The 72,089-nt window shown below is 43.4% G+C and overlaps 1 protein-coding gene across 1 annotated transcript; it reads right to left on the bottom strand.

Moving 5' to 3' along the window:
- Positions 1 to 43,481: 43,481 nt before the first annotated feature.
- On the bottom strand, positions 43,482 to 45,250 carry LOC125794542 (piggyBac transposable element-derived protein 4-like). Its single transcript, XM_049473618.1, has one exon. It carries the CDS (start codon positions 44,953 to 44,955, stop codon positions 43,507 to 43,509), a length of 1,449 nt encoding a protein of 482 aa, XP_049329575.1. The 5' UTR covers positions 44,956 to 45,250; the 3' UTR covers positions 43,482 to 43,506.
- Positions 45,251 to 72,089: the final 26,839 nt, after the last annotated feature.

Genomic DNA, 72,089 nt, shown 5'->3' with positions numbered 1-72,089 from the left:
AGTTGCACAGGGAAGTGCTCAGCCCCAGACTGTCCAGTTTGTGTATGAGCTGTTGAGGGACAATTGTGTTGAATGCTGAACTGAAGTCAACAAACAGCATTCTGACGTAGGTGTCTTTCTTGTCTAGGTGTGTGAGGGCTGAGTGGAGAACAGTGGAGATGGCATCATCGGTCGAGCGATTTGACCGATATGCAAACTGGTAGGGGTCCAGGGAGGAGGGGAGTGAAGACTTGATATGGTGCATGACTAGACGTTCGAAGCACTTCATGAGGATGGGGGTGAGTGCAACCGGACGATAGTCGTTGAGACAGGATGGCGATGCCTTCTTAGGGACAGGGATGATGGTGGTGGCTTTGAAGCATGTGGGAACCACCGCCTGACTCAGAGAGGTGTTGTAGATGTCCGTATAAACCTCTGCGAGTTCCCAGGCACAGTCCTTCAGCACACGACCAGGAATGTTGTCAGGTCCAGGAGATTTCCGAGCATTGATCCTGCTGAATGCTCTCCTCACACTGTCTGGGGACAGCGTCAGCACCTGGTCACCAGGAGGAGGGATGGATTTCTGGGTGGGTGTGTTGAGTGGCTCGAACCTTGTGAAGAATCCATTCAGGTCGTTCAGCAGAGATGTGTCGCTGTTGCAGGTCTGTGGATGGGGTTTGTAGCCTGTGATAGACTGAATCCCCTGCCACAGGTTCCGTGTGTCTCTGCTGTCGCTGAAGCGTTGGGATATCTTCTTGGAGTACTGCCTCTTAGCTTTCCTGATGCCGCGGGACAGGTTGGCCCTGGCTGACCTCAGGCCTGCCTGGTCACCTGTTCTGAAGGCTGCATTTCTAGCCTTCAGGAGCTTGTGGACCTCTCCTGTCAGCCATTGCTTCTGATTAGCCCGAACAGTGATGGTCTTGAGGTCGGTTACATCATCAATGCACTTGGTGATGTAGGCAGAGACAGTTTCTGTGTACTCCTGGATGTCTGTGGAGTTGTTGTGGGTGGCAGCCTCTCTAAACATGTTCCAGTCTGTTGTGCTGAAACAGTCCTGAAGTGCCTCTGAGGAACCCTCTGGCCACACTCGTACCTGCTTCAGAACTGCTGTATTTTCTATGTTTAATCTTTTGCCTGATTCTTTGTCCTGTAATCATGTTTCTGTAAAGCTGCTTTGTGCCAACACCAGTTGTAAGCGCTATACAAATAAATTTGATTTGATTTGATTTGATAGTTCCTCCTTGGCTATATGAAGACTTCAAGGTGGATTTATGGTTGCTTGAAGAGAGGCAAAACAATGAAATGGACAGTGGCACCGTGATGTGGTACATGGGGGAAAACTATGCAGAATCAGCAGCTATTTATACAGATGCGTCTAAAATGGATAAAAAGGTTGGTGTAGCATATGCCATCCCAAGGGTTCAGGCTGTAATGGCGAAAAGAGTGAATGATAACCTGGCAGTGTATACAGGTGAGCTGATTGCAATATGGTTGGCACTACAGTGGGTTGAGGTCAACAAGCCACAGAAACTGGTGGTTGCATCTGACTCCAGCTCAGCACTTATGAGCATAAGGAATGGCCAGTCTGATTCGAGGCTAGACCTTATATATGATATAGTGCAGGGAGCAAATAATCTGGTCAAGGCTGGAATGGACACAGTTTTTCTATGGGTACTGGCGCACATAGGGGTCAGTGGCAACGAGTTGGCTGACAAGCTAGCAAAGGAGGCCTTAAAGAAGGACAGCGTTGAGCTTGAAATGCAATACAGTAAGGCTGAGATCAAAAATGTAGCCAAGGCCAGGACCTGTGGTAAATGGCAACGCATATGGAATGATGGAGAGACAGGGAGGCAGTACCATGCCATTCAGAATGAAGTGGGGAGGCCTAGAAACACAACCAGAGAGAAGAAGGTGGAGGATGTGTTCTCCAGAACGAGGTTTGGTCACACAAAGCTCAGAAGTACACTTTATAAGATGAAGAAGCATGTTGATGGGACCTATGAGTGCAGCGACAGTCAGGAGACTGTAGAACATGTTTTGATTCATTGTCCGAAATACCAGACAGACAGGCAACTACTTATCAGCCAACTAAAGAAAGAAAAAGCATCTTTTAACTTCCAGAGTTTAATGCAGTTGAGCACAGGTCATGTGAGCTTTAACCACCTTTGTGTGGTTAAAGTGTGTATGTGTGTGTATGTATGTATGTATATATATATATATATATATATATATATATATATATATATATATTTTTTTTTTTATTATTATTATTGTTTATTATTTATTTTTTATATATATATATATATATTTTTATATATATTTTTTTTTGTGTGTGTGTTTTGAGGGTTGTTAGCTATTCCTGATCCACACTCCAGTCCAGAGGTGGCGGTAATGCACCAAATACGCTGGTTTGCCAACCGCCATAAAACCACAAGAAGAAGAAGGAGAGAGCAAACTGGCAGAGAGAGAGAGAGAGAGAGAGAGAGAGACTTTAAGTACCTTTAATCAACCATTTTTTACATAAAAACAGTGGCTACAAAAGCCGTAAAACAGGAAAAATAATAAAATAAAAATATTTCAAAACTCACACATTTAGTGCAAAACCACTACATTCACAAATTAAACTCCCCACTACCCACACAGCAAATCCACATCATCAATGAGGCTGTAGTAGGTGAATTCTACCACCAATCTCTTCATCACCAAACCTCTGACCATCAAAACTGGATCAGTGCCTCCACGTCCCTTAATCCGATTTTTCTTGGTGCACCAGATTGCCAATTTAGCAGCACCATACAAGAAGTTATAATAATCACTTTATTCCTGTTTGCAACTGAATATTTAGGACCTTAGATAAAAGAACCAATATCAAATTTACCCAAAAATCTGATCCCCCAGTTCTTTAATAAAACCAACAGTGGACCCAGGCGTGAACACTGACAAAAAACATGAAGAGTTTCAGAGACCCCACAAAAGAGACAGCGATCACTGACTGACGAATCAATCCGTGCCAAGTGCCTGTTGGTAGACAAGATCTCATGAACGAGTCTCCGCTGAAGATCTCCCACTCTTTTCTCGATGGGTCTTTTATATAGAGACCGCCAGCTCTGTCTGGGGGAAGAGTCAGCTCCAACAAACTCAGTCCATTTTGTCTCCTGCACATCTCTCAGCGGTCTTTACACAAGCGAGGTACAGTGCACGCTTGTGGAGACCTCTAAAGAGACCCAGAGTTGTCAATTTCAGAGAGAGCAACATCCCCTGTCCCTCCTGCCAACCCTCCTGCCCCATCGCCAAAGCTAATTCAGGGAAACGTCCTGTACACTGGCACTGCTCCACAGGGGTTACGTTCAGAAAATCAACCACAGAAGCAGATAAATCAGATCTTAAACATTCTAGGATCTGCATTGCTAGTCTTACAGACCTAATCTCAGCCATCTCTGCTAACTCCTCTGCCGATACCCAGTCCACACCCCTTCTAAGTTTCACGTCTGGTGTTGTAGGCGCTCCCTGTCCTTCCACACTTAGCTCCAACGGAGGTTCTCAGTCTATCAACTACAACACCCAGAATGCACCACACACTGACATCACAGACTCTGCCGATCACGTGACACCTCACCTGCCCCGGCCAGGAAGTCCTGAATACTGATTACCTGTAGTATTTAAGGTCTGTTCACACACTCTCACGCCGCGTATTGCCTGGTTTCGTCCACATTACAAAGCGTTTATATCTGTTATAGTTTTCTTGTGTATGACCTTGCTTTTGTTTTCTCGACTCTGATTTTTGCCTTGCCTACTCTGTGGATTTTTGTGTATTACCTGGACTGCTTATCGTTTACGTTTTTGGATCACCTCTGATACTGCCTGCTTCGTGTATGAACTCTGGACTGTGTATCGTTTCTGATTGTGGATCTTCTCCGACACTGCCTGCCCCGTGTACGACCATTGGACTGCCTCACTATCCGGTAATGGTCTCTCCCTCCTGGTTTCTGCTTAACAGTGTTCACTGTCTACTGCTACTGTTTTGTTTTGTACCCTGTGGGTTATTAATAAAATCCTTAACTGGTTCCGCGAGTGTCTGTATTCTGTACCCCATCATGACACTAAGGTGGCGTAGCATGGAGATGCCTTTTTCTAAAAAGCTACCCCTCACAGTTCCTGAAATCTGGTTCATAGAGGGAAAAGCAGGATTAAAAAACAGTGACTCATCAAAAGTCCATGCAGATGGAGTAGCACAGTCTCTGGAGATGGAAAAAAAGCCCACATGCCTCTACAGCAGCCGAATAAAAAGGAGGTAGGCCTTCTAGATCAACTGACTTCAACTGAAGAGAGAACAGGTGTTTATTCAAGCCTAACCTCCCAACAGCCCTCAGAAACACACAGGCAACCTCCATCCAACTCCTGCGTTCACCATATAGCAGGCGTTGTAAAGTTTGCAGTCGCAGAACAGCCACTCTGGACAGAACATCTATAAGTCCCTGTCCCCTTCCTGTACAGGCAGATACAAGACTGATGCCCTCAACCAATGCTGTCCACTCCAGAAAAAATTTACCAGTTCTCGCTGGATATCAGTGATGAGTCCCCTAGGTGGATCAAGCACAGTAAACCTGTGCCACAAGGCAGATGCAATAAGGTTATTTGTGACCAGAACTCTACCCCTGAAAGACAATTGGGGCATCAACCAAGACCATCTGGACAACCTGGCGCGAACTTTCTCCACTATACCCTCCCAGTTCCTCGCCTTGACTTCATCATTGCCCAACCAGACCCCTAAAAACTTTAATTCAGTTCTGCTCCACTTAATGCCACCTGGAAGAGTTGGTAAGGTATCTCTGCTGCCTGAACTACACCAAAGTGCCTCTGTTTTACTCCAGTTAACTTTAGCAGAAGTAGCCATTTCATACACCTGTAATGCATCTGACAAGGACGAAACATCCTGTTCATCACATATAACAACTGTTAAATCATCAGCATAAGCTGAAACTTTAATTAAAGTGTCCCCCACCTGCAAACCAGTCAATTTTCTCCTGATTAAACCGAGAAATTCCACATTGCTTCCACAGCAATAGAATATAGCTGACCAGACAACGGGCAGCCCTGCCATATACCTCTGCCCACACCAGCCTTTACCAAACAAAAAGCATTTGTGTACAACAGTTTAACCCAAGAAATAAAAACATTCCCAAAACCAAAAGCCTGCAATGTGGAAAAAGGTAATCATGATCCACACAATCAAAGGCTTTTTCTTGATCAAGGGATAAAAGACCAAACTCAGAACCAGATATTTTTGCATAGTCAAAAAGATCTCGAATTAAAAACAAATTGTCATAAATTGGCCTTTCTGGTATGCAATATGATTGGTCAGAAGAAATAATAAAATCTAAAACAGTTTTCAGTCTGTTTGCAATCTAACGTGATAAAATTTTGTAGTCTGTACACAAGAGTGAAACCGGTCTCCAGTTCTTAAGAAGGCAGAGGTCACCTTTCTTTGGGATGAGGGATAAAACGTCACGTCGACAACTTGTTGGAAGCACACCATCTTTAAAACTGGCCATGAGTACCTCATGTAGGTCCCTTCCAATGATTCCCCAAAAAGTCCTATAAAAATCCACAGGTAAGCCATCTATCCCAGGTGCTTTCCCACGCGTGAGCTGGTGGACAGCTTCAGTCACTTCCTCAAAAGTCAATGCAGTGTCTAGTTCCAGCTTGTGTTCTTCATCCAATTGTGGTAAAACATCAAACAAAATATCCAAACTCTGCAGATCTGGAGGACTTTCTGTAAAAAGGTCAGAATAAAAATCCACAGCCAGTCTCCAGACTTCAACTGGGTCTGTAGTAATTGTCCCATCATCTTTCCGCACTGAGACTAGTGCCTGGCGATCATGAGATGACTTCTCAAGATTAAAAAAGAAAGTGGTAGGGGCATCCATATTCTGTACAGACATAAACCTATGTCTGACTAGTGCACTCTTGGCCTTCTCATTTAAAATATCACCCAACTCCTGCAGCTTCATGGTAAGCTCTGGCTTTAAGTCAGATATATTTTGGTTCAAAATTAAATTGTGTATACGTGTAATGTCTTTTTCCAAAGCATTTATAGCAGTCTTTATTCGAGAAGTAGAATAAGAAGTGAAGTCTTGACAAAAGACTCTGATGTGAGCCTTCCCAACTTCCCACCACTGTAATAGAGTTGGATAATCAACCTTTTTCATAGCCCACTCAGCCCAAAACAATTTAAAACTCTCATAAATGTTTTATCTTGCAAAAGTGACCTATTAAAATACCATAAACAGCTCCTAGGAGCATAGGAAGTAAAAGAAAAATCCACAAAACATAAATGGTGGTCAGAAAAAGTGGGCTGAATACTAGAATGAGCAATTTTATTACTAACACAAAATCTGACACATACAATCTGTCCAATCGAGCTGCAAAAATCCCTCTACCATCCACTTTTACCCAAGAGTACTGCCGAACAGAGGGATTCTTCTCTCTCCATGCATCCAATAGATCAAAAGCAGAGACAATACTAGCAAGAGAGAGAGCAGATTGAAGATGTGGCTCTTCGCCATTTCTGTCCTTAACAAAATCTAAAGTACATTTCCAATCACCTCCTAAAATAACAGTATCCTCTGACGAGAGAGACTGTAACAACTCACCCAGTTCAGTAAACAGCTCACTTCTCTCTGATCCTTTATTTGGAGCATACACATTAATAAAATTAAAAACATGATCATGAAACTCGGCTCTAATTCAGAAAAAAATGCCCTGTTTACCCCGATCTCTAAAACCTCCCATATTAACAGAAAAAAGAGAAAGAAAAACACAAGAAACAGGTAAAGAGGAAAGAAAAAAACTTTTCCCCATGTGATCTGTGCTCAAACATTATTACAACCTGAAATGAAACGGGAACCAGTCAAAGCATTCTGTTTTTTTGCTTTCCTAATGGAAGTAACATGTTTCTTTAAACGCCAACGTTTTCATCTAGGGAGAATATCAAGACCCACATTTTTCTGCGCCACCAACGCAGAGCACACAAACCTGTCCAAATCAGGGAAATAATCGCTCACCTCCACAGTTTTCCCTTTAGTCTCATACAAGAAAGAGTTTATTTGTTCTACAGAGTACAGCTGCTCACCACTGGGCTGACTAGCTCCAAAGTCAAAGATCTCAGACATATATAATCCTCCTCCAAAGACATAACTGAACCAGATAGAGACTCACTGAGAGCCTCAGAGTCCTGCACTAAAAAACTGTCAACATCACCACTCGCCTGAGCACCCACCTCACCACTCGCCTGAGCACCCACCTAACCACTCGCCTGAGCACCCACCTCACCACTCGCCTGAGCACCTACCTCACCACTCGCCTGAGCACCCACCTCACCACTCGCCTGAGCACCCACCTAACCACTCGCCTGAGCACCCACCTCACCACTCGCCTGAGCACCTACCTCACCACTCGCCTGAGCACCTACCTCACCACTCGCCTGAGCACCTACCTCACCACTCGCCTGAGCACCTACCTCACCACTCGCCTGAGCACCCGCCCACTACTCGCCTGAGCACCCGCCTCACCTCTCGCCTGAGCACCCGCCTCACCTCTCGCCTGAGCACCCGCCTCACCACTCGCCTGAGCACCCACCTCACCACTCGCCTGAGCACCCACCTCACCTCTCGCCTGAGCACCCGCCTCACCACTCGCCTGAGCACCCACCTCACCACTCGCCTGAGCACCTACCTCACCACTCGCCTGAGCACCTGCCTCACCACTCGCCTGAGCACCCGCCTCACCACTCGCCTGAGCACCCGCCTCACCACTCGCCTGAGCACCCACCTCACCACTCGCCTGAGCACCTACCTCACCACTCGCCTGAGCACCCACCTCACCACTCGCCTGAGCACCCACCTCACCAATCGCCTGAGCACCCACCTCACCACTCGCCTGAGCACCCACCTCACCACTCGCCTGAGCACCCACCTCACCACTCGCCTGAGCACCCACCTCACCACTCGCCTGAGCACCCACCTCACCACTCGCCTGAGCACCCACCTCACCACTCGCCTGAGCACCCACCTCACCACTCGCCTGAGCACCCACCTCACCACTCGCCTGAGCACCCACCTCACCACTCGCCTGAGCACCCACCTCACCACTCGCCTGAGCACCTACCTCACCACCCGCCTCACCTCTCGCCTGAGCAGCCGCCTCACCACTCGCCTGAGCACCCGCCTCACCTCTCGCCTGAACAGCCGCCTCATCACTCGCCTGAGCACCAGCCTCACCACTCGCCTGAGCACCCGCCTCACCACTCGCCTGAGCACCCGCCTCACCACTCGCCTGAGCACCCGCCTCACCACTCGCCTGAGCAGCCGCCTCACCACTCGCCTGAGCACCCGCCTCACCACTCGCCTGAGCACCCGCCTCACCTCTCGCCTGAGCAGCCGCCTCTCCACTCGCCTCACCACTCGCCTGAGCAGCCGCCTCACCACTCGCCTGAGCAGCCGCATCACAACTCGCCTGAGCACCCGCCTCACCACTCGCCTGAGCACCCGCCTCACCACTCGCCTGAGCACCCGCCTCACCACTCGCCTGAGCACCCGCCTCACCTCTCGCCTGAGCACCCGCCTCACCTCTCGCCTGATCACCCGCCTCACCTCTCGCCTGAACAGCCGCCTCACCACTCGCCTGAGCACCCGCCTCCCTCTCGCCTGAGCACCCGCCTCCCTCTCGCCTGAGCACCCGCCTCACCTCTCGCCTGAGCACCCGCCTCACCTCTCGCCTGAGCAGCCGCCTCACCACTCGCCTGAGCACCCGCCTCACCTCTCGCCTGAACAGCCGCCTCATCACTCGCCTGAGCACCCGCCTCACCACTCGCCTGAGCACCCGCCTCACCACTCGCCTGAGCACCCGCCTCACCTGAGCACCCGCCTCCCTCTCGCCTGAGCACCCGCAATACCTCTCGCCTGAGCACCCGCCTCACCTCTCGCCTGATCACCCGCCTCACCTCTCACCTGAACAGCCGCCTCACCACTCGCCTGAGCACCTGCCTCACCACTCGCCTGAGCACCCGCCTCACCACTCGCCTGAGCACCCGCCTCCCTCTCGCCTGAGCACCCACCTCACCACTCACCTGAGCACCCACCTCACCACTCGCCTGAGCACCTACCTCACCACTCGCCTGAGCACCTACCTCACCACTCGCCTGAGCACCTACCTCACCACTCGCCTGAGCACCCACCTCACCACTCGCCTGAGCACCCACCTCACCACTCGCCTGAGCACCTACCTCACCACTCGCCTGAGAACCTACCTCACCACTCGCCTGAGCACCTGCCTCACCACTCGCCTGAGCACCTACCTCACCACTCGCCTGAGCACCTACCTCACCACTCGCCTGAGCACCTGCCTCACCACTCGCCTGAGCACCCGCCTCACCACTCGCCTGAGCACCCGCCTCACCACTCGCCTGAGCACCCGCCTCACCACTCGCCTGAGCACCCGCCTCACCTCTCGCCTGAGCACCCGCCTCACAACTCGCCTGAGCACCCGCCTCACCTCTCGCCTGAGCAGCCGCCTCACATCTCGCCTGAGCACCCGCCTCACATCTCGCCTGAGCAGCCGCCTCACATCTCGCCTGAGCAGCCGCCTCACATCTCGCCTGAGCAGCCGCCTCACATCTCGCCTGAGCAGCCGCCTCACATCTCGCCTGAGCAGCCGCCTCACATCTCGCCTGAGCAGCCGCCTCACATCTCGCCTGAGCAGCCGCCTCACATCTCGCCTGAGCAGCCGCCTCACATCTCGCCTGAGCAGCCGCCTCACCACTCGCCTGAGCACCCGCCTCTCCACTCGCCTGAGCAGCCGCCTCTCCACTCGCCTGAGCAGCCGCCTCACATCTCGCCTGAGCAGCCGCCTCTCCACTCGCCTGAGCACCCGCCTCTCCACTCGCCTGAGCACCCGCCTCTCCACTCGCCTGAGCACCCGCCTCTCCACTCACCTGAGCACCCGCCTCTCCACTCGCCTGAGCACCCGCCTCTCCACTCGCCTGAGCACCCGCCTCACCTGAGCACCTACCTCACCTCTCACCTGAGCACCCGCCTCACCAGACAGGTCACACCACAGCTCAACTATCAGTCGTGCACTGCATAAATGTGGTCTATTCCGAGTATTAAGAAGAAAGCCACTGTTAAAAGGAAACCATAAAAAAGTCCCGTTTTCAGTTTGTAGCCAGAAGCCATGTTAGGAACACAGCTAACATGTGGAAAAAAGTGCTTTGGTCAGAAGAGACCAAAACTGAACATTTTGGCCAAAATGCAAAGCACTCTGTGTGGCAGAGAATTAATGCTGCACATCACTCTGAACGCTGCAATCGTGCACAAGAGACTTGGACTCTGCTAAAGCAAATCAGGCTTGATCTGGAGGTAAACTGAAAAACTCTTGTTTTGTGTTTTCAATAAATGCCTGAATACTAAAAAAAAGGGTTCCTTCCCACAGAGACACAACATCCTCCCCCCACAAAGACTGTGGAGTTATCGGACGGGAGCCATGTCCTGCTATCAACTGCCGGAAACACCGCAAGTGCATGAACACTCCACACCATCCTCCATCTCCACCCCATCACCATCCTCCATCCCATCATCATCCTCCATCTCCACCCAATCATCCTCCATCTCCACCCAATCATCCTCCATCTCCACCCCATCACCATCCTCCATCCCATCATCATCCTCCATCTCCACCCAATCATCCTCCATCTCCACCCCATCATCATCCTCCATCCCATCATCATCCTCCATCCCATCATCATCCTCCATCTCCACCCAATCATCCTCCATCTCCACCCCATCACCATCCTCCATCTCCACCCAATCATCCTCCATCTCCACCCCATCACCATCGTCCATCCCATCATCATCCTCCATCTCCACCCCATCATCCTCCATCTCCACCCCATCACCATCGTCCATCCCATCATCCTCCATCTCCACCCCATCACCATCCTCCATCTCCACCCCATCATCATCCTCCATCCCATCATCATCCTCCATCCCATCATCATCCTCCATCTCCACCCCATCATCATCCTCCATCTCCACCCCATCATCATCCTCCATCTCCACCCAATCATCCTCCATCTCCACCCCATCATCATCCTCCATCTCCACCCAATCATCCTCCATCTCCACCCCATCACCATCCTCCATCTCCACCCCATCATCATCCTCCATCTCCACCCCATCATCATCCTCCATCCCATCATCATCCTCCATCTCCACCCAATCATCCTCCATCTCCACCCCATCATCATCCTCCATCCCGTCATCATCCTCCATCTCCACTCAATCATCCTCCATCTCCACCCCATCATCATCCTCCATCCCATCATCATCCTCCATCTCCACCCCATCACCATCCTCCATCCCGTCATCATCCTCCATCTCCACCCAATCATCCTCCATCTCCACCCCATCATCATCCTCCATCCCGTCATCATCCTCCATCTCCACCCCATCATCATCCTCCATCCCATCATCATCTTCCATCTCCACCCCATCATCATCCTCCATCCCATCATCATCCTCCATCTCCACCCCATCATCATCCTCCATCTCCACCCCATCATCATCCTCCATCTCCATCCCATCACCATCCTCCATCTCCATCCCATCACCATCCTCCATCCCATCATCATCCTCCATCCCATCATCATCCTCCATCTCCACCCCATCATCACCCCACCTGAACTTCCCAGCAACCATGGAGAAGCTGGTATCTGCAGGGACAAGGCTGACGCTTTCTCTGTCAGCGAGTCCTCAGGTACAGCGGAAAATCAGCACACTTCTCCTCCACAGTCACCTACTGCCTCACGGACCCAGCAACCCCCATCCTCACCACCACTACACTCCCCAATCAAGGAGTTAGAAAAGGGGACCAAAATGAAGCCCAGTGAACATGAAGTATTAAACACCCCCCCACAACTCAAAATAAAAAGACAAGCTCCTAAACCACCAGACAGACAGCTCCGCTCTCGACTTCTTCACCAGCAGGAGCCCCTCCCACCTCCCTCCACCATAAGGGAAGAGGCCGCCACAAGTAATCCAGCAAACTGATATCTTTTGGGTCCGTGCTGCTACAATGGTGAAGTCAGCAGTACATGTTTTCAAAACAAGTACGGACCCTGTGTGCCAGTTATCTCCCCCATTCCAGTTCTTATCAGAAGCAGAAAGAACAGAGAGTATAGGTCACATAATGTGAATATATCCAACTTGCAGTATATAAATTGTAACCCACAGTCTTTGGAACAAAATGCACAGGTTATTAAGTTAGATCTACTAAATATCAGATCTCTTACAAACAAGTCCTATCTAATTAATGATTTTATTACAAATTATGGGCTTGATTTTCTGTTTTTAACAGAGACATGGTTAAATTCTTGTAGTGCTGAAAGTGTATTAATTGAGTCGGCTCCACCAAACTTTAACTTTTTAAATGTCTCACGTACCGGCAAGAAAGGTGGAGGTGTAGCTATGCTGTTTGATGATACTTTCCAATGCAAGCAGTTATCACTTGGTGACTTCACATCTTTTGAATATTTAGGTGCAGTTTTAAAAGGGACACCAAGAATATTACTAGTAATTGTCTACAGGCCTCCAAGGTACAATGCTGATTTTATTGATGATTTTACAGATATGCTGTCTTTTATTTCTACTGAATTTGATCATTTTATTATTGCTGGTGATTTTAACATTCATATTGATAATTCCAAGGATAATTATGCCAGAGAACTCTATGATGTATTTGACTCTTTTGAACTCTCTCAGCATGTGACTGGAAGCACACACTGTCATGGTCACACCCTGGATTTGGTTATTTCGAAGGGTCTCAACATATCAGCCTCTATTAAGGATGTTGCACTGTCAGATCACTACTGTGTCTTCTTTGAAATGTGGACTTCAATACACAGTGAAGCCAGACAGATCAGGTACAAGAAGAGACAGATAAATGCTCTGCACCATGCAAACCATCAGACTCTGTAGATACTCTGCTGGATAGTTTTAACTCAAAAACTGCTAGAGTTTTAGATGAGATTGCACCAGTTAGAGTTAAAACCATGCCATGCAAGCAGAAAGCACCATGGAGAAATGATGCTGCAGTTCAGCTCCAAAAGAGAGAATGCAGAAAGGCTGAGCGCAGATGGCGTAAAACCAAGCTTCACATTCACAAAGTTATTTTTAAAGATAGACTGCGTGATTACAATAAAATAATGTGCACATGTAGACAAACCTACTTCTCCAGCATTATTAACAATAATATTAACAATAGCAAAGTTCTTTTCACTGTGGCTGACAGACTAACTAACTCACCTATATATATGACCCCTGAGCTAGTTTCAACTGAGAGATTTTAATACTAAAATCCACAATATCAGACAAGCCATCAGTACATCTCTATCCACCAAGGAGCCCTCGTGCTCTCCAAAACCATGCAAAAGCATCATAGTCAGCATGTGCCAGTTTAGCACTATTAATGAAGTTTTAATTGATACAGTGAGTCACCTCAAATCATCCACCTGCAGTCTTGATACATTACCAACCAAGTTTTTAAAGTGTTTTTTACTCAATATCAGCAGACATTCTTCAAATAGTAAATACCTCACTCATGTCAGGTGTTTTCCCAAATGCATTAAAAACAGCCGTTGTGAAGCCTCTCTTAAAAAAGAAAAATTTAGATACAAACTTATTGAACAATTACAGACCAATCTCTAATCTACCATTCATTGGAAAAATAATCAAACAATTTCTCTTCAAGCAAGTTATGCACTTCCTGTCCATAAATAACTGTCTAGACCAATTTCAGTCAGGTTTCCGGCCCAATCATAGTACTGAGACTGCGCTTATTAAGGTTATCATTCGCTTAAACACAGACTCAGGAAAAATATCTATTCTACTACTGCTGGATCTCAGTGCTGCTTTTGACACCATTGACCACAACATTCTCATAGATAGACTTGAGAACCGGGTTGGACTTTCTGGAACTGTCCTAAAATGGTTCAGTTCATACCTTCAAGGAAGGAAATACTTTGTGGAAATGGAAAATAATGTTTCTGAGACTGTGCCAGTGACCTGTGGTGTACCCCAGGGTTCAATTCTTGGGCCACTCTTATTTAATTTATATATGATTCCTCTGGGGGAAATCATGCGTGACTATGGGATATCTTACCACAGCTATGCAGATGACACTCAGATCTACATGGCCCTCTGCCCAAACAACTATGGTCCCATTGACTCACTGTGTAAATGCCTTGAGCAGATAAATAAATGGATGGGACAGAACTTTCTGCAGTTAAATAAAGATAAAACAGAGATTATTTTATTTGGGAATAGTAATGAGAGGCACAGACTAGCTGCCTATCTGGATTCAAAAAGCCTGAAATCTAAAGAACTAGTGCGTAATCTTGGTGTACAAATGGACTCTGATCTCACTTTTAACAGTCACGTCAAAGCCGTCACCAAATCAGCATTTTATCACCTAAAGAACATCAATAAGATCAGAGATTTTCTGTCTAAATCAGACCTGGAGAAGCTCATCCACGCCTTTATTTCTAGTAGGATTGATTACTGTAATGGACTCCTAACTGGACTCCCAAAAAAGACCATCAAACAGCTTCAGCTGATTCAGAATTCAGCAGCCAGAGTTCATCACCCCCATCCTTAAATCCCTGCACTGGATACCAGTCTGTTACAGAATAGACTTTAAGGTTCTGTTACTGGTCTATAAATGTGTTAATGGTGCAGGACCAGCATATTTATCTGATGAGCTCCAGCAGTATGAGCCGAGCAGAGCTCTCAGATCATCAGGAACTGCTCAGTTAGAGCCGCCTAAAGTAAAAACTAAACACGGAGAGGCAGCGTTTAGCTTTTAGCTGCTACGCTGCTCTTAAATGGAACCAGTTAACAGAGAGCATTAGAAGAGCTCCAACACTAAACATGTTTAAATCCAGACTGAAAACCTACATGTTTGATCAGGCCTTTAGCTCAGCTTAAAACACTGCAGCTCCGCCCACTTTTATTCTGTAACGGCACTTTTATATTATGTTTTATTCATGCTTTATTCTTATTAATTCCTTGTTGTTCTTTTACATGTTTTTAATTTAATTCTCTTTGTTTTAATCATGTTTTAATCAATCATGCTTTATTCTTATTTTAGTTTTTATTTCCATTTTTACTGTTAATCTTTTACATGTTTTTTTTTTTATTTCTCTGTGTATTTTCTAATTTGTAAAGCACTTTGAATGACCGTTGTGTATGAAAGGTGCTATATAAATAAACTTGCCTTGCCTTATTTTTCATATTACATCATTTTTTAAATTATATCAATGGTTTGTAATGATCTCTGGATGTTTTTTTTTACTGTTTTCCTTCTTTGGAAAAAAAAATGTCTGACTGTTGCTTGAATAAGTCTGGTAACATAAAAACTGTTTTGGACAGTTATGAGGACAAGCACATTCCTTCTCCAATACATGTGCAGCCAGCGCCGCCTCTTTTCCAACTGCTGTCTATGAAATATCACTGAAATTCAGGCACTGAAATTTAAGATTAAGTCACAGACCATCACTGACCAGATTCTGAACAAAATCTGCTTAACTGCGTTTACTTATTGCAAATCTCATGCTCAGACAGTTGTGAAGCACATATCTACAGAACACATATGAAATCAGTTGAGTAAAAACTTATCAGTCAGAGGTTCAATCTCAAAGTCAAAATACAGGGCAGAGATTCCAAACAAGGCAGGAGCAAAATTTTATTAAAAAAATTGCTAACCAACCAGCTGTCTAGTACTAATGAAAAGAAGAAGGATCAGTACGCAGCGAAAGTAAGAATATACACACTTATGTGCATAAGTGTAAAATCTGGTCCTGCTATTCCCTGCTCTCGACACTAGAGGTCCTTCTCACCAAAAAACTGGCTAAAGTTGGCGGTGACGTTTTTATTTCAGCACTATCACGTGCTTTACAGTTTCCACACATCAGCCACTCTTCATATACCCCTTTAATTCGCAGTGAACTATAGAGAGCAGGGAACAGCAGGAGCAAGTCATTAGAGTCCACTCACTGTAAAGAGTACACTGGCATTATTGCACAACTAAAGCACCAAGATCTTACTGGATATCCTAAAAAGAATAATTGCACTGTGAAATGTACACAAACGAGTATGCCTTTGACATTGACAGTAATTTGACAGTACCTATTATAAATATTGTATTACACTAATAATAACATTAATTTAATTATTATCACAGTGGTAGGCTGCTGTATTCTTATTTTTATATATATATATTTTAACCCTAATTTACCTCTAGCCTGTAAAACAATGATACATTGTAAAAGGAAGACACTGGTTTTGTCACAAATTCCATTTACTGTATTGTAACTGACAAGAGAAAAACGAGCTAGCTAGTGCACCAACACAAAGCTATCTAGCAATATACCTGTTTACACACGCCAACATTTATCCAGCAGTTTATTTGCTAGAATACAGGTTAATCCCAGGAGCTGGGAGTTGTGTATCCATGAAGGTTTGGATGAATGAATGTGTAGACTGAAATCTGCTGCAGGACATATACCTTGGGTATTTCTAGGTAAGCTCTTGAACTGGCAGAATCAGTTCTACAAGATAATTTCATGATAATGTGGTCTGTTAACATTACAATACATTTAGTTTACATTACTATACTTCACCATTTATATTATAGTTTGGCTCAACAAGCAAATCAAGTACATTTGTTATCTGAAATACCTACAAACACACCATTGTACAAAGACTAGTTCCACAACAAATCAAAGTTATTATCTTTATCATTAAATATTAATAATTCCCTAAATTCACTAAACCCTTAACTGACATCCGATGGTTTGGGGACTACTAATTAGAATGTTTCATTTAATAACGTGTTTAACTTCACTGATCATTAAAACACAATTTTCAGTAATAGGAACTTCTGACCTCATTTACTCGAGAACTGTGCAGTAGGATGGCCTCATTACTGAAACACTCATAGTCTGCTAAACCCTTAACTGACAGACTGATGGTTTTGAGGACTGCTTATTAGAATTCACCATTTTATAACGTGTTTAATTTCACTGATCATTAAAACACAATTGTCAGTAATAGGGAATTTGTACATAATTTATTCAAGAACAATGCATTTTAATGCAACCATAATACACAAGTAGATGTTTTTGGGGGCTACTTGTAAGCAACATTGTGTTTAAATTAACTCGACAGAATAAATAAAAAAGGTATTAATGTCTAAATGAGCAGTAGAATCACATTTAATAAATAATGTGAAAATCCATGCAGGTTATCTGATGCGTCGTGGTTGAATCAGTGAAATGATCCAGAGCTGGACATTATCTCAGCGAGTGGAGAACGGCAGTCTTTAAGATATGGACTGTAAAATCTCTTCTTACTGCATATGTAAATAGCATGATTAACACTGAACTGATATCTGTTTATTAGAAACCATTTAATAAAGCGCTTTATTTCCAGGTCCTCCTGCGCTGCACCTTCTACCACTCGTCTCTAGTAACTGCGCACACCCATTTTTACGTGTGACCAGTTTAACCGTGTTTTGGGGGAAAGGCGGCTGGCTTAACCGCGGTGTTTTAATTGGGGAGACAAGGAATATTTGGCATTCGGCCAACAAGCAGATTCGGTGTTTGGCAGACTGAAAAGTTGTTATTATTGTTATTATTATTATTATTAGTATTAGTGTTGAAAAGGGGATTGGGACAGGACCCCTCTTCAGGGATGTGCTCTAAAATGTCCACAACAAACACCGCCCACAAGTTGCTATGTGTTACGCCCTCGCTATGTTTTCCTGTGTTTTCCCCGTTTCCTAGTGTGTTTCTCTTGTACTTTTCCATCACGTGTGTGTAATTTGTAGCTCCGCCCCTCGTTACCTGTTTCCCCAGGTGTTCAGTGTTTCATGTTACTATAAATAGCCCTCCTCTGCCACCTTGTCCTCCGTCAGTCTTTGCACCTTCCCCCGTTGTCTGTCACGTCACGTTATTGCTTTCTCCACCTTTCATATTTACTCGCTCTTGTTTATTGTAATTCACGTTATTTCTAGTCACGTTAATTTCCTGTTTGTTTCTTTGTTTATTTTGTATATATTTACGTATTTATCCTCTGTATATATTCCCTAACCTTGTTTTGTTCTATTCTGTTTAGCTTAGCTCAGTGTTTGTTTTCCCTGTTTGTTTATGTACCTATTTATATTCGTTATTCCCCTGTTTGTTTATTTGTTTATTTGTTATTTATTAAAAGTTTGGTCTTACCCGCATATAAATCCGCCTCCTGTCTCATCCCCGCGTTACATAAAGACCGACCATATGGATTTTGCGGGTAACCCTTGGGCTGGATGCAAGCTGGCCATCCGTCACGCTCCCTTTGGGACCTCGGCGCAGGATAATCCGAGGCCTCGGCCTCGGTCACGGCGCTCTAAGAGGTCCCAGGATCCGGAGGATTTTCTTGGGGGGGGCTAACGGTTGGGGCCATCGGCCTCGCGGTTAGGCAAGGCGGGCAGAAACGCGGGCTGTGAGGACTATTTCTGGGATTACGTGGACCTCCTCACAGCCGCATCCAGTTCGGAGGACGAGTTGTACTGTCCGACGAGAGCCCGCTTGCCGCCGCTTGCGGAGGCTATCCTCCACCCGCCTCCCAGGGCGCGCTCCACCTCGGCGGCTCCGCAGCTAGCTTCAGCGGCTAACCAGCTAGCATCTCCGGCGGCTGCAGCTCCAAGCTTCTCCAAGGCTACGCGGCTAACTCAGCTAGCATCTCCGGCGGCTGCAGCTCCAAGCTTCTCGACGGATCATGTATCTTTGGCTGCTACGGCACTCTCCTCTCCAACTGCAGCGGCATCTGCTTCTCCTACGGCGGCAGATCCAACCTCCTCGGCGGCCGCCCAGCCGCGCTCCGATGCGCTGGACTCTTCCGGGGAATCAGCAGCTCCAGTCTGGGTTTTCGACGCTCCGAGGGCGGCAGCAGATCTCCGCTCCAAGGTCTCCATGGCAACAGCGCTACACTCTACTGCTCCTGCTGCCCTGGAACCTGAATACGCTGCGGTGAATTCATGTCAAGTCTCCGTGCTCTCTTCAGCAGCCCAAGTCTCCACGCAGACACCTACTGCCCAAGGGTCCAAGTTTGTTCACGTGAGTGTTCCTGTGCCAGCGGTGCCCACCGCCTATGTTCCTGTGCCAGCGGTGCCCATCGCCAATGTTCCTGTGCCAGCGGTGCCCACCGCCAATGTTCCTGTGCCAGCGGTGCCCACCACCTATGTTCCTGGGCCAGCGGTGCCCACCGCCCATGCTACGATGCCAGCGGTGCCCACCGCTCCTGCTACGATGCCAGCGATGCCAGACACCGTCCATGTTCCTGTGCCAGCGGTGCCCACCGCTCCAGCACCGACCACGCTGCCAGCCCCAGCTGCTCAAGTCGCCGCGCCGACAACTCCAGCTGCTCAAGATGCCGCACCGCCAGCTCCTGCTGCCGAGTCGCCGCTACGCCAGCTCCTGCTGCCCGAGACGGCGCACCGCCACCAGCTCCTGCTGCCCGAGTTGCCGCGCCTCCAGCTCCTGCTGCCCAAGCCATCGCACCCAGAACTAAGTTTCGCCCCAAGCCCCATGTGCCCAGATCTGCCCCAAGGCCCCTGGACTCCAGCCCAAGAACTTTGCCCAGGCTGGCTCCACGGACTACCCCACAGACTTTAGCCAGTCCTGGGCATCCCCAAGTTTATTTGGTTCCCATGTCGCTTCCTGTTCTGGTCCCCGTGTCTGTCTGTGTTCCTGTTCCTGTCTTGTCTGGTTTTTCTGTGCCTGTTCCTGTCACCGTCTTCGTGTCTGTTCCTGTTAATGTTTTTGTTCCCGTTCCCATGTCTAGTCCTGTCCAGTCACCCGTCATGTCTCACGTCCAGTCATCGTCCCCTGTCCAGTTTCCTGTCCAGTCTCCTGTCTCGCCCAATGTCCAGTCTCCAGTCACGTCCCCGGTTCAGTCTCCTTTCTCTGTCCAGTCTCCCGTCCGGTCTTCAGTCCAGTCTCCAGTTCTGCCCCATGTTAAGTCTCAGGTCTCGTCTCTTGTGTTTCCCGGCCTCTCCCCGCCGCCGGCCCCTGGGGTTCGTTTTTACGCGCCTCGGGAGCTGCGCGTTTAGGGAGGGGCTTCTGTTACGCCCTCGCTATGTTTTCCTGTGTTTTCCCCGTTTCCTAGTGTGTTTCTCTTGTACTTTTCCATCACGTGTGTGTAATTTGTAGCTCCACCCCTCGTTACCTGTTTCCCCAGGTGTTCAGTGTTTCATGTTACTATAAATAGCCCTCCTCTGCCACCTTGTCCTCCGTCGGTCTTTGCACCTTCCCCCGTTGTCTGTCACGTCACGTTATTGCTTTCTCCACTTTTCTTATTTACTCGCTCTTGTTTATTGTTATTCACGTTAATTTCCTGTTTGTTTCTTTGTTTATTTTGTATATATTTACGTCTTTATCCTCTGTATATATTCCCTAACCTTGTTTTGTTCTATTCTGTTTAGCTTAACTCAGTGTTGGTTTTCCCTGTTTGTTTATGTACCTATTTATATTCGTTATTCCCCTGTTTGTTTATTTGTTTATTTGTTATTTATTAAAAGTTTGGTCTTACCAGCATATAAATCCGCCTCCCGTCTCATCCCCGCGTTACACTATGGACCCAGCAACACCAATGGGATGATGCATGTCACTGTTGGAGTGATATGGAGCTTCCACCAATCACTGCCTTTAATGTTCTCTAAAAGAGACGAGGCATTGGTCAAAAGTGATATTAAGTGAAAATTTAATTAAAGCTTATAAATGGTTGGTGCTCTCCTAGTCTTTTAAGAGAGAGGTGTTTTTCCTCTCACTAATGAGAACAATAAGACTTATTTTTATAGAACGTTTCCTTTCTACACTGAAAGTATACAGTGCCCTCTATAAGAATATATTACCAGTAATATATACATATTTAATGCACGTAAAGGTTAATCCAAATTGGACATGTAAAATAATTAAGTCAAAGCAATGTAGAATTGACACGATGATTCTGAAGGCTGAAATTAACGTCTTAACCTCTGGCTCCTTTTTTGCCCCCTATTTGGTGAGCGAAAAAAATAGTATGACATGGGAGTGAGAAGTCCAAGTATGATGTAAGTAACGAGATGTGACGTTATACCCCTCTGTTGTGTAGCATGAGTACATTGTGTAAAGCATGTGTATGCACAGTGACTTGATAGATACAGTGCCCTCCATAATTATTGGCACCCCTGGTTAAGATGTGTTCTTTAGCTTCTCATAAATTGAGTTTTGTTCAAAATAATATAGGACCACGATGGGTCCAACCTTTAACTCAAGTGAATTTATTCAGTAGGAAAAAAATCCCACATTAAGAAATAATTATTTAACATCAAATCATGTGTGCCACAATTATTAGCACCCCTGATGTTAATACTTTGTACAACCCCCTTTTGCCAACAAAACAGCACCTAATCTTCTCCTGTAATGTTTCACAAGATGGGAGAATACAGAAAGAGGGATCTTTGACCATTCCTCTTTGCACATTCTCTCTAAATCATCCAACGACCTGGGTCCTCTCCTCTGCACTCTCCTCTTCAGCTCACCCCACAGCTTTTCAATGGGGTTGAGGTCTGGGGACTGAGATGGCCATGGGAGGAGCTTGATTCTGTGTGCGGTGAACCATTTCTGTGTAGATTTGGCCACATGTTTAGGGTCATTATCTTGCTGAAAGACCCAGTGACGACCCATCTTCAGCTTTCGGGCAGAAGCCACCAGATTTTGTTTTAAAATGTCCTGGTATTTTAGAGCATTCATGATGCCATGCACCCTAACAAGGTTCCCAGGGCCTTTAGAAGAGAAACAGGCCCACAGCATCACTGATCCCCCGCCGTATTTCACAGTGGGCATGTGGTGCTTTTCTGCATACTCAGCTCTTGTGTTACGCCAGACCCACTTAGAGCATTTGTTGCCAAAAAGCTCTATCTTTGTTTCATCTGACCAAAGCACACGGTCCCAGTTGAAGTCCCAGTACCGCTTAGCAAACTCCAAACGTTTGCGTTTATGATTGTGAGTGAGAAATGGTTTCTTCCGTGCATGCCTCCCAAACAGCTTGTTGGCATGTAGATAGCGCCTGATGGTTGTTTTGGAAACTTTGTGACCCCAAGAAGCTACCATTTGTTGCAATTCTGTAACAGTGAGCTTTGGAGAACTTTTTATTTCTCTTATCATCCTCCTCACTGTGCGTGGTGGCAAAATAAACTTGCGTCCTCGTCCAGGCTTGTTTAACACTGTTCCAGTTGTTTTAAACTTCTTAATAATTCCTCTGACAGTAGATATGGACAGGTGTAGGCGAGTAGCGATTTTCTTGTAGCCATTGCCTGACTTGTGAAGGTCAACACACATCTGCCTCACTTGAATGGTATGTTCCTTTGTCTTTCCCATGTTGAAGATAAATGGCCTCTGTGTCACGTCATATTTATACCCCAGGGAAACAGGAAGTTGTGAATTACTAATTAAATGTTCCTACATACTCTGATCAACTTCGTAAACTACTGTAGAAGTGACAGAAATACTTTTATTAAATTTATTTCCTAAGAATTGTTAGGGGTGCCAATAATTGTGGAACAGGTGATTTTATGAAGAATAATTATTTCTTAGTCAGGGATTTTATTTCCCCCTTAAAATTTACTTGAGTTAAAGGTTGGACTTTACTTTTTTTCCCATCGTGGTCCTATATTATTTTGAACAAAACTCAATTTATGAGAAGCTAAAGAACACATCTTAACCAGGGGTGCCAATAATTATGGAGGGCACTGTATGGCAGAAGGCGGGAAAGAAAGAAAGAATTGTGTGGAGGGCTACATCCACAACGTGTCGGCAGTTATGGATTCTGCACAAAGGAGTAAATATTTCACCGCTGTTGTGCAGGAGGCTACAACATTGTCAAGACTTGTGTTTTTCCAGCAGACGTTTGTAACAGCAGAGAAATGTTGGTAAGTTGTAAAAATGTTTCTAATATGCTGATATACTTGTGTAGAAGTTGCATGCAGGTGATTGAATTAGTAATCAGTTGGGTGCTAATCTTTCTGAATTGTTGTTAGTGTAGTTTTGTTTGTGTTTTTTCTAGAACGCCACTCAAGTTGGACAATGTGACGTTTCATCCGTCTCCACAGAGGGTGGGTGAACATGACATTATTGCTGGGGTACACTTAAGAGTGTCTTCTTTGAGGAATGTAGCATATCCTTTTGATGTGAGCCAGAGAGCGGAGGACACCGAAACAAAGACCATTGGGGCAATTCTGGCAAGTCCTGTGGAATTTCAACGGGTAAGTAGATGGCAAAGTGTTTTCATACCTAATGATGATGTGAGGTTTATTTTTGGGATTGTGTGGCTTTTTATATTACTGTTCAAATGGGAACACTGGGTCTACTATGCAGTTCTGGATTACGTGATGACTTGTAGTTCATTGCAAGTGATAAACTGTGGTGCATAGGCTGCACTTATCACAGAATGCAGGACTGTGAAGTTAGAGGAAGTGGTTTTCATACAGGAGTGGTTGGAATAAAATGTTGTAAATTTGTTTTGTTAGCTAGTTGTGTTCAACAATGTTTCATAAGAAATAGACTGAAATGATGAACTAAGATGAAGTAATCTGTGATTGTGTTGAATTGAATGAAATTATGATTTAAGTAATGTTTTTTTGAGAGAGAGAGAGAGGTGTTTTTTTTTAACAAAAATGATATATGTAAGGACATGCTTTACATGTATAGAAGAAAGAGAAATTCATGACCCTTTTTTGTGTGTTTAAGGTTCATGTGACCCTTAAAGTTATGGAAGAATGGGAGACTGGAAAAAGTGTGACCAGGGCAAAGAAGCCCTTGACCAGAACGATGTATGCCATCGCAGACAAAAGGGGGTCTTTGTGCCTCAACGTTTGGGCAGAGCAGAAAGTTTTGCCCCAAACGGCACGTGGTCGTCAATGTGAATCTTGCCACATTGATGACTTGGTGTCAGGACTGTGGGGCGTTTGTAAAAAATGGCAAAATGTGCACTGAGGTCAAGGGGGAAATTTTGATAGTGGATGATCATGGCGAGCAGCAGTCGTTTCTCCTTGGTGACCAAGTGTTGTGCACTATTTTGAACGTTCAGGGAGTGGTAAATTCTTGGTAGGTCAATTGATGCAGATTCACAGAGTTGAAGTCTCTTGTTGTGGAAGAAGAGCCATAGAAATGAAAGGCGTTCGTGACCAGGCGGGGTTGGGACATGCTTCGAAGGTGCAAGAATCTACACCACCAGAAGAACATGTAGCAAGTGAATTACTCGATGAAGAGGACCTGGATACAATTGGCAAATTGTTTCAGGAAGACAGTGAGAAACAACAAAAGGTGCCAAAGAAAAAAAAATCCAAAGGAACCCAAAAAGCAGTAGTGTAAAGGAAGAGTAACCAATGTTTTTTTTCTCCTGTTTGCTGGGATGTTTTAAAAGGAAGCTGTTTGATTTGGTTTTGTTGTTTTTTCCTTTTTTTTTTTTTTTTTTTTTTTTGCAACATACAGACAATTTGTTGCTGCTGTTTTCCTGTTCCCAAAGGGTTTCATTTTTTCATGAAGCACAGGAATATTACTACTGGCAAAGTGGTTTACATATATTTATAGTGTTTTACAAATTTTCAATGTGTGAAGAAAGAAATTATTTATAGCATGTACCTGAAAAATAAAGTTAAAAATAAAAGAAAATAAAGTGAAGAGTAACTGTTTATTATACCTTGGGTGTATTGACAAATATCTTTCAATTGTGATTACTTAACTTAGTATCTATAATTACATAAAGGTGTGAAACCTTGTATTTTATATGCATTAACCAATACTCACAGTGTATTTTATACGCATTTATATAGAAGATTAACCAATAATCACAATATATATTCTTTACACATATAGTAAAACATTGTTTGATCAGGCGTTTACTAACACATAGGATCTATTGTATGGCGGACTAACCACGCGTTATTAACACATTAGCATATAACATATGAAATCTATTGTGTGACTAGGGTAGCTCATGCTTGAGGCATTTCATTCACTGCATGACCCTAACTAACGGCCATCAATCATCGGCTGGTACACTCTGTGTGAACTCGACTGGTACGCTCGGTACAAGACTAAATTGCTACAGAGGAGGCTCTTAGATCAAAGCGGCCTTCTGTGTGTGGGGGTGCCTCCCTGAAACCTGCAGCGGCTTCAAAGCGGGGGGTGACGCACACACACAGATAGTGCCACGATGTTCCATTCTGGAAGAACACAGTCAAGGTCAGACACTAGGGGTCCGGTCAGACACGTGAATCTTGAGTACTAACACGTGAGAATATGCATACTAACATGAGCTAATCGTTAGCAACGCCTCATCAGCAGGTTTCACGTCATTTTGGGGTATAAAACATGGAGTCAGATCAGAGGGGGGTCAGAACTTTTACTGGGACGGCTGTTAACTGTCTTGTATGTATTGGTTCTCCTGAATTCAGTAATAAATACTTGGTTTGCTTCCAACTTCACTCCACCTGTCTGTGACTCTATCAAACGAACACGTAGGGGAGTTGTACCCCGGACGAGAGGTGGGGGTAGCCCACCTTTCATTTTCTTTTTTACAACAAAAGTTAAAAATAAAGTTAAAAAGAAAAATAAAAAAAATAATATAAATTAAACAATTCAGTGAAATTTGCCCAAACTTGCACAGGTGATAGCCTAGGTTGGACTGTACTAGACTAGGACTGGACTAGGTACTGGATCTGTTTTGGCATTTTGGAAAACTTTTTTAATTTGAAGCATGGATTGAAAAAAGTAATATTAATATAAAATGTCTCTCTCTCTCTTAAACACTGATGGGATTGTTATGGTATTATATCAAATAGATAATGTACTGCACAGAATCTACAGTGAGGTGAGTTATTTTAATCTGTTTTCTTCTCGTTTCTGGGCTTAATGTATGTCTGAATTAATATAACTGACTGAAACCTGTCCGTCTTCCCTTCTCTTGTGTTTTTCAGCGTGCTCTCTGCCTGCGTTTCTGTTTACCGTAATATCGCGTGTATACGCGCATCTAAATTTAAAGCGCAGATGACTTGACTGGGAATTTCCGAAGCGCGGGTAGTTTGACTCCGGTACCATTGAGGGACTGCGTGATGTCACATATTAAATCATTTTCACCTAATAACTCAATAAATAAAATCGCACAAAAAATTATTTTAAGGGCACAAACGCAGCACAAAAGCAGCACCATATTTTTTTCCCTGTGGTTGGTCAATAAAAGTAACATTCACTGACTTCCACAATGTTTTTTCTTCATTTCTTTGAGTGTTCCTGAAAGCCAACAAGTTGCACTTTGGAATGACCTTATTATTGTATCATGTTTTTGATCAGAGTTTGTTTTACAGAATGAAATGTCTGAAGGAGTGCTCATCCAAGACTGGTGATTCCATACTTTTTGCCAGGGGTTGTAGACCGTCCAACAAGAAAAGACCTGCTGCCAACCATAATGCAACATGTGAGAAGAGGCTCACAAATCATCACAGACTGGCAGACCCTGACAGATACCAAAACTTGGAACATGCTTGGCAGACATTTAAAGTTGACGCGTTGTGGAAACCGCACCACAAAACTCCCAAAAGAACATTTGAAGGTGATGAGTGGGAGTATTGGCTGGGAAGGCAGCACAGGTTTAGCATTGTTGGTCGCCTGTTGCACGACATAAGAAAACATGCATTAAATATTTGCTGAAAAAAACAATCCCTGGCCTTAGTCAGTGTATATAAGGGTTGTTTTTGTTTTGACTGAGAGAAAGAAAATTAATGAAAGGAGTATTTGAAGCTGTGAGATTAAGATAAAAATAAATAAAATGAAAGCCAGTGGTGAGCTACTGCCTATTTCTACTAATATCGTAGCCATAGCTCTATATTATGTGCCCGTCACATTTTTATATTCATAAATTGGTACCTGTTACATTAGCTATAGCTCCACATTATCTCTCTGTACTGTTGCTTTGTTCTGATATTTGTTTGTTGTTCTGTTATTTGATTGTACTGATCCGGTCGACCTGAGTTTCAGACATATCCTCATGGATGAAAGAGCATCTCCTTCAGCTAAACCTCTCTAAGACTGAACTTCTGGTTATAGCAGCAAAACCATCATTTCAACACAACTTCTCTATAAGCATAGACTCTCTCTCTCTCTCACCGACAAAGGTTGCTAGGAACCTGGGTGTTCTGATTGATGACCAACTCTCCTTCACGCACCATGTGGCCTCAGTTGCTCGGTCCTGCCACTTTGCTCTTTATAACATCAGGAAAATTAGACAGTTTCTGACGCAACAGGCCACCCAACTCCTGGTACAAGCGGTCGTCATCTCACGCCTTGACTACTGCAATGCCCTGCTAACTGGCCTCCCGTCCTGTGTAGTAAAACCACTCCAGATGATCCAGAATGCAGCAGCACGTTTGGTCTTCAACCAGCCAAAACGGGCACATGTCACCCCGCTGCTCATTGAGCTCCACTGGCTACCAGTTGATGCTCGCATCAAATTCAAAACTCTTACAATCGCCTACAAGGTGATACAGAACAGCTCCTTCCTACCTGCACTCGCACCTGAAGGCCTACGCTACCTCCCGGCCGCTGCGCTCCTCCAATGAACGTCGCCTCGCTTTACCAAACAAACATTCACACAAAGCAATCCAGACTGTTCTCATACAGAGTTCCCCAATGGTGGAACAAACTACCTTCCACTACCAGATCAGGAGAATCTCTCACTATCTTTAATAAACTCCTGAAGACAGAGCTCTTCAAAGAGCACTTACTCTCCTAACACCTCTAACTAACTACCTTCTACTACCAGATCAGGAGAATCTCTCACTATCTTTAATAAACTCCTGAAGACTGAGCTCTTCAAAGAGCTCTTACTCTCCTAACACCTCTAACTAACTACCTTCTACTACCAGATCAGGAGAATCTCTCACTATCTTTAATAAACTCCTGAAGACAGAGCTCTTCAAAGAGCTCTTACTCTCCTAACACCTCTAACTAACTACCTTCTACTACCAGATCAGGAGAATCTCTCGCTATCTTTAATAAACTCCTGAAGACAGAGCTCTTCAAAGAGCTCTTACTCTCCTAACACCTCTAACAAACTACCTTCTACTACCAGATCAGGAGAATCTCTCGCTATCTTTAATAAACTCCTGAAGACAGAGCTCTTCAAAGAGCTCTTACTCTCCTAACACCTCTAACTAACTACCTTCTACTACCAGATCAGGAGAATCTCTCACTATCTTTAATAAACTCCTGAAGACTGAGCTCTTCAAAGAGCACTTACTCTCCTAACACCTCTAACACACTAACTACTTCTAACCCCATTTCCTTCTTCCCCTCCTTCACTTCTCTATCCCTTTATTTCCCTTTGACCTCCTTTAGGCCCTATCTAAAGATGTTTTTACCTTTAACTTCAATTACTTTGGTATTTCACTATTGTAAGTCACTTTGGAGAAGCTACACTAACCTAACCACAGTCCAGCCGGTTAGCTTACCAACACCACCCACCAAACAGGCAGAATAGCTAAAAAATTGTTTTAAAAAAATTGTAAAAAATAAAACAACAGTGATATAACAGGGGAACAAGAAGTGGTCAGACTCTCTATAACAGCTCTGGTCATGCAGGACATGCATTTTGGACCTGTGGTCTCTCTATGTGATCCCATTGGCTGTATGTATTTACTACTCTTCACCTCCAGTCACAGACCGAGTGACAAAACTTTTTAATTAACTAATCTTAATAGAAAGTTTTTTTTTTATACACTGTTTTTCAGGACGTTTCCAAACTGTTCGTTGGTGAATTTTTGGTTGGTCCTGGCACCAGAGCTCAGCATAAGGCAGCACAGCTGACCTGTAAATCTGAAGCTCTCAAACCAACAGATCTCACCCCATCCCACGATGTTCCTCTGGCAATTTACAAGGCATGAATTCAAGCAGAAACAGATCCAGAGAAAAAGAAAGCTCTACAGAGGCCTTGATTTTGTCCCCATAGGCCCACCAACTCTACGGGTGCTATGGTTAATTACATCTACAATATGTGATGGGATCTAGATAAGCCCTTCACATTGTGCACTGACATAATTCTAGGAAATAGTGAAAATGTGTTGAATGGCAGTGATATTTTGATGAAAGTGAGGAACGCTCCTGATCTGGTAGTAGAAGGTAGTTTGATCCACCATTGGGGAACTCTGTATGAGAGCAGTCTGGATTGCTTTGTGTGAATATTTGGTAAATACTCCACTGGTGGAGCGCAGCGAGCAGGAGGTCACATAGATCTTTAGGAGCAGGTGCTTCTGAGAGGAAGCTGTTCTGTCATCAGCTTGTAGGCGATTGTAAGACCTTAATGTGAGCAGCAACTGGTAGCCAGTGGGGCTCAATGAGCAGTGGGGTTACATATGCCCATTGTCTTTGGCTGGTTGAAGACCAGATGAACTGCTGCATTCTGGACCATCTGTAGTGGCTTAACCACACAGGTCTGAAGACCGGTTAGCACTGCATTGCAGTAGTCCAGGCATGAGATGATCACAGCTTGTTCTAAGAGTTGGGTGGCCTGTTGCATTTGGCACGGTCGAATTTGTCTGATGTTGTAAAGCACAAAGCAGCAAGACCGAGCAACTGAGGCCACATGGTGGGTGAAGGAGAGCTGGTCATCAAGTCAAGTCAAGTCAAGTAGTTTTATTGTCAATACTACATATGTACAGGACATACAGAGAATTGAATTTACGTTACTCTCCTTCCCAATTTTACAGCAGGTACAGATAATAGATATAATTAAAGAAAGAATGGGAGACACTATGTGTACAATACAGCAGGGACACAAATAGACATACATGAGACAAAAACAAGGTGCAGTGGTGGTGGGGGAGAAATAGATATATAAATATAAGTAAAAAGAAATAAGATATATCATCTAAAAGAGTGAGAGACACTATATCACGAAAGACAATAATGCAATATTGATGGTGATTGAGATGGGATGACAGTATAAAAAGAACCCGTATGATGGTAGTGCAAATAAGGTATATAGCTTAAGGCTGGTAAAGTGAATGAGTGCGTAAAGTACTTAAAGTTCACAGTTTTTGGGGAATGAAATTGTGTATTGACAGTGCAAGTATATCAGTAGTGCAGGTATTGGGTGTGTACTGCAAGTCCGGTTGGAAAGGGACCAGTACTTTGTGTATTGTAGTGCAGAGTTTCAGTACTGTATGGGTGGGGGGTCGGGGGTCAGGATGCTGAGTGAGTGTGTGCTGGGGGCAGGATTGGGATGGGGGGTAGAGCAGGAAGAGAGTTCAGCATCCTCACAGCCTGATGGATGGGGCTGTCTCACAGTCTGCTGGTCCTCGCCCCGAGACTCTGCAGTCTCCTCCCTGATGGCAGCAGGCTGAAGAAGCTGTGTAGTGGGTGAGAGGGATCTCCTGCCAGACGGAGGGCTTTCCGTGTGAGGCGGGAGCTGTACAAGTCCTGAAGGGAGGGGAGAGAGGTGCCAACAATCTTCTCAGCTGCTCTCACGATGCGCTGGAGGGTCCTGCGGCAGGATGCTGTGCAGGCCCCGTACCACACGGTGAAACAGCTGGTCAGGATGCTCTCGATGGCCCCTCTGTAGAAGGTGGTCATGATGGGGGTGGGGGCTCCAGCTCTTCTCAGCTTGCGGAGAAAGTAGAGACGCTGATTTGCCTTCCTGGCCAGTGACGCTGAGTTGGTGCTCCAGGAGAGGTCCTCTGTGACGTGCACACCCAGGAACTTGGTGCTGCTCACCCTCTCCACAGCAGTTCCGTTGATGAACAGAGGGGTGTGCAGTGTGTGAGTTCTCCTGAAGTCCACAACAATCTCCTTGGTCTTCTCTGTGTTCAGAGAGAGATTGTTGTGTTTGCACCAGGAGGCCAGGCGGCTCACCTCGCTCCTGTAGTGTGACTCATCGTTGTTGCTGATGAGACCCACCACCGTCGTGTCATCCGCAAACTTAACGAAGAGGTTGGAGGTGTGTGCTGGTGTGCAATCGTGGGTCAGCAGAGTGAACAGAAGGGGGCTCAGCACACATCCTTGGGGAGCCCCTGTGTTCAGTGTGGTGATGCTGGATGTGCTGCTGCCAACCCGCACTGCCTGTGGTCTTCCAGTCAGGAAGTCTAACAGCCAGTTGCACAGTGAAGTGCTTAGCCCCAGACTGTCCAGTTTGTGTATGAGCTGTTGGGGGTTGATTGTGTTGAATGCTGAGCTGAAGTCAACAAACAGCATTCTGACGTAGGTGTTCTTCTTGTCTAGGTGTGTGAGGGCTGAGTGGAGAACAGTGGAGATGGCATCATCGGTCGAGCGATTTGACCGATAAGCAAACTGGTAGGGGTCCAGGGAGGGGGGGAGCAAAGACTTGATGTGATGCATGACTAGTCGTTCGAAGCACTTCATGAGGATGGGGGTGAGTGCAACTGGACGATAGTCATTGAAACAGGATGGCGATGCCTTCTTTGGGACAGGGATGATGGTGGTGGCTTTGAAGCATGTGGGAACCACCGCCTGACTCAGAGAGGTGTTATAAATGTCAGTATAAACCTCCGCGAGTTCCCAGGCACAGTCTCTCAGCACACGACCAGGAATGTTGTCAGGCCCAGGAGCTTTCCGAGCATTGATCCTGCTGAATTCTCTCCTCACACTGTCTGGGGACAGCGTCAGCACCTGGTCACCAGGAGGAAGGATGGATTTCTGGGCGGGTGTGTTGTTGAGTGGCTTGAACCTTGCGAAGAACCCATTCAGGTCGTTCAGCAGAGATGTGTCGCTGTCGCAGGTCTGTGGATGTGGTTTATAGCCTGTGATAGACTGGATACCCTGCCACAGGTTCCGTGTGTCTCTGCTGTCACTGAAGTGTTGGGAAATCTTCTTTGAGTACAGCCTCTTAGCTTTCCTGATCCCGCGGGACAGGTTGGCCCTGGCTGACCTCAGGCCTGCCTGGTCACCTGTTCTGAAGGCTGCATTTCTAGCCTTCAGGAGCTTGTGGACCTCTCCTGTCAGCCATGGTTTCTGATTCGCTCGAACAGTGACGGTCTTGAGGTCGGTTACATCATCAGTGCACTTGGTGATGTAGGCAGAGACAGTTTCTGTGTACTCCTGAATGTCTGTGGAGTTGTTGTGGGTGGCAGCCTCTCTGAACATATTCCAGTCTGTTGTGCTGAAACAGTCCTGAAGTGCCTCTGAGGAACCCTCTGGCCACACTCGTACCTGATTAAGAACTGGTTTGGTGACTTTAACCAGTGGTCTGTAAGCTGGCATTAGCATAATGGTGAGGTGATCAGAGGCTCCCAGGTGGGGGAGGGGGGAGGCTCGGTAGGCTCCTCTGTGTGTGGTGAAGACCTTGTCCAATATGTTGTTTCCTCTGGTTGGAAAGTCTATGTGTTTAAAAAGTCCAGAAAACACACTCTTTGGGTCTGCATGGTTGAAATCTCCAGCCAGAATGAGAAAAGCATCTGGGTGCGCTGTCTGCTGCTCACTGATGTACTGGTACAGTTCATTCAGTGCTTTACTCCTCACGCTGTTGTTGGAGGTCGGAGGGATGTAAACAGCAGCGATCAGCACGGCGGAGAAATCTCTCGGTAGATAGAACGGACGGCATTTGATAATCATCAGTTCCACTACCGGTGAGCAGTGTTTACAGACCACAACAACGTTCCGACACCAAGCATCGCTGTTAGCCGCTCCAGCTGAACGGCGTGGTCCGGGACGCTGTTGTTGAGCCAGGTTTCGGTGAAAACATAAACACAGCAGTCTCTCACGGTCTTCTGAGTTGACTGAAGTAAGCGGATGTAATCCAGTTTATTGTCCAGAGAGCGTACATTGGCCAAAAGTACGGTGGGGATAGCTGGCTTGTGTGGGCTAGCCGCTAGCCTCGCTCGGATACCCCCGCGCTTACCCCGTTTCTGCCTTCTCGCCTGCCGCCTGTGGCGCTTCCATTGTGGGCGAGCTGCAGCGGTGGGGGTCGGTGGGGGTGCGGGTGTCCGGAGCACGCCGCAGACTCGCAGTTCTTCTCGGAGTTCGCGGTTTAACTCCAAAAGTGAGTTTCTGCCGACTCCAAGCAGAAACTCACGGCTGTAGGTGCGTTTCAGGACGTGAACGCACGACTATTGTTGGTGGAGTCGGTGCTTTTCTTCCAGTTTCATTCAGGTTCGTTCTGCAAAAATTAACTTGCGCTGTGCAGCTTCGCTGGTATCTCACGAATTCTCACATAATCGCACAATCGAGTAGGATGTAGTTTCTATAAACAGAACCATAATCGGGTTCCATTAAAGGAGAATAGTTTTTTTGTTGTAGTAAAACATGATAAAGTGTACTAACCTTTGTTGAACAGCTCACCCACAGCTCTCCCGCAGCTTTCCGAGATCTAGTAATTTTGTGCTTTTTGCCCAGCACTGTTTACAACAGGCGCTTTGGGGCATCCACTTGCTCCTGCAGATAAATCGCTTTTTACACCGTTATCCAGACTCAAAGTAGCTATTGATAGAATTCTGCCCATAACAAATTATACTCTTTCACCCTCTCCTATTATACTTTAACTCTTTCACCCTCTCCTATTCCCCCAATTGTGGCTCCATCATGTCTGCTACAAAAACCTCCACTATCTCTGACCATTCATCTCTGCAGGGACCCAGACTGTTAACTGACCACTTGTCTCTGCAGGGACCCTCATCGTTTGTATGCTAATTTGAAACCCCCCATTATAGTGACCACCCTGCAGTGTTCAAAGCAGGATTCAATGTATATAATGTCCCCTCAAAATATCCCTAGTCAGATTGGTTCTGATCGACTGTGAGCTGTACCCATACTCTCTCTGTGTGTGTCAATAAACTCAAGTCAACTCTGAAGCCGTCTCCTGACTCCTGAATCGGACACCTGGTTCCTGAAGGCCGAATTTCTAACAACTTGGTGCCGTGACCCGGATGGCATACTGAAACCTACTTGGTGAGTAAACGCCATCCTGAACTGAAGAGAAATTCTGGTCTTATAAGACTAAGGAGTCAGTAAAGTTTAGCCTCTCTAGAGATTAGGAGTTGTTACTGTTACTCTAGGAGTTGTTATTGTTACTGTAACTGTTATCCTCTCTGTTCTGAGGGAACTGTACTGTTTTGTCACTGATATAAACCTAGCATTTTGTGGCTGTAATCTTCTGTTCTGAGGGAACTGTACTGTTTTGTCACTGTTAAAATTGTAGTCTTTGTGGCTGTAATCCTCTGTTTTTGGAGGGTAATTTGTTTGTTACTGATAAAACCTAGTGTTTGTGGCTGTAATCTTCTACTTGAGGAAAGTTTGTGTCACTGTTAAAACCTAGCGTTTTGAATTATCGTTTGTTACTGATAAAACCTGGTGTTTTATCACTGTTAAAGGATTTACTTGTTTTTGGCTTTTTTTGATTGGATTGTTTGTCACTAGTTATCTCACCATGATCTCTAAAGGCAAAAATGGTCACAAAAATGCTAAACATTCCTGGAAACCTCTTAACTATAAAAACAGCACCTTAGTTACGGGGGGGTCTGAAATGCCTCAGTGGTCTGACTCTGAGTTTGAAAAACTAATCAATAGTAAACAAGCAGACAAATGAACAAAAGCGAATTCAATACTTTTCATCCAAAGGTTTCTCTGCTGATACAGAATGGACTATTGATGAATGCAAAAAGCTTTAGATCTTGGCATCAAGCATAACTCAGTTAAAGAATGCCTTTTTGTTATTAAGCAACACTGGGAAAGCAGATTGAAATCTATGGATGAAAAGTTAAAAGAAGCGGAAGGGAAGGTCTTAGAGTTAACCAATGAATGCATAAAGCACAAAACAGCTTCGCTAAATGCTCAAAAATCGTGTAAAAAGCTGCAACAATCACTGACTGAGATTAAACAGCTACATGCTAACTGCAAACCTAAGCCCCTGTGTCGTCCCCCACCTGTAGCTCCTCCTCCAGGTCAGCCATGCTATACAGAGGATGAAGCTTCAATGTTTGCTGGGCTGTATCCTGACTTGAACACATTCTACTCAGATGGATCAGAGTCTTCATTCTCTGATGAAGATTCTGAACCCATACACAACAAGGTTTTTCAGATGAGACCAGTTACAATCAGATCAGCTGAGGTTCTTAATAAGGGTGGTGAAGTCAAGTAAACAACAGATTGGCCACATTCCATTGGATGCATCCACTTTGGACAGACTGTCCAAAGAGTTTAAACACCCAAGAGAAATGGGCCTTGACTTCATTGACCTTATTGAAAAAAAGAGTAATCTTTATTGACTACACCCTAATGATGCTGTTGCAATAGCAAGTCAAGTCCTTAATATCACTGACCGTAGAAAGCTTGCCAACAAGGTGTTAGACAGTCTAGGTGATAATGGGCAGGACATTAACAAGGGGTGGGAGGTATTCAAAGACTGGATTAGCCAGAAGTGTCGCAAGACCACTCATTGGGGGCAGATAAGTAACTGCAAGCGAAAGAAAGGGGAATCAGCTGCTGAATACTGTGACCGGTTTGAACGGATTTTCCTTCGTCATTGTGGAATAGATTCCTACAAAAGTGACACTATAGATTGCACATCTGACAGTCCACACTTTGGACAACTGGTCGACTCACTAAGACCAGAACTTAGACAGGCCGCACGATCTGATTTCCTCGGGTTGCTGTTGTTCCTGGAACAACGTGAATAAAGTGGATCCAGGACCGACAACACTCACATCCAATCAGATTTAGCGTCTCTCACTGACGTCATTACAAGCGCGACTGTCCAAAAAGACCGCGGGGAGATTGAAACACCAGTAACTGCTGTGCCCCCTTGTGCGTTCAAGCTGTGCGGTGTGGAGGAAGGTAAGAAAGCTCCCGTATCTCCTATAATCAGTGTAAATACTGTTTTAATTGAACTAAAGTCTGGCTCTTAGGCTCTACACTGTTGCATGGATTCATATTTGAAAGTTCCCTTTCTGGGAAAATGTTTTAAGCATTAGCTAGTTAGATTAACTAGGTTAGCTTACATGCTAACGTACTTAGCTAACTAGTTTACATTTTAAAGACTGGTGAATTTAATGGAGCTTAGTATCAAAACACTTGTTTTAATTACATAAAGATCTACAACTCAGCTTGATTTAATAAGTAAGTTAGTTAATTACTTACTGCATTAGTTAGTTAGTTAGTTAGTTAGCTAGCTAGCTAGTTAGTAAGGTTAGGTAGTTAGCTATCTACTTAATTACTTACAGTATTAGTTAGTTAACGTAAGAGAACGGTATTCCGTACACAATTCCGGTATTTTCCGCATTTAAGTGGATATCACGAAAATACCTGAGGTCAAATAGGCTGCAGTGATTGGTCAAAGAATGGAATAACTGCCCAGCAACCAAAATACATTTTGATTGGTTATTTTTGGACCAATAGTTTTCAAGAAAACCAAAAAAAAAACTGCCGTCAGTCCCGTCACCGTGGCGCTTCAGTATTCCGTACACCTGCCAGCAATCAAGCAACGGTGTTCCGTACACCTCAGGATTTTCACTCGTGGTGGCTGTATTTTGCAAACCTTCCCCTGGTAAGTAAAATTACAATTTAAAGTTTCATAATAGTATTACAAAAATGTTTTTTTTGGTTAACACATGAAATGAACGTCTTGTGTATGATGAAATCACCCCAGATAGCATTGCTTTGTTTGCCCACCAAGCAAAATTTATTGTAACTTAAATCAACATAAATTACCCAAAACAATGTTTTACACAAAAAAAGCTTTCATATGTTAAACATTTATTTATAAACAGGAATATGAAAAATATTTATTTAAAAAAAATTAAATATCAACCCTGGTCCTGGAGGCAAACTGCCTGCACAGTTTAACGCTTAAAGTTAAAGTTTCCCTGCTCCCTGTTCACCCCTGATTGAACATATCATTTCATTAATAAGATGCTGTTTTAACAGTCACTCAACTGGACATTAAAACAAAAACTGCATGAACAAAATGAATGATTAAAATTGATTAAAATTCAAACTTATTAAATCACAGAAACATTAATAACATTTATAGAGTGAACACTTTGGGCAGTACCAAGTACCCTGTGGCACTTTTTCTAAATCCACACATATATTGTGGAACCACAGCCGACAGGAGCTGCATTCAACCCACTGGTCGACCTCAGCATGTAAATTGGGTGGCACCATACTGTGGCAGAAGGCACACTGCCCACCTTCCACCTCTACAGAGCAGCTGATGTGGCCGCTGAGGTTGCCCTCATGTGTGTTGTGTGTGCAGGGAGACACACAAGCTCGATGTTGTTTTCCCTGCAAAAAGTGATGGCCTCAAAGGACATGTGGGTCTCATGTTGGTCCATGACCACTACCAGGGGCCTCTCTGTAGGGGCATATTTGAGAAAGTGACCCAGCCACTTTAGAAAGAGCTCTGAATCCATATATCCCTTATCTGAGACTCCATACAGAGCACCCGGTGGTCCCTCCAGGGCATATGCAGTGCTGGGGAGGCAGCGGGGGTAAATAATAAATGGTGGAATGTTGACCCCTGCTGCACTCACACAGCAGTGCACAGTGATGTGCTCTCTTGCAGTTTGCTGCTGTCTGTAAATGTGTTTTTTTCCCCCTGGCACAGACAACCCTCTCCCTGGATCGTGGCTTGTCCCCAAACCCTGTCTCATCACAATTGAAGAGAAGGTGTGGCTTTTCCTCCAGGTTATGTTGGCTGTACAGGAGTTCAACGGTGGAAAAAAAACCCTGTATAGCCTCAGGAGTAGCCCCATGGACACGGCCTCGGTCCAGGGAGTCGGGTGTCCTCATGGACAGTTCTGGGTGACGGCCACGGAACCTAAGCCACCAGCTGTTGCTTGGGCCAGTGTCCACATTAATTAAGGTGTGCCTTCCGTCTGACCTGACCATGCTCTGCACTAACTTTTTCACTACACTGCGAGTGATGGGGAAGCCATGGTTCACCATCCATAGGATGTAACTGAACAAGGCTTCCTCTACCTCTGCTTTGATCGCGCGGTTAGGGTTGGGTGCCTGCACTAATGCCACATCCTTATCTTTGTTGTCCTGCAGAGTAGTATGGGGAATCCCATACTTTTTTGCAGTGGCCCTCAGACTGCTGCCTGCCTTCACCTCCTCTACTGCTGCTAACAGGCTCTCCCTACTGTACTGTTTTTTCTTCCCTGACATGGTTTTGTTCCTTAAAAATAAAAACATTCTTAATGTTATTCATTGTGTGGTCTTAATATTGAAACATATATTTATGTTAGCATTAACTGTAAACATTAAAGCCTGTGGTAACATTGTCCTGTAACATTATTTAACGTATGAGCTTAGATGGAAATAGAATAAAAATAGAAAATAGAAATAGAAGCTTAGTAAAGTGTTTGTCAAATGAATATGATAAGCTGTCTATAAGTGGGATTAAATTAAATAAATACATAAACAATAATAATAATAATAATAATAATAATAATAATTGTAACAATTGTAACGCCAGACAGACTGGAGCGACGCTAGCCGAGTAAAATGAACAGACAGGTTTATTTACAGGCTGGCAATCAGATATTACAGATGTTAAAGCCAAACAAACAATAATCTCACCAGAAACCAAAGCCGTAGTAGTATAAACAGTCCGTGTTCGTAACCAAAAGACAGTCCAACCAAGCATTAAATCCAAAAGGGGCAAAACAAGAGACATAAACCGATAAACCAGAAAAGAGGGTCGTAACGAGAATGCACTAGAAGAACACATGAGAAACGCTTAGTATGCAACCAAAGTCGACAATACCTCGCGAAGATAGAATACATAATGCAACCTTAAATACAAAATACATGATGAGCATAACCCGGAACTTCCTCAGAACACAGGTGAATCTGAGCGTCAGAGCGTAACGCGATTGGGCGAAGGAGAGCGACTGACGGTGACGTCATAAAACATAGGATTCTGGGAAACGGAGTCCGGTAGTGTGGAAGGAGAGTCAGGCTGTGTAACAGTTTAACATTGATTATTCAGAATTGGGATGATAATAATAATAATAATAATAATAATAATAATAACAATAAAATTATCATACGTACACAGTTTATATAACGCTCACATATACAATAATAATAATAATAATAATAATAATATAATTAAAATTGCAGATGTGATAACGTTATATAAACTGTGTACGTATGATAATTTTATTGTTATTATTATTATTATCATCCCAATTCTGAATAATCAATGTTAAACTGTTGATAGTTAACATGATTAAAATAGCAAATAACGTGAATGTTATGATGTGGAAGGTCATCAACATGCTCAATGAGTGAAACTACAGCACAAAGTCTCAGCTGTCCATGAGTGATGAAGTGGAGCTGGAGTTAGCTCGTTTTTAAAGTAAGTTATAAACTATGATTATTAATTCCTCGTTCAAATATTACTACAGATGCTGTTAGTTGGGTGTTTTAGATTGCATTTTGGGTGAAATGAGATGTTAAAAGTGGTTAAAACACAACATTAAATAGTCAATAAAGTTTTCCCCACCCCTTAGCCTCAGCGTTGTTAACCCTTCCCCACCCGCCATTTTCGAGCAGTGCGGGCGGTTCCTCCCTACCTACCGGGATTTCAACAGAAAACACAACGCGGGTGGTCACTCAACCAGTTTTGATGGAAAGAGGAATGATTGATAATGACCCCCGACTATATTTCACACATAACCTAGAAGTAGTTTTTTTTTTTATAGCTGGAAAAGGTCGACTGTATGGAATACTGAAGTGTACGGTATACCGTTCTCTTACGTTAGCTAGCTATCTAGTTAGTAAGGTTAGGTAGTTAGTGAAGAGTAACTGTTTATTTTACTTTGAGTGTATTGACAAATATCTTTCAGTTATGATTACTTATCTTAGTATCTATAATTACATAATCATTGTGTGAAACCTTGTATTCTATATGCATAACCAATACTCACATTATATTTGATCATTTTTATTACTCACGGTGTATTTTACACGCATTTATATAGAAGATTAACCAATAATCACAGTATATTCTTTACATATATAGTAAAACACTGTTTGATCAGGCATGTGACTAACACAGACTCTATTATGACAAATTAACCCACATGATACATAAGGCATTTACTAACACATAGGATCTATTGTATGGCGGACTAACCACGCGCTACTAACACATTAACATATAACATATGAGATTTATTGTGCGACTTGTGTAGCTCATGCTTGAAGCATTTCGTTCACTGCATGTCTCAGACTAACGGCCATCAATCATCAGCTAGTGCACTCTGTACGAACTGAATTGATACAAAGGAGACTTCGGGATGAACAGTGCGGCCTTTCTCTCTGTGTGTGTAAAATCCTTCACCTACCAAAGCGGGAGGAGGACGCACGCACATAGTGAGGGCGGCACTGTCTGATTACTGAAACAATATCACACTGTCCGGCTGGATACAGTCAAGGCCAAACACTAGTGGTCCGGTCAGACATGTGAATCTTGAGTACTAACACGTGAAATTACGCACGCTAACATGAGATGATTTTAGCAACGCCTCATCAGCAGGTTTCACGTCATTTGGGGTATAAACATGGAGTCAGATCAGAGGGGGGTCAGAACTTCTACTGGGACGGCTGTTAACTGTCTTGTATGTATTGGTTCTCCTGAATTCAGTAATAAATACTTGGTTTGCTTTCAACTTCACTCCACCTGTCTGCGACTCTCTATCAAACGAACACGTAGGGGAGTTGTACCCCGGACGAGAGGTGGGAGTAGCCCACCTTTCATTTTCTTTTCTACAACAATTTGGTGACCCCGACGAGTCTAGCAGAGGACAGCATCCGGCACTGATCCACTCACGGCCGAACTTCACAAAGCAGGTACGCAGAGCCGGTTTAATCAAATTCTGCATATTGGCTATTTCAAATTTGAGTGGAGCGGCTGTCGGGCTGCTGTCAGCAGTGGGGCACGAAGCGTGCCACAGTATTTATTTAACAAAACAGTTGAGACGGGGGGGTCTCCTGGCCCTATTACGGGGTTTCGTTTTTAAGGATTGGGAGCTGGCGTGTCCCCCCGACTTCTGACGAGATGTTCGGATAACGGCCAGGTGTAAGCCTCACCTCGAGATTGATCCGCTCGTGAACAGGTTCAGAAAATTACAAAAATAAATAAAAAACAAATAAAATAAAATACAATAAAAAATTTATATAAAAATAAAAATAATAATAAACATAAAAAGAATAGAAGCAGACGCTGTTCCTGCTCTAGACATTTGGTAAACTTAGTAGGCGCTGTACCTACTATGTAGTACTAAGACAGAGTGCGTGAAACAGAAGTGTGTGCGTATGTGTTGCAGTGTGTGAAACTGTGTGTGAGCGGAGCTCCTGTGAGCAGTGTGATTGGTTGAGTGTACGAAATCTTGTGTGTAAACGAAATAGGAATGGATGAGTCCCACTGCAGGGGAGGAGTCCAAGGTGAAGTAGGTGGAGTTGGTCCAGCCTATTGGTTTTAGACTGAGAGGTTGGTTATTTGTGAATTAGCACTTGTGAGATATCATAGAAAATAGAACATCAGTTCAGTAGGGAAATAGAGTAATACACAGTGAAAATGAGGGACAGAGGTGAACAGGGGGAAAAGGCTTTTGTATGGGTAGATAGATATATATATAGAAGAAGATATATAAGGCTATATAAAACCTAACTATACAAGGTAAAGATCTATCTGTAAACGGAGCAGTGCAGTAGATGTTACTAACGGTCATAAATAATTAAATAATTAACAGAGTAAAGTGCAATGACATCTATTACGAAAGTGACTGATGTGACATAGAAATATAATATAATATAAATATGCATACGTTATAAGACAGTTCTAAAAAGAGAATGTGAAAATGTGAATACCCAATCATGAGTACAGTGTACTTTAATGTAAGCAAGGTTGGGGAAGTGTTAATATTAATAATTAAGTTGTTGAATAATGTCAGAGAGGTGTGTGACTGGATAGATAATTAGAGAATTTAGAGAATTTAATAGAGGGATTATGGGGTTGATTAGCAACACAAATAAAAAATAAAAATAAAAAGAAAAAGGGGAGTCAGAATTGAGGAAAATAATTAGCTTAATTTTGGGTGTTGGACTATATCTTGGGGGCCCTAACCTAACAGGGACATATATCTAACTCTATATTCTATAAGCAAATCTAATAATGAAAATAATGAAGGTGTGTGGCTGTGTCGGAATCGTTTCCTATTGCAGAAATACTAAGCAATTTGGATTGGCCATTTTTGCAGTGCTTTGTAGAAACTCAGCATTACATTTTTCCCCATATAGTTCACTATTAACTACATTATATTATGATAATATTGTACAGAAGATGTATGCTAGAAATTCCAAAATATACTATGCCATGCAGTACTGCTGTGTCAGCTGTCCTCAGAGCAGGACAAATAAACATGGTTTCTTGTTTGATTCTTAAATAACCAGTTCAATAAATAGAAAAATGCTACATAGTGAATGAATTAATGAGTGAGCCATTCCAAACACAGCTTTTTCTATCAGGTGATTTAGTTAATTATCTTACTATTCGTTTCTTATTCAGACTGATCTCAGTTCAGCCCTAGCTGAATGAGACTTATATAAGACAGATGTAATATCTAATTTCTCTATGTTCTCATGGATATCTGTCTATGCTGATATTTTGATCCTCTTAACCCTTATATTGTGTTAGAAAGCTGTTTACACCTGTGGTGTTTGCGGGTCAATTTTGACCCGTGATTTGAAAATGCTTGAAAATGCTTAAAATCACCAGTTTTCTTCCAATATTGTTTTTCAACTCATTGTTGGCTTAGTATACATTCATATAAATGGAACCAGTGTGGGAAATTTCTTTAGTTGGCTCCACAGACACAGTGTTTTAAAAAGTACCACTCGTTTTTGAATGCAAAAACTATTTAAATTCACAAAAAATATTTGTCATACTTATAGACTGAGTAATTAGAAACTGTAAATGTGTTATAGACCTATATTAGAGTACACCTACCAAAGAAAAAAATAATATTATTTAAAATTATTAACAATAGTGACATCTTTGGTGTTTTCGGGTCAAAACTGACCCGCATAGATAAATAGTAGGATAAAGACAACAAGTGTTCAAATTTCTTTCCATAAAACCAACTTTTATTTAACCATACCAATTAACCAAGCAATTTAACTTTAACAAATGAACAATGACCAACAACAGTGTGTGTGTGTGTGTGCGCCTGCATTAACCATAAACTGAACATTGAAAAATAATATGATGTTAGTGCAGGTGAGTCACTCTGAATGAACTTATGAACTTATGAACCATGAAACTTAGCATCAGAAACTTTAACTGTGTGTGTGTGTGTGTTTGTGTGTGTGTGTGTGTGTGTTCAAATGCATGAATCACAGTATTTGATGGTTACTGTGTGCTCCGCGCAAATGAATTTCTTGCATGTGTGGCAAGTGGTGTTGGACTTCCTGTCCTTGTTGGCGGGGCAGGACTGGCACCTCTTCCTCTTGCTGCTCCTGGAATCTCCTCCCTGGTTTGTATCACAGGATGATGATGTGAGTGTTGGCTGAAGCCCTTTCACCAAACGAACAGACGCTTCGGTTCGGGGCAGCCTCTTTCGTCTTTCGATATAGGGAGAAACCAGAGACTTGCCCAACTCCTCCAGAAAAAGCCTCCTCTTGAAAGGTTTTTCTCCATTCCATCCTGGATCTATTTCAGTCCACACTACATATGCGTTGTATGCCGAAACGTCCAGCATGTTGTAGAACACAACCATTGGCCACCTTTTTGTCCCCCGCTTGCATGTGTATGTGCCGGTGACCTTGTCCAGGTTGTCAACACCACCTTTGTTCTTGTTGTAATCCAGGATCATGTCTGGCTTCTTGTCCTCCCTACTGCTCACACCAGCATCCCTGTGGAGAGTTGACATCAGAATGACATTTTTGTTCTTTTTGGGACAGTAGGAGACAACTGTGGTTCTTTCTGAGAATGCAAACTTGGATGAGAGAGGAGCCCTGTCTTTCGTTCCAAGAAGAGCTAAGGGAAGCTCAGGTTTGTTCTTCCTGACTGTTCCCACCATCGTCAGCTTCCTCTTTAGAAGCTCTTGCGCAAGGTCATAGGAGGTAAAAAAATTATCACAAGTTATGTTGTGCCCCCGAAGACCCTTGGTCATGTCCAGGACGACCCGCTTGCCCTGGTTCTTCTCTGGCACTCCGGTGGCAGATTTTCCGGTATATATTTGCATATTCCATGCATAGGCAGTTTTTGCATCACAAGCTGCCCATATTTTGATCCCATATTTTCCAGGCTTGCTTGGCATGTACTGCCTGAAGGGACAGCGGCCTCTGAAAGGGACTAGCCGTTCATCCACTGTCACCTCTGGCCCAGGATTGTACACAAAGGGTAAATTTTCCACCCATTTGTCCCAAACCTCCCTGATGGGAGCAAGCTTGTCATTCTCACGACGAGCAACTCTGGTCTCCCTGTTGTCAAAACGTAGCACTCTTGATAACACATGAAAGGCTTGAAGGGACATTGTGGCACGAAAAATAGGGCGTCCTGACTCACTATCCCATAAGCTGGCCGTAGCTTCATTACAGGATCTGTACACCCCCGCAAGAAGCAACAGTCCCATGTGCGCATCTAGCTGTGTTTTGTCCATCTCCGTCCAGCTATCACCAAACACTCTTCTCCCTTCCATGTTGGTCATCTCAAGTAGGATACTCTGAATAGGTTGTGGAAAGAACAGTTCAAACGTTGACTTGATGTCTTGGGCGTGTGACACAGCGTATCTAGTAGGCCCTGGAGTCATTCTGAGGATGTTTTCCATCGGTGCCCTGGCTTGGGTTTGAGGAGGGCTTGATAACCATGAAATGTCACCTTTTTTGACTTGAAGACCTCTCCTTGAGCATCTGTGACATCTGGGTCCTCCTCATCAGATGTTTGGTCTTGTTCAGGGTCATACTGAACATCATCCTCCTCCTCAGACACATCCTCCTCAGCTTCACTTCCCTCTCTCTCCACAAGATCACCATCATTACCAAAGATATGATCTAGCACCTCATGAACAGAATACCTTTTGCTCATGTTGACTGATACTCCTACAGAATTCAACCAATAATATCCCACCCAAACCCTCTTTATATGTGCCAATGTTTGTTTATAAACAATGTATCAATATGCTGTGAGAAAGTTTTAGTTCACGTGGGGGGTGGTGTTTGTGTGTGTGTGTATGTGGGCCAATGTTTATAAACAATGTATCAATATGCTGTGAGAAAGTCTTAGTTCACGTGGGGGGTGGTGTGTGTGTGTGTGCCTGTATGCATTTTCTATATGTCTCTGTGTCTGTGCATGTGAAAGAAGCCTGTGTGTGTGTGTGTGGGCCATAATTGGGCATATTGGGCCACAATTGATCCTCAGAGCAACCCATAGCTTTAAGGTGATGCATAAAACAGCCAGTAGTCTCTGCCGGGTCATTTTTGACCCGTAACACCACAGATGTAACTTTTTTTTTTTGAGACCTTTAGAATTTACTAAAATGGTAAAAATGTATATTTCTACATTCAATCAGGTGTGTCTGAGGATTAGATGAAGCCTCATTCCAGAACAAAAAAGCAAATGGTAATTTTTACACATTTAAACTTGAAAACGGGTCAATTTTGACCCGAACACAATAGAAGGGTTAAGAGGGAAAGTTGATTTCAGAAACCAGTGAGGAAAGACCTTATATATATTTTTTATTATTATTTTTTTAAAGGAAACACAGTGTTGCATCTATTTCAAGCTACAGGGAATTTGGTATCTTTCTGATAAGAGGACATGATCAAATGTATTAAAAAAATGAGCTTTATATTTTGCTTTCAATATGCTTTCCGTTCTGCAATGAAGAACTTGCTTTACTTTCTTTCTTTATAGTATTACATTAGACTACAAAGAGATCTGATTAGACTACAAAGAGATCTGGAAAACAGCATAAATTTGGTTTTCATGCTTATACAATGCCACCTATAAAGCAAATGCATAATTTTCTGGCTGTAGCATGAACAAAATCAGCTAATCAATATAAAATTGTTTCATCTGCATAATGGTAAAGTTTGCAATCTGAGAAGCAGAGCCAGCAATATAATTTATGTATATATTAAATAAAACTGGACCAAAATGTAACCTTATGGTACATCTTTAAAGGGATAGTTCGGTATTTTTGACAATGAGTCTGTATGGCATCATCATAACCAGTGTCGTGCATCCACACTGACTTACCTGTGAGCCGAGTTCTTGTCCAGTTTAGGTCAAAGCGAAAGTAGTCCGGCATGTTTGCTGGGGTCAGGAAAATAACTCCTTTTTCTTCCCAAAGCAGTACGTGTTCAAAAGAGTGATTTATTTACATCACAAAAAACTAACCCTGCAAAAGTCACGCCTCGTAAATCACTTGGGTCCTACTTTCTCTCGTTCCATATCAATGCGCGCAGCGCTGCAACCTGACAGCTAGCCTACGTGTTTGGGTCGCTTTGTTTACTTCTCGCCTCGAGAACATGTCTGACTACGAGAGTGACGAGGAAAACATTGATCACCGCTCAGAGCCACGGGGATATCTTTATGAACCCGAGTATACAGATGTTGAACTTCGCCAAATGGAATTAGATCGGGCAGAAAGAGAGAGGGTGGACAGAGAAGTGGTGGAAGATGAAACTGGAGCCACTGCTGGAGCTGCGATACCCAGGGTGGCCGACAAATCCTGGTGCACTTGTTTCAAGTGCGAAATAATGCAGACCGAGGTGGAATGCTACTGTTGCCACGAGTGGGACTTAGTTATGCCCGAGATGCAAGACCTATCCATTGATGAGGATGTCAGCGGGGCAGCTGCTTGCATCACAAACAACAGTGACTTCCCTGCACTCCTGAATGCTGGTGTGTTGAGAACTTTTTTCCATGTTCCGAAGATCAACTGGAAGAGGCGTCCCAGACCAGCTGGAGCCGATGGCGAGTTGTCTGCAGAGTAAGTGTTGTAAATGTTGTACAGGTTGTTCGTTTTATTTCCTAACTTTATGCTATATAAGTGCTCAATTATGCAATGACTTGTTAGGGCACTGTATGTATTTACTATTTAGTAACCTGAGTCCTAATAATATGCTAGTAATCTGAGTAGTCATGCTAATGCTATAACATTATGGTGATGCATAACTTTATAATTGTATTCCCAAATGATTTATTTTCTTAGAACATAATTTTTGTAGCATAGATTTGTAAGACCGTGTCTGTAGGTCTCGCCCACTTTACTCATGAATATACTGTCCTAAGCTGTTATCCATACGTGTGTGTCTGTATATAAATAAACAATACCAACAGCATCAAAATTCTGCAATAGCCAGAAATGTTGCGTACATGTTGTTACTATTTCCTGATACAAAGTTGTTGTCAATCATTTTATCAAAATGTATTTATATAGCACAATATCACAACTATACAACTGATAAAGTCCTTTCAAATAAACATACACACATACTTGATATTGTCATATGAAGTATGCACTAACTTGTGCATGTTGTTTACTATTTCAGACAGTACGAGTCGTGATGGAATGGGCCCTAAAAGGAGAAAAGCTTGGTCCAGGCAACAGGAGAGTTATTCCTTCCTGTGTGGTGGAGCTAATAAGAAGAACTTATCCATCACCAACTGGGCAATATGCAGGTTTCAAAGAATCAACGGATGCACTGCAATTGTTTTAGATGTTATATTTTACATATTTAAACATTTTTACTGTACATTTTATACATCGTTACAAATTATTTACACTAAAAATGATACATGACTAACAAAAAAATAAATAAATAAAACTATGTTCACCAAGACATCAGTTGTAATGGTTTTTGATTACGCTTACAGTATGACAAGAGTCGTGAGAAAAGTAGGGGGAAAAAATAATAAAATGATCCAAAATAAGATTTTTTTCAGTCTCAGACATCAACATCTGCATCACCAGTATGTTTTTTTGGAAAACGAGATGCATGTTCTGCAACCAAGTCAGCCTTGTTTGGCTTTGGAGTGGGAGCAATGTTGGGCGGTATGCTGACTGGAGGATGGATGTGGAAAGCTGGATCTCCAAGCCTGACATTCTTGTCCAGCCGCCGTTGAATGACCTGTTCCACTAATTCCTTACGGAACTCCTGAGTTGTTGGCTCATACAGCTTCCTTGCAACCCACTGTTTTGACTGCCTTGAATGAATGATGTTGTACTTTTCTTGTCCTGGGAATGAGGAGAGTGACACAAGAATGATGAGGATGGTTTATGTCCATTGCATACTGTGATATGTGTTTGTGTGTGGACTGTGACTTGAGGAAGATAAGATTAAAAAGGCTGTAATTCAAAATAAAAAAAGACAAAATAATAAGATGAAAGTCATCTATCTGAAAATGTCAGGACACATATAATTGGGGGCTGGCTATATGATTTTTTTGTCTCCTAAAGTTGTGTGTGTGTGTGTGTGTGTGTGTGTTTGCATACTTACCAGCTTGAGTTTGATCATGCTGATGACCAACATTGTGGTTGTGGTCAATTATACTCAGTTGTAGCCTTGCCTGCATGGTGACATATGTGAAGTGGCGCCTCTTCTCTGCATACTTCAGCATAGAGCTGTGTAACACTTCAAGGTCCCCTGAAAAAAATATATATATATATTTACACAATTTTCAAATGTATACGTCCACAAAATGGCCTCAAATTATTACCATCTCTATGATAACTTTTTTGCAGGAAAAAAGTACAGTTTTACATTTGCATAATCACCATTTTCTCAAAGGACAGGTGAAGCACTAAATTATTCATATTTCCATTACAGGTATTCCAACTTGTTTAGTAAAACTGTGATCAACAGACTGCCTATAAACTTACCTGTATGCTTGAACAAAGTCATATGACTAAGGTCTCTCAGGAGACTTTTGTCCATTACAACACTCTTCAAAGCGTTCCAGGCACCACACCCCTTCTTCAGCCATTTCTTTCTTCGCTGTTGTTCCTCGCTGAGGTTGTCATGGTGTCATCTGTACTCCTGCCCATCTTCTTCCCAACGGTGGATACCACACACATGATGAAGGATAGAGGTCCACCTGTGTCTCAACTCCTATTAGAGGACATTTAGACACTGCTTAGCAAATTTCTCAAAGTAATTGTTAGACACAAAGTATACACATTTGGACATGCATTTGTGACACAAATCTGCAGCATTTAGATAATCAGCTACAAAGGCCCAACCCAGTTGCAAGAAATCATTATAACCATAGATGTTCAGAATTGTGCTTTCTGACCCTGATGGGTCTGACAGTTCAGCCCCTTTCTCTGCTCAATTCCACTACTTCTCAAAAGCCAGCCCATCCCCTGCTGCACACACCCAGACCCACCCCCCAAACACCCCCCACACACACACAACACCAGCACAACATTCCACTGCCCCCCTGCTACTGACTCTTTTGGTAGACTTGGGGATTTTCCGTCATGCACCTAGTGTGTGGCTGGTCAGACTAGCCAGTGTTCATATATACATATGTTCAACTTTGTGTGTGTGTGTGTGTGTGTGGCTAATTTCTACTAATTGCTTGTGAAATTTGTACAAGAGTAGGCAAAATGGATTCACAAAAAGCGTTGCTTCCTAACTGGAAAGGCTGGACATTGTGTTGTTTTGGTGTTCTCTTTGTGTTTTGAAGCACTGTAGGTTTTTACAGGCCATAACATCACTATGAAACAGCTTGGCAATTTCATGCATGAAAAGAAGTAGTTGTCGATTGAGGAAATAAGAGTGTGCTTTGAATGTGTTATGTATAGCCAAACACTTCTATGAGCATCACCTTCTCATCACCACCACAAGAACTGCACGACCACCAGATGTGATTGCCCAGGGACTTGATCCATGGCTGCAGGTCCCGGTTTTCTTTCTTCCTCGCCAAGGCAGTTGCCTTCTTCTTTATACCTAAGTAATGCATAAAATATAAAAATGAAAAAGCAAACAACAATTAATAATTTTACCAAATGTCATAGCATAACAGTAGACTCTGAATTCTACAGCACCCTTGCGTATTTCAGTTTCATTATCAAAAGTTCAAATGTGAAGATTTCAAATAATAAAGCAGTATATAACGCATAAATAACGCTACCTTTTGCAACATGCCATGGGTCAAATTGATGTTTGAGCTCAGGATAGGACTCTCTCATGATCTTCGTTATTGATGGAGCCCGGTCAGTAGTAACAGTTTTATTTACCTGGGGTGCAGGGACAGCAGATTTCTTCAGAATCCGTTTCTTCATCTGTCGTTGTCCAGGACATGTGGATAAAAAGTCATCATCGCTGAAGTGCGCACTGCAAACACGAAGCTTTTTTATTTTTTCCACTTTTGAGTCCACATGGATGCCCAGCGCTAGTACCCAAAGTTTCCTCAGAGCAACATCAGTCACAGGAAAACGATGAAAACTCTGCGGAGAATCAGCCACATCTTTGTTGCTACAGCCTGGATAGTCACAAGTCCGCACCATTTTAACACACACACACACACACACACACACACACACACACACACACCTAGCTATATATATATATATATATGTGTTTACAAAGCTTATAAAAGCCAATAGACTTCTCCCTAAAGTTAGCTCGTTTGCGTTGCTAGTCTGAACACAGCTGCTAAGCACTGCCAAAACACAGAACAAGTTGACGCGTGCACAGCTCGCTGTCAGAATGACGCGCATTGATATGGAACGAGAGAAAGTAGGACCCAAGTGATTTACGAGGCGTGACTTTTGCAGGGTTAGTTTTTTGTGATGTAAATAAATCACTCTTTTGAACACGTACTGCTTTGGGAAGAAAAAGGAGTTATTTTCCTGACCCCAGCAAACATGCCGGACTACTTTCGCTTTGACCTAAACTGGACAAGAACTCGGCTCACAGGACGCTGTGGGGGGTAAGTCAGTGTGGATGCACGACACTGGTTATGATGATGCCATACAGACTCATGTCAAAAATACCGAACTATCCCTTTAAGGTACAGATGCCAAATCTGAATAATTATTCATTGACATGCACTGTTTTGGGTCCATTCCAGAGCAGTGTCATCAAAGTCAATCATTTGAGTTAAATTCACTGGGAGAGAAAAGGTGATACTGATGGTAATAAATAAAATATGTATAAAATAATAACAAATGATACACCATGGGTACTTGATGCCTTGCACGGGCTTTCACGGTCAACACCAGAGTGTGAGTTTCTGACAGTCTGACATACCTGGGTTTGCGTTCCCTGGCTGTACCCTGCAGAAACACTACAGCACTGAATGTTGATAAAACTGTGCTGCTACGCTGTGTGGTTCAGTGTGATAGGCTGGTTAGCCAAAGACGGGTAAGATCCCAACATATGACAAAGGGACAACCTAAGGCAGGCACAGTCTCGATCTGACCACCACATGCATTTTAACAGAAAACGGAGAAAACATCGTGGAAGGGAAGCGCAGCCCAGGCGAGAGTGAGTGGATGAATGAAGTGATGGGGTGTGTGTCCGTGGAGGCCTGGGCAGGGTAAAACAACGTAAAGGCAAAATGTACAACACAGTCCTTCAAGTCCAATATATTGAAGTATCTTACCTGTACCACAAAAGTTTATACTACTTTCACTTTCTGAGAGAAAAGGAGCATATTCATACATTTTATTATTTTATTTTGTATTCAGTGCACTATTTACTCTAGTATAAAGTCTATAAGAACTGTGGTTTAAACAGCAGATTAAATGTAGGAAATGTTTTAAAAGAAAAGCTTCCTTCCACATTAATGATATTAAACCGTTATCTATCTTTCTTTTTAGTTTTGCGACATTACAAAGAGAGGAATCATTTACATGAATTCTATGGGATAGAAAGCAGACCATTTTGAAAAACTGGAGGTAAAATATAAAATTATGAATATACATTATATTGCCAAAAGTATCCATTAGTCTGCATTTTATATGGTGATTAGGCCTGGATGGAGCTGCTTGGTCAGGGAAACACATTCTGTAACACCTGCACCTTTAAGATCAGCCTCACCGGAGTACTAATAAGCTGACTCCGCCCCTCCCACACACCTGTGGGACATCAGCTTATTACTGAGACTATTTATACTGGGATGTTACTAAGTCTAGTTGCGAGATATTGCCACTCTAGTGTCTTATCGAGCGTTTACGTCTGTGTTTATGATATCTGGTTTTTTTGATACTTGCCTGTTTTTTGACTACGATTTTGCCTAGTGATTTATTCCTGGTTTTGAACTACTGCCTGTATTTTGGATTACGATTTTTGCCTTGCGTTTTGGATTAATAAAGCCTGCCTGCGTTTGCATCCAAATCTCCTTGGTTGGTTCTTACAGAATATCTCGCCACCCATGGATGCAGCAGGAACCCCTGACCTGACCGAGGTCGTGGCTGAACAAGCACGAGTAGTGGGACTCGTGCAACAGCAAGTAAATCAGCTGAGTTCAGCGTTTAACACTCTAACTGAGCGTTTGGAGGCTTTGTTTAGTAACCAGCCTGCTAACCCTGCTCAGCAGGTGGTTACCCCGCCAACTCAACCTCCATCTACGCCGATTTCTCAACCACCTTCTATGACCCCCCTCAAAGTTGCTTTGCCTGAGAAATACAACGGAGATCCAGAGGTATGTGAAGGTTTTCTACTCCAGTGTAGTATTTACTTTGCCCAACAACCGCCACCTGGGCCAAACGATCACGCTAAAGTGATGTTTGTAACTTCTCTACTCACTGGTAAAGCTCTAAAGTGGGCTACAGCACTCTGGTCTCAGAATCCCACAGTTAGCGCAAGTTATGAACACTTTACCAGCACTTTTCGGACTGTTTTTGGTAACCCAAAGGGGGGCAGAGAGATCGGGGAGCAGCTGCTGGAACTCAGACAGGACAGTGATTCAGTAGCTAACTACGCGCTTACCTTCCGCACGCTGGCTGCTCAAAGTGGGTGGAATGAGGCTTCCCTCATTACTGCGTTTAGGAGGGGGTTGTCGGAGGATATCCAAACAGAACTGGCTTGCCGCGACGATTCATTATCCTTGGATGACCTTATCAAGATGGCTTCCCGACTTGATGTTTTGCTGCAGAGCCGGCGTCACGCGTCACGCAGTCAGCGCGCTTACGTCATGCCACAGATAGTTTCAGGAGAGGAGGTGGAGTCCATGCAGCTCGGCCATGCACGGCTCAGTCAAGTGGAGCGCCAGCGCCGCCTAGAGGGAGGCTTGTGCTTATACTGTGGAAAGAAGGGTCATATGAGGAGTGGATGTCCCAATCGTCCGCTTTCAAGGCCAGGCTACGTCACCCAGTGCACGAGTTCCGATTCGTGCGCTGACGCGGTGAGTATGCCTGACCCTCTTATCTCTGAAAAAATGTTAACTGTACCTGTAACAGTGCATTACCTTAATGAAGTTTTTTCCTTTTCAGCCCTCGTGGACTCCGGAGCGGCGGGGAACTTCATTGAACAAGCGGTGGTCGAAAAATTGAAGATCCCCACTAAAGAATTGGAAACTCCACGAAAGATTCATGCCATCAACAACCAACCCATCGGAGAAGGCACTGTAACACACACCACTCAACCCTTAACTGTTAATATTGGGTCTGTTCACAGTGAACAGTTATCTTTTCATATCCTCCGTGTGTCTTCTCATCCCATTGTATTGGGTTTACCCTGGCTCATCAAACATAACCCCAAGATCTCCTGGGAGGATAGAGACATTGTCCAATGGTCTGATCGATGTTTAAAAGACTGTATCACATTGACCCTGGCATCTACTTCCATAGAAAGCCCCTCTGAACCTAGTCTCACTGAGATCCCTGAAGTCTATTCAGATCTACTAGAGGTATTTAGTAAGAAGAAAGCCTCTGAACTACCTCCTCACCGACCTTGGGATTGTGCAATCGAATTAGAAGAAGGTAAAATTCCTCCCAGAGCACGTATCTACCCACTGTCAGTTAAAGAGACACAGACAATGGAAGAATACATCCAGGAAGCCCTGAGCCAGGGTTTCATTAGACCATCTACCTCTCCTGCCTCAGCTGGAATGTTCTTTGTTGAAAAGAAGGAAGGAGGTTTGAGGCCATGTGTAGACTATCGTGGTCTTAATGAGATCACCAAAAAATTCAGGTACCCTCTGCCTTTGGTACCTTCAGCTCTAGAACAACTCAGAGGTGCCAAGTATTTCACCAAGCTGGATCTGCGCAGCGCATACAATTTGATAAGAATAAAGGAAGGTGACGAGTGGAAAACTGCTTTTTCTACTAACTCTGGTCACTATGAATACTTGGTGATGAGTTATGGGTTGGTCAATGCTCCATCAGTCTTTCAGTCATTCATCAACGAAGTTCTCAGAGACATGCTGGGTAAATATGTGGTGGCATTTTTAGACGATATCCTGATTTATTCTGTCTCTCTTCCTGAACATATCCTGCAGGTCAAACAGGTTCTGCGAAGACTCCTGCAGAACAAGCTGTATGTAAAAGCCGAGAACTGCCAGTTCCACCAGACCCACATCTCATTTCTGGGTTACCTAATCAGTCCGGAGGGTGTCCACATGGATGAGAAGAAAGTGTCTGCTGTAAATGGATGGAGAAGACCAGAGAGCAGAAAGGATTTACAACGCTTTTTGGGCTTTGCCAACTTCTACAGAAGGTTCATCCGGAACTTTAGCTCTGTGGCAGCTCCACTCACTTCTTTACTTAAGGGAGGTCGTAAGAAGTTGGTGTGGAATGAGGATGCTGAGACAGCATTTGTCAAATTGAAAGCATTATTCACATCAGCACCTATGCTAAAACACCCAGATCCAGACCTTCCATTTATAGTGGAGGTTGATGCTTCGGATTCCGGAGTAGGAGCCGTTCTATCACAACGTCAAGGTAATCCAGCGAAACTTTTTCCTTGTGCTTTTTTTTCAAAGAAATTGTCTCCCACAGAATGTAACTATGATGTGGGCAACCGGGAGCTGCTGGCTATTAAATTGGCCCTGGAAGAGTGGCGTCACTGGCTGGAGGGAGCACGTCACCCATTCACCGTTCTTACAGATCATCGTAACTTGGAATATTTACGCACAGCCAAAAGACTGAACTCCAGACAAGCAAGGTGGGCTCTTTTTTTTTCACGTTTTTTCTTCACTATCACTTACCGTCCTGGCTCCAAAAATGGGAAGGCAGATGCTTTATCTAGACTATTTGAGAAAGAGAAGACTCAGCCTGAGCCACAAACTATTCTCAACCCATCCTGCATTCTTGCACCCATCCAGTGGGAGGTGGAGGAGGACATTAGACAGGCTTCCGCTGCAGAAACCACTCCTGAAAATTGTCCTGTTAATCGTGTTTTTGTTCCCCAGTCCTGCAGGGATCGGCTGATAAGATGGGCCCACACCTCGCTGGCCACAGGACATCCAGGTACCACACGCACACATCATCTTTTGGCTGAACGCTACTGGTGGCCACGGATGGAGTCTGACATACACACTTACGTCCAGTCTTGTTCCTTGTGTGCCAGAACCAAATCACCCAGATCACTGCCAGCAGGCAAACTTCAACCTCTGCCTATTCCACAAAGACCATGGTCTCACCTCTCCATAGACTTCCTCACTGATTTACCACCATCACAGACGTTCACTACCATACTGGTTATTGTTGACAGATTCTCCAAAGCCTGTAAACTGGTGCCCTTTCCCGCTATACCCACAGCATTTCAGACAGCTGAAGCTCTGTTTACTCATGTTTTCAGAAATTTTGGTATACCTGAAGATATTGTTTCTGACAGGGGCCCCCAGTTCACATCATTGGTATGGAAAGCATTTATGGACAAGTTGGGGATCACAGTCAGCCTCACGTCGGGCCATCATCCTGAAGCCAATGGTCAGGTGGAAAGACTTAATCAGGAGATTGGCCGTCTGTTACGTCACTACTGCCATGATCAACAAGGGGAATGGTCGCACTTCCTTCCTTGGGCGGAATATGCCCAAAATTCATTGCGAAGCTCCTCTACTGGTATAACTCCTTTTCAATGTTTCCTAGGATATCAGCCACCACTGTTTCCATGGAACACCGTGAGGACAGAAGCCCCTGCGGTAGACGAGTGGTTTGCACGGAGTGAGAGGGCTTGGGAGCAGACACATGCACGGCTTGGCTTGGCCGTCAGGAGACAGAAAATACAAGCTGACCGACATAGAGGTGAAACCCCTTTGTTTAGCCCTGGTGACAGAGTCTGGCTCTCCACTAGGGATCTTAAATTACGCCTACCCTGTAAGAAACTTAATCCTCGGTTTGTTGGCCCATTCAAGATATTAAGAAGGATTAACGAAGTTACTTATAAATTACTTCTGCCCCGTCATTACCGTGTCTCACCTAGTTTTCATGTGTCTCTTCTCAGGCCGGTGATTCCTGGTCCACTGGATGATGCCTCCCCTCACTCATCACCACCTCCTGTTCTGGACGTTGATGGCAGCCCAGCTTACAGAGTTAACACCATCATGGACTCTCGTTGCAGGCGGGGGCACATCCAATATCTAGTGGACTGGGAGGGGTACGGTCCCGAGGAACGGTGCTGGGTGCCTGCATCTGACATCCTTGACCCCTCTCTTATAACGGACTTTCATCGTCGTAGGCCGGACCGTCCTGCACCTAGACCTCGGGGCCGACCACCCGGCCGTACCCTTAGCGCTCCGGGAGTAGCGCGTAGGGGAGGGGGTTCTGTAACACCTGCACCTTTAAGATCAGCCTCACCGGAGTACTAATAAGCTGACTCCGCCCCTCCCACACACCTGTGGGACATCAGCTTATTACTGAGACTATTTATACTGGGATGTTACTAAGTCTAGTTGCGAGATATTGCCACTCTAGTGTCTTATCGAGCGTTTACGTCTGTGTTTATGATATCTGGTTTTTTGATCCTTGCCTGTTTTTTGACTACGATTTTGCCTAGTGATTTATTCCTGGTTTTGAACTACTGCCTGTATTTTGGATTACGATTTTTGCCTTGCGTTTTGGATTAATAAAGCCTGCCTGCGTTTGCATCCAAATCTCCTTGGTTGGTTCTTACACATTCCATGAATCTCTCTGTTCTTAATCTAATCTGAAGCTACATGATGTTTGAAGGTGTGTAGTGCCTCCAGTCTCTTCCACTGTGTTATAATATCACTGACAGTTGGCTGTGGAATATTTAGTAGTGAGTAGTGAAATTTCAGGACTGGACTTGTTGCACAGGTGCTGCATCCTATCACTGTACCACAGTGCTGGAGTTCACTGAGCTCCTGAGAGAGACCCGCTCTTTCCCTGTTTGTATCTGCATACCTTAGTGCTGGCTTTCTTCACCTGTGGTCTGTGTGAAGTGATCTAAGTTGCTTATGATTTATCAGTTTGTAGTTAATACAGTGTCATTTTTTAGCTTATTTGCATCAGCCAGAGGTTGCAAAGGCAACTGGACAATCTTCAGAGTCAAACATCCACAACAGCAAGATCAGTGATGGTATAGTTACTTTGAAAAAGTAATCTGATTACTGATTACTGATTACTCCTTTAAAAAGTAACTCAGTTACTTTATGGATTACTTGATTTTAAAAGTAACTAAGTTACTGTACAAGTTACTTTATTAGTTACTTTCAGCAGCTGCAGACACCACCTCCCGCCGCCTTAACATAAACATTATAACCAGTTTTACCAAAACTCCCTTTATTAGAAAATGCATTTTTAACAGCAACAATGTATCTCTATTAAGTTGAACTATTTCCTAAAAAAATAAGTTTTTTTTTTATAAAAATAAGAAAATTAACTTAACATAAATATCTTTTTATAAAAAATAAAATACGTTTTTTCTTGATTTTACTAAACATAAATACTTGTTTTTATAAAAAATATATAAAATAAAGAAAGCCTTTCTTGACCTGACATATTTAACACTGTAAAACTGAACATTGAAGCTGTTGTTCTCTGCAGGGCAGCAAAGAGTGGTTTTATAAAACAGAACCGTGTATATGGTCTAGACCAGGGATCACATATTTGCAGACTGCGGTCCGGGTCCGGACCCAGACGTTGTCCAATACGGACCCGTACCGGACCCAACTACTGAGAAGGATTTAATTCTGACAGTGTTCATTTAAAGCACCGGAACTTTTCTTGTCTTTACGGTATTGTGCGCTCTGCGCCACAGTGAACTTCCAATCACGTGTGGTGTAAAATCTTCAAACGCTCTCCTCTGCCAATCAAATTTGTGGCAGACCACTGCCCTGGCTAGTGAATTGGGACGCGGCCGCAAAAAAAAAACGCCTTTATAAAGAGATAGGGAGCCCGAGAACTGGCGGAAAACGAAAACGGGCGGAAACTAAAGACACGCCGAGCGAGAGAGAGAGAGAGACAGGGGAGAAAGCGAGACGCGTGTGATTGGGGAAGAGCGGAGGGGGAATGGGTAAGGGAGCGGTGTGTGTGTGTGTGTGTGTGTGGAGGAGATGAGGTGGAGAGAGAGAGAGAGAGAGTAACGCACAGTGACTTAAATAAGTAACTTTAATCTGATTACTGGATTGGAAATAGTAACGCGTTAGATTACTCGTTACTGAAAAAAGGGTCAGATTAGAGTAACGCGTTACTGACATCACTGAGCAAGATGGACACTCGTATGGAGTACACAATCATTAATTCTACTTTAGCCATTTGTATTTGATGTATTTAAGATTTCCTGTGTTCTAACAATTGCAACTTTAACAGAATTTAGTTTTCTTGCCTGAGAGCCTTCACGTTTTAAAATTGTTTCTTTAGTCGTTGGTTAACATGACTGTTCTATGTTTCTCTAATACATTGGTGCTGTTATCTTCACAACGGAATAAAATATTCAACATTTTTTTGGGGAAAACACACAACCAAAAGTAAATACAGAAAAATCTGTCCAACAATATTAAAGACACTGTATCTGCAATGTTTAAACTCACTTTATTAAGAATAATTTCTCATTAATCTTGCTTGTTTTTTTTATTGATACAATTTGCAGAAAACATTCTTGAAGGAAAAAGCTGTGTAGAAAAATATGGAGTTGACATACAGCAGATAAGGCACCAACTGTGGTTTTTTTTTTTTAGGTATGTGTGTGAGCGAGTGAGTGAGTGTGTGTGTGTGTGTGTGTGTGTGTGTGTGATAAAGATTAAAGTCTACACATATTCTATATTTTTGTACAGATCGCACTCAGAAGTGCTCCAGTTCCTGGGACCCATTGACTGCAAAAGATAAGGTAGAACATTATCAGTACGTCTACCTTTTATTACATGTGTTTGTGCAACAAATTCAGTCATTACTTGTTTATTAAAACAATTTCTTGTTTAGGTGCAGTGCCAGAAGTGTAAGGCTTGCTATTATACAGATGTTCGAATACTGCATGTGGCATCTGTGCTGTATGTAAAATAGGTAATATGTAGTGAGTACATTACCTGTCAAAGGTAGCTTAACAAGTATATTGGTAGGCCATTTAACTACAGAGTATTTTTGTGATGATGATATTCTTGGTGACAATAACCGAAATGTTTAGTTTAATTTAATTTAATTTAATTTAATTTAAATAATAACTTCTTAACAAAAAAAAAAAGTTTTTTATAGTATAAGACACACACAGCTCCAAGATTGATCACAAGCAATCAAACCAAACTGAACTGCTTGAATTTTTACACCAGGAGTAAAGCAGCATAAAGTTATCCAAAAGCAGTGTGTAAGACTGGTGGAGGAGAGCATGATGCCAAGATGCATGAAAACTGATTAAAAACAGGGTTATTCCACCAAATATTGATTTTTTTTAGGTCTATAAGCTCTGCATCTTTTTATTTCAGCCATTTCTTTTCTGCAGATAAATGCTCTAAATGACTTTTTTTTGTAATTTGGGGGAAATGTTTCCGTAGTTTCTAGAATAAAACATAACTATAAAAAGCTAAATCAGAGAAACTGATTCAGAAACTGAAGTGGTGTATTAATCATTTCCAGAGCTCGCTCTGTGTGTGCGTCTCTTTCTCTCTACATAATTTGAAATATTACACCATGTTAGTCTTTATAAAACAAATCAGACCATCCCTGTATTAATGGGTAAGAGTGAGATGTTAGCCTAGTGCCTTGTTTTTTTTAGTTGCAGTATTCTTTTACCAATGTCTAACTTTTTTCACATGGTCATTTAAATGTGTGTAATACAAAAAAGGTGTCTTATTCCAGTTTGTTCTTTTAATAAAACTTTGCTTAAAGAATTTGTATTTATTGATTTTATTTATGCATGTTCAGATCAGAAAACATTCATGCACTGGCATTAGTTAAATACAGTATAATTGTTATGCTGGGGTGTGATGGAGGAGGAGGACGTAAGTGCAAAGATAATCTTTTATTAAATAAACAAAACAAACACAGAAAAGAAAACAGATTACATAAACTAAGACTAAGACTGGGGTAAAGACTGGGATACAAACGCTAAGATGCAAGGCTAGGGTACTAAGGCTAAACACTATAAACAGGATACACGGTAGAAATACTGACTAGGATACACAGACTAGAAAACACAAAAGACTCGACACAGCACGTACAAACAGAGGGGCTTGTATACAGGAAGAACACCTGGGCAGGGCTGATGAGGGGGCAGGGCTACAGATAAGACACAGGTGAGAACACTGATGGTTAGGGCAGGGCTAAGACTGTGACAGATACACAACAGAAACACGTGGCTGTGAACACATGACAGGAAAACAGAGGGGAGGAGCACTAGGGAACAAATGAGGGAGAAACATACCACAGACATGGGCTAATATGTAACATAACCCCCCCTCAGAGGCGCTGAGAGAGAGGGAACAGGGACTGGACAAAAGACTGGACAGGGGGCAGAGACTGAACAAACGACCTAACAGGGGACTGAGACTGGACAGGGGACACAGACTGGACATGGGGCAAGGACTGGATAAAAGACTGGACAGGGGACCGAACAGGAGACGGAGACTGGACAGGGAACGGAGACTGGGACTGGACAGGGGGTTCAGACTGAACAAACGACTGGACTGGGGACTGAGACTGGACAGGGAACAGAACACAGGGCTGAGACTGGACACGGGGCTGAGACTGGACAGGGGGCTGGACACTAGACAGGGACGGAGACTGGGCAGCAGACCGAACAGAAGACGGGGACTGGACAAAACTGGACAGGGGAACTGGAACCATAACAGTGACGGGGACAGAAACAAATACAGTGACTGGGACGGGAACAGAAAAAACACCGGGGACAGCAACTGGAACTGACACAGATACGGGGACCAGGATAGGGAGAGACAGGGGTACAAACATTGGTGGGTGCCCAGGACTGGCAAAAGTCTGTAGGGAAGTCCAAGGAGCCAGCCTGGGCACAGTTCTGGGGGCAAAGACAGGGGGCCTTGGGGCAGGCCTGGGGGTATACAAAGTTCGAGGAGCAGATACAGGAGCAGCGGGAGCTGCTGGAGCTGAGGCTGAGGCCGGAGCAGCAGGAGCTGCTGGAGCTGAGGCTGAGGCCGGAGCAGCGGGAGCTGCTGGAGCTGGAGCTGAGGCCGGAGCAGTGGGAGCTGCAGGAGCTGGAGCTGAGGCCGGAGCAGCGGGAGCTGGAGCTGAGGCTGAGGCCGGAGCAGCGGGAGCTGCAGGAGCTGGAGCTGAGGCTGAGGCCGGAGCAGCGGGAGCAGGTGCTGGAGCTGTGGCAGCAGGTGCTGGCGCTGGAGCTGTGGCAGCAGGTGCTGGAGCTGTGGCAGCAGGTGCTGGAGCTGGAGCTGTGGCAGCAGGTGCTGGAGCTGGAGCTGTGGCAGCAGGTGCTGGAGCTGGAGCTGTGGCAGCAGGTGCTGAAGCTGGAGCTGTGGCAGCAGGTGCTGGAGCTGGAGCTGTGGCAGCAGGTGCTGGAGCTGTGGCAGCAGGTGCTGGAGTTGGAGCTGTGGCAGCAGGTGCTGGAGCTGTGGCAGCAGGTGCTGGAGCTGGAGCTGTGGCAGCAGGTGCTGGAGCTGGAGCTGTGGCAGCAGGTGCTGGAGCTGGAGCTGAGGCTGGAGCAGCGGAAGCTGCTGGTGCTTGAGCTGGAGCTGTGGAAGCTGCAGGTGCTTGAGCTGGAGCTGAGGCTGGAGCAGCGGAAGCTGCTGGTGCTTGAGCTGGAGCTGAGGCTGGAGCAGCGGAAGCTGCTGGTGCTTGAGCTGAAGCTGAGGCTGGAGCAGTGGGAGCAGGTGCTGCTGGTGCTAGAGCTGAGGTTGTAGCAGCGGGTGCAGCTTGAGCAGGCGCGGCGGGTGCAGCTTGAGCAGGCGCGGCGGGTGCAGCTTGAGCAGGCGCGGCGGGTGCAGCTTGAGCAGGCGCGGCGGGTGCAGCTTGAGCAGGTGTGGCGGGTGCAGCTTGAGCAGGCGCGGCGGGTCTAGGAGCTCGTGACCTGGGAGTAGGCACAGGAGCAGAGGCTGGACCACCAGGCACATGAACTGGGGTAACAGCGGGCACATAGTCAGAGGCGGCCGGGGCCCCATGGAACTGGGTCAGAGGCGGCCGGAACCGCGGGAACTGGGTCAGAGGCGGCCGGGGCCGCGGGAACTGGGTCAGAGGCGGCCGGGGCCGCGGGAACTGGGTCAGAGGCGGTCGGGGCCGCGGGAACTGGGTCAAAGGCGGCCGGAGCCGCGGGCACAGAGTCAAAGGCGGCCGGAGCCGCGGGCACAGAGTCAGAGGCGCCCGGAGCCGCGGGCACAGAGTCAGAGGCGGCCGGGGCCGCGGGAACTGGGTCAGAGGCGGCCGGGGCCGCGGGAACTGGGTCAGAGGCGGCCGGAGCCGCGGGCAGCGCTGAAGCAGAGGCGGCCGGAGCCGCGGGCAGCGCTGAAACAGAGGCGGCCGGAGCCGCGGGCAGCGCTGAAACAGAGGCGGTGGGTCCTGCTGGCGTGAGCGCGGCAGGCACCGCTGACGTGGAGACGGCTGCCACCGAGGGCTTGGAGGCGGCTGGCACCGCTGGCGAAGAAGCCGCTTCAGCCGCCAAGATCTGGACAGGAGCCGCAGATTCAGCAGTGGGCGTGGTTGTAAACACCGGACCGGAGCTTGCTTCCGGAGCCGGAGTCGAAGATCTGGAAGCCGGCCGGGCTGGTGAGCTGGAAGCCGGCCGGGCTAGAGAGCTGGAAGCCTGCCGAGCTGGAGTGCTGAAAGTCGGCCGGGCTGGAGAGTGTGGTGGAGCTAACATGCTAGTTAGCTTGGCTGGAGCTGGGCCGACACTCTCCACCCCGCGGAGAGGCGCCGGGAGTGGTTCATCCCCCCGAATTAGCTCCGCGAGGAACCGGAGATACTCCAGGTCCACCTTCCTCGTGGCATTCCACTTTGCTACGTCCATTTTGGTCGAGTCTTATGTTACGCTGGGGTGTGATGGAGGAGGAGGACGTAAGTGCAAAGATAATCTTTTATTAAATAAACAAAACAAACACAGAAAAGAAAACAGATTACATAAACTAAGACTAAGACTGGGGTAAAGACTGGGATACAAACGCTAAGATACAAGGCTAGAGTACTAAGGCTAAACACTATAAACAGGATACATGGTAGAAATACTGACTAGGATACACAGACTAGAAAACACAAAAGACTCGACACAGCACGTACAAACAGAGGGGCTTGTATACAGGAAGAACACCTGGGCAGGGCTGATGAGGGGGCAGGGCTACAGAAGACACAGGTGAGAACACTGATGGTTAGGGCAGGGCTAAGACTGTGGCTGTATTCGGAATGGCATACTAATATACTGCGTACTGCATACTGCACTAGTATGTACTGCATACTACACACTGCCCAGTATGTAGTATTCGGTACTGCAACACCTTTGATTGTAGTACCCTACACGGTCCCGTGACACACCAATCAGTGCTCTGTAGTGCTCCGAATTCCTTAGAGTGAGTTGTAAACAGAAAGAACATGAAAAATGTCCTACCGTTTCATTATTAAGACTAATGAGATCTGCATACTGTCCAGAACAGCAATGGCTGCTTTTATTTTAGAGTTTAGCAGCTAACCCAATTCTAACAACCAATTAGCAGCAGCCCCCACAACCCAAGTATGTTCCAGTTATATTTAAATATGTTTTCCTATCTATTTTAGTAGATTACTATTTTCATCTATGTAAGTACCAACAAGAAGAAAACATTTAAACAAACTCTCATTCATATTTACACAATCTCAACACAAATCAAACAATTTTACTAATTTGTATTCAAATAATTCCCTTATTTAAAAGAAAATATGTATTTAAACACAGGGAATTATTTATTAAATCAACAGAACGATTTATTAAAACTGAGGGAATTTTTTATTAAAGTAACAGAATAATTTATTAAAACTGAGGGAATTTTTTATTAAAGTAACAGAATAATTTATTAAAACTGATGGAATTTTTTATTAAAGTAACAGAATAATTTATTAAAACTGATGGAATGTTTTATTAAAGTAACAGAATAATTTATTAAAACTGAGGGAATTTTTTATTAAAGTAACAGAATAATTTATTAAAACTGATGGAATGTTTTATTAAAGTAACAGAATAATTTATTAAAACTGAGGGAATGTTTTATTAAAGTAACAGAATAATTTATTAAAACTGATGGAATGTTTTATTAAAGTAACAGAATAATTTATTAAAACTGAGGGAATTTTTTATTAAAGTAACAGAATAATTTATTAAAACTGATGGAATGTTTTATTAAAGTAACAGAATAATTTATTAAAACTGATGGAATGTTTTATTAAAGTAACAGAATAATTTATTAAAACTGATGGAATGTTTTATTAAAGTAACAGAATAATTTATTAAAACTGAGGGAATAATTTATTAAAACTGAGGGAATCATTTATTAAAATAACAGAATAATTTATTAAAACTGAGGGAATCATTTATTAAAATAACAGAATAATTTATTAAAACTGAGGGAATAATTTATTAAAGTAACAGAATAATTTATTAAAACTGAGGGAATAATTTACTGCATCAAGGAAAGTAATGGCTCACTGCTGTCGAGACCCTCCGCTGTCCCGGCCGCGGAAAGCGCTCGGTCGCGGCAGCGGTGGGTCCCCGCCGCGGAGAACGCGCGGCCGCGGCAGCGGAGCGGAGGGTCCCGTCGGCGGACAGCGCTCGGCAGCGGAGGGGCTCGACAGCAGTGAGCCAATACTTTCCAAAATAATTCCCTTAATTTAAAAATATATTTATTTATAAAATTTAAAAATCTCTCGCACTCGCCTCCATCTTGTTTTTTTCTGAAGCGAGCTGGAGAAGCCAGTCGCAATGCATGTTGGGATGCAGTACACCGCGAAGATAGCTCTCCATGCACACTGCGGAATCGGAGCGGAGTAGTACACCATCCGGGTACCTGTAGTGCACTACAGATCCTCAGTTTGGTCGCATACTGCGTACTGCATACTGGCTTTAGGCAGATTTAGTACGCGAGTAGTATGTAGTATGCCATTCCAAATACAGCCTGTGACAGATACACAACAGAAACACGTGGCTGTGAACACATGACAGGAAAACAGAGGGGAGGAGCACTAGGGAACAAATGAGGGAGAAACATACCACAGACATGGGCTAATATGTAACAATAATACACAAAACTAGTTAAAAGTACAAAAACATGAATTTGAACCTGTATTTAAATTAAATTTATTTAAAATAATTTTGGCAGTGTGGGCAGTGTGCCAAGTCCTGCTGGAAAATGAAATCCGCATCTCCATGAAAGCAGTCAGCAGATTGAAGAATGAAGTTCTGATAAACATTACAACTCTAAATAACAGTAATACTTAATTATGGTTCATCACTGCAAATGTGTAAATGCACAATTAGTAGCCTATAAGCTTTTTAAATGTCTTAAATTACAAGATTGTGACTAAATATAATGGTCATAATTACCTGCTTAATTACTGCCAGCCTTGTCAAGGTTGCATTAGAACCGGGCGGGGTTTGGAGCTTATTGCGTCCAAAGGATTACCAACACAGTGAATTCCAGTCCTGAAGGAAGGAAATATGTTATATAAACCATATAAAATCAAAGTTATAAAGCCATGTAAAAGTATTTATTAATTTCTTATTTTTAATATAAATGTAAAGAAGTACAATTTTATAAATATACAGCTATAAGACTTGGTCCAACTGTACAAATTAGAAAATAAAGGTAATATAAAAATCTATATAAAATTAACAAAAATATACAATATCATGGAGAAATAAATAGATATGTTTACAAATCAATTTACATTTGTTTACCTCATCGCTAAATTCTTATTTAATTGCAATAATTTTAAACATTTATTTTTAATCTGCTACTACTGACATTACTGCCACAAATTACTTTAAAAAGAACTGCAAAACTACTAATACAATTTGCCCAGATCAGCAATAATACATATCAAATCTGTTTAAAAAAAATTGAACAAAAAAAAAGTAAAGAAAGCTACAATATTTACTTACTGTACTGCAAGCTTTCACCAGATTCTGTTTTAGACAGTCACCAATTCACCGCCTTAAAATAAGAACAAAATACTTTCAAAATTATATTAAAGGGTACTGTACACATAAAAAAATAGTTGAACTCAGAAGAAAGTATCTTTAATTAAGCCAAAAGGTGATCACCCCATGACACCAGGCCTTCTGGATGCGTGATGCGCAATAACTAACCATTAATCCTGGCATTATTTTTTTTAATTCCAGAAAAGCCATTAACACTCCACCCCCAAAATCTGCAGTTTCTGTGTACGAGTATTCCATCTGCATGTAGGCCTGTCACAATACTAATTTTGTGTGGAAAATATATAGTCTCAAAAATTGTGATAAACAATTTTAAGATCATTTAAATTCAACTGACCTAATGAAAAAAAGAGTAGCATAAGAACGCAATTATAAACAGCAACATTTTTAGTTTGGAAAATACAGTATATACTTTATTCTTCCCCTACTGCAGTCCACACTGTGTGTACGGGGTCACAATAAAAGAAAAATGGCTAAAATACTGTTCACTGGTATGCATGCATCCAAATAAACACTATAGTCAGATATATATATATATATATAAAATACGATTATCAAATATTATTAAGGGCATGTCCATTTATTGTACGATAAGTTGATAATATAATTATCATTAAAGGCCTAACTGCATGGAACGCATTATTGCAGGTAACCTTTAGGAACCACTACAGCTCCATACTGCGAATGCAGACATGGTGTGTTAAACATTAACTCTGTGTGTGCAGCTTAATGAAATACTGGATTTTAGTCTAAATGTTGAATAATGTAAGGTTCCTGGTAATGTTTATCTTCCTTCTGAATATTATTGCTATCACACACTTCCTTCTGGGTGCAATTCAGAATAAAAAATGGCTTTAAAGCACTTTTAGTTTAAAATGCGACTAAAACATAAAGCCAGAAGTGTGACCTTACTATACAAATCAGACAAAATCAGCATATTAATGTTAGTTAAAAAAAAAACGTGCATGATGCTCCTAGTTCACCAATGTGCACGATGGCCTTGGATTGTCCAAATAAAATTATAAAAGCATGCTAGCTGGCTAACTAAATAACTAACAAGGTAAGTAGTAAACTAAGAAAGTAGGTATGTTATTAACGTAGCTAACTAAGTAACCTAACTAACAAAATAGCTAGCTTACTAATAAATTAAGTAGTTAACTAACTACTAACAAACAAAATAGCTAGTTAACTAAATAAGTAGGCAGCTAATTAACATAGCTAAGTAACTAACTAACAAAATAATAAAGTAAGTAATTATTTAAGTACATATCTAACTACCTAACCTACCTACCTAACTAACTAACAAAATAGCTATAGCAAGCAAACTAATACAGTAAGTAATTAACTAAATAGATAGCTAACTACCTAACTAACAAAATAGCTAGCTAACTAATACAGTAAGTAATTAAATAGATAGCTAACTATGTTCCTTAACCTAACTAAGTAGCTAGCTAACTAAAACAGTAAGACATGTAGATATGTAGATAGCTAACTACCTAACCTAACTAACTAACTAAAAGTAGCTAGCTAACTAATTTAGTAAGTAATTAACTAACTAACTTATTAAATCAAGCTGAGTTGTAGATCTTCATATAATTAAAATTAATGTTTGATACTAAGCTCCATTAAATTCACCAGTCTTTAAAATGTAAACTAGTTAGCTAAGTATGTTAGCATGTAAGCTAACCTAGTTAATCTAACTAGCTAATGCTTAAAACATTTTCCCAGAAAGGGAACTTTCAAATATGAATCCATGCAACAGTGTAGAGCCTAAGAGCCAGACTTTAGTTCAATTAAAACAGTATTAACACTGATTATAGGAGATACGGGAGCTTTCTTACCTTCCTCCACACCGCACAGCTTGAATGCACAAGGGAGCACAGCAGTTACTGGTGTTTCAATCTCCCCGCGGTCTTTTTGGACAGTCGCGCTTGTAATGACCTCAGTGAGAGACGCTAAATCTGATTGGATGTGAGTGTTGTCGGTCCTGGATCCACTTTATTCAAAGAAGCTTTGCAGGGTATTATGCCCATCATTGAACAGCTTGTGAAAAGAGGTATTTTGGTCAAAACACAAAGTGTCTCCAATAGTCCTGTATGGCCAGTTCGCAAAGCTAATGGAACTTGGCGGTTAACAGTGGACTACAGAGTAGCCAATCAGCATATAGACAAACTAACTCCCTTGGTTGCTGACCCATCTACCATCTTGGTATTCCCAGAGCACACAGTGTTTTTTCTGTTGTTGATATGGCCAATGGTTTTTGGTCTGTTCCATTAGCATCACAAAGCCAGCCATGGCTTGCGTTTACTGTGGGGGATGAGCAGTATCAGTGGACACGCCTGCCACAGGGGTTTCATAACAGTCCCAGTATTTACCATCAAGCACTCAGAAATCATCTTTCGCAGTGTGAGGGAAAATCAACATTTACTTCATGTATTCATAATCAATTACACTGATTATTCATTCAATCAGTATTATTACTCCCTGTAACAGAGTTGATTACTGTATTCTTGTATTACACTATATTCTTGTATTTTATCATTGAGTGTTATGTGAACTTATATTCTCTGATAAGGCCATTCATTCAGACTTAAGGGCAAAGACTATAAAAGCAGGAGTCTGCCTGGAAACAAGTCGGTCATAGCAAATGGAGTTTTCTGATTTATGAATTATTCTCTCCTAAAGAGATGGAAATCAAGTTTGCCTGGAAACTGTTTTGTCAGAGTAAAATAGAGCTTTCTGATTTATGAATTATTCTTGACTTTTGCTTATTCGTGCGTTTTCGGTTCCTCCTTTCAAGAGAACATCTGTTCAGCATCCTTCCTCCTGTATGCACGAGGCATCTTTAAAAAGGCCAGTCAAGAGTGACTCAGGGCTTTTTCCGACTTTCCTGACTTTTTTCATCTTCATTCATTGCTTTGCTTTTCCTTTTGCAACTTCAAAATAAAAACCTTCTCATTTTTGGCATCCCGGCTCGTTGACTGTCATTTGTCAATTTCCACGACAAATTGGCGTCCCTGGGTGGGCTGCTCGTGCACCGGGACCTCTGGACCCTGCAAGAAAAGCGGAGGACGCTCTTGGGTTAAAAAAAAAAAAAAAAGAAACCCAACCTTAGAACCTCAACTGTTTTTTAGAGGAAAAGGCGTTTTCTCTGGGGGTCGAGGGGTGTCCGGGGCCGCTGCAGCCGCACCACGTGTGAGTATATTTTTATTTTTATCCTTCCTTGTCTGGGTTTGAGCCCCCTGGCACATAGGTGAGTTAGAGGCAAAAACCCAGGAACATGTAATTCTTTGGTGCTGTGTGTTTGCCTCAATCCGAGATTTGAGGCATAACCCAGAGAAACTGGTTCCTGGGGCCGGATAACCCGCCTTTGTATGACGATATTTAAAGGTTAAAGATTTTTTCCCCTGGTTTTTTGAGAAAACGGAGGGCACAGTTTGACGGGGCTGTGAGCAAATAGGAATGCGATAGGATCGCAAAACCTGCTTGTGAAAAAAGGATCGATCCCTCATCTGTGTGTTGAGAACGGGGGGTTTCGGGCCAGAGGGGAAACTTTGTTAAAGTACATTTTCTAAGGGGAAATGAACGGGGATGCCGAAAGACAAGTGTCTTATAAATTTTTTTGCTATCTAAATTTTTTTTTTGGCTTTGCTCCGCACCGCTTCCGTTCTTTTCTCACTTCTAAATTTTTCTGTCTGGTTTTTATCCTCTCGTCTTTTCCTGTTTAGAGTGAGTGAAACAGAAGTGTGTGCGACAGTGCGACTGACAGAGAGGAAAAGAAAACGGAGAGAAAGAATGTGTGTGTGGCAGTGAGTGAGAAAGTGTATGGCAGCGAATTAAAGAGTATGTGTTGGAGTGTGTGTGAAACTGTGTGAGAGCGGGGCTGATTGAGTGTACGAAGTCGTGAGTGACAACGAAATAGGAATGGATGAGTCCCACTGCAGGGGAGGAGTCCAAGGTGGAATAGGTGGAGTTGGTCCAGCCTATTGGGTTTAGACTGAGAGGTTGATTTTTAATTGTGAATTAACGCTTGTGAGATATCATAGAAAATAGAGTAATACACAGTGAAAATGAGGGACAGAGGCGAACAGTAAAAGAAAAGGCTTTTGTATGGGTAGATATATATATATATATATATATATATATATATATATATATATATAAGAAAATATAAGGATATAAGAAACCTAACTATACAAGGTAAAGATCTATCTGTAAACGGAGCGGTGCAGTAGATATTACTAATGGTCATAAATAATTAAATAATTAACAGAGTAAAGTGCAATGACATCTATTATGACAGTGACTAATGTGAAATAGAAATATAATATAATATACATATGCATACGCTATAAGACAGTTCTAAAATAAAAATGTGAAAATGTGAATACCCAATCATGAGTACAGTGTACTTTAATGTAAGCGAGGTTGGGGAAATGTTAATATAAATAATTAAGTTGTTGAATAATGTCGGAGAGGTATGTGACTGGATAGAATTTATAGAATTTAATAAAGGGATTATGGGGTTGGTTAGCAAAACAAATTAAAAATAAAAGTAACTGGAAATTCCAAAATATACTATGCCATGCAGTACTGCTGTGTCAGCTGTCCTCAGAGCAGGACAAATAAACATGGTTTCTTGTTTGATTGTTAAATAATCAGTTCAATAAATAGAAAATGCTACATAGTGAATAGTGAATGAATTAATGAGTGAGCCATTCCAAACACAGCTTTTTCTATCAGGTGATTTAGTTAATTATCTTACTATTCGTTTCTTATTCAGACTGATCTCAGTTCAGTCCTAGCTGAATGAGACTTATATAAGACGGATGTAATATCTAATTTCTCTATGTTACATTTTGATCCTCATAAGAGGGATAGTTGATTTCAGAAACCAATGAGAAAAGACCTTATTTATTTGAAAATGAAGGTCTTTCTCATTTTAAATAAGGGGAAATAAAATGTGTTTGAAAATGCAGCTCTCTGTTTTGCTTTACGGTATTAAATTAGACTAGAAAGAGATCTGGAAAACAGCATAAATTTAGTTTTCATGCTTATACAATGCCACCTATAAAACAAATGCATAATTTTCTGGCTGTAGCATGAACAAAATCAGCTAAGCAATATAAAATTGTTTCATCTGCATAATGGTAAAGTTTGCAATCTGAGAAGCAGAGCCAGCACTATAATTTATGTATATATTAAATAAACCTGGACCAAAATTTAACCTTGTGGTACACCTTTAAGGTACAGATGCCAAATCTGAATAATTATTCATTGACATGCACTCTTTTGGGTCTATTCCAGAGCAGTGTTATCAAAGCAAATAATTTAAGCTAAATTCAGTGGGAGAGAAAGGGTGATACTGATGGTAATAAGGAAAATCTGTATACAATAATAACAAATAATAAACCATGGGTACTCGGTGCCTTGCACAGGCTTTCACGGTGAACAC

The sequence above is a fragment of the Astyanax mexicanus genome, unplaced genomic scaffold, assembly GCF_023375975.1.
Source record: "Astyanax mexicanus isolate ESR-SI-001 unplaced genomic scaffold, AstMex3_surface scaffold_41, whole genome shotgun sequence".
NCBI lineage: Eukaryota > Metazoa > Chordata > Actinopteri > Characiformes > Acestrorhamphidae > Astyanax > Astyanax mexicanus.
Note: the sequence above shows the minus strand (reverse complement) of the source record. Positions and strands in the feature narration are given on the sequence as shown.

What these genes read in the sequence shown, in the direction of transcription:
- LOC125794542 (XM_049473618.1), bottom strand. Translation starts at nt 44,955, where the DNA reads ATGGAAAACATCCTCAGAATGACTCCAGGGCCTACTAGATACGCTGTG.